Here is a 72,089-nt window from a genome sequence, read left to right on the forward strand (position 1 = left end):
AATCTTTAAGCCATCTCCCCAGATCATTAAAAAGGACTCTTCAATTTAAATGAAATTAATCTATCTCATTATTTTAAATTATATGCTGTCCTCCTATAATACAAATTTCCAGATGACATTAAGTATGATGCATGTTTAACTTGATCAAAGATTTAAGTTTTGAAATAGGAACATAGGCCTAAATTTTTACATTGCTCTGGCAAGGCTTTTCCCAGGAGTCTCCACCTTAAGCCAAAAATCCAGAGACCCAGCAGTGACTGATAAAGGCAGGCATAGCACCAGAGTCTGCAATGAATATGTTAAGTTAGTTCTGAACTGGCTTTGGAGAATACCATACCACACCTTCTACCTTGGCAAGCAAAGTCTTGCATTCACAGTGAGCAGTTTCAGGCAGCTTCCTTTTACTTGCATGATACTGCTTTAATTGAGTAATTAAGTTAAAGGCCATGACAAAGTCCTGATAGTTATTTCTTTCTAAAAACAGCTGTCTGGCCTTTAAGTGTTCCAAAGAATAGCCCTCCATACACAAGCACCACCAGGGCTGACACCTGCCCTAACCCCATCACATGTATGAGGTTTGAGTCTTAAATCAGTGAGAAGACAGAAAGTCAAGGCCAGCCACTCCCTGCTCTCTCCCAACTTACTCATTTCCAGTGAACGCCTCCTTCCTGTCTGGCTGCTGAGCTGGTGAATCCCAGCGTACCACCATAACTGTGGCTGGAAACAGTTAAACATTTTACTTGCTGTTCAAAACCAGTAGATCTTCTTTGTTGTAAACACGGCCTAAAGACATTTACATGAAGTTGTAGGTGTACTTGACCTTAAGTCGAGCTCAAAGGAAGAGGCACTATTCCAAAATGTCTAGAACTTTGCATGTCACATTCAGTTAGAAATAACATAACAACAGCTGTCCAAAAGCCATGTGGTCTTTTCCAGTTGGAAGCTCTTAAAACTAGCCACAGAGGGAAAGTCTGTGGTGCCTATTTCTGATGTTTACACCACCAGTAGAGCATGGAGAAGCACACCAGACTGGGAGGTCACTCTGGTAATAGCCCTTATAGCACAGAGCCTGCCAGCTGAGAAAATAGCCCAACTATTCACCTGAGACCAGGAGTCTTGAGATATGTCCTAAACCCGGTGTCCAGCACACTGGAAAAATCATAGTCCACTCCCAATGATACCTGAAATTATTTGCTAGTTTCTTTGCCTACAGTTGCTACTGTGAAGTTTTGATGGGTTTGCTCCTTTTCAGACAGTATGATCTTTCTTTCAAGGTGTTTCGTAGCTGACACTTGTTTGAAAGAGCTCTACCAGAGATCACAGAACAGAGACTGAAGCCAGGTGTGGACAGTCACAGCTTCTCCCAGCTGCCTTTGAGGCTAGTGCACCACTAAATTCATTTTACTCAACCCCTTTGGGAAATCAAACTCATAATCACTTTTTATTCCTAGAAGGTTTGACTCTATTATTATTTAGAACTTAATATCCCTAAACCTCTGGTGGTAAAACTAAGAAATAAGAGATTTCTCTAACTGTTGCTAATTAAAAATCTACAAACTAACTGAACTCTATATTTGAACTCATTACTACTATAGTTTTTTGATTCTTTGTCTACCATTTAAAAATAGAGAAAATTATTAACATGTTGGTACTTCTCCCTTCTTTCCCACTTCCACCTTATCACCATGACTCAGGACTGTGCTACGATCTAACATCATTATGGTCATTTGGTTACCAAGCTTCTGTCCTCCAGACCTCCAACCGTCTAACTCATTTCAAGTATCAAATCAACATCAATTTTTCAAAGTCCTGTACCATTGATCTAACAAAGAAGAAAAGACTACTCCTGATGGGTAGTTGTTGTTTAGCAGAATTGAGGAAGCTGCCTTGACTGATCATTTAAGACATTCATGCATCAAACTTCTAGCCCTGGCTTCTTGATTTTCTTTTAAAAATAAAGCAAAACAAATGAACAACAACCAAAAAACTACAACATACTTGCCTTTATGCACATTAATATAGCGTATACATTAAATAACACCTTAGTAGAATGATTTTACATAACTTTAAATACAAGGAAAAAAGAGAACAATTTTGTTTATTAAAAACTCCTCCCCACAAAATACAGATTTTCTAAATAGGTCAGTGCAACAAATGTATCTATTGACCATAGGTGGAGTAGGGGTGCCTCGCTGCTGGGTACCCCTGGTTTTTACATAGCCGGTGTGTCTTTCCTATATTTAATGCTGGGGTTCAGTTGTTAGATGTTGCTCTGGTCTAGTTCAGATCCAGCCATTGGGTTTCAGAATACCAGGGGCTCCTGAGCAGGCGAGCAATGTGACTTGGAGTGGAAATGCTTTGGCAGTTCTGTAGCTGGAATGTGTAGGGTGACTGCAGAGGCTGAGAACAGAGCTTGGCTGGGCAGGGGCAGATGAAGGCTTAGTCTACACAGCAGAAGTTGGGAATGGAGGAGAAAGAAATGAACTCATCCACTACAAGAAAAGATTTCTAGAAATGACAATATTTAATAAAGGTGTACTGGTAAAAATAAGACAAACAACTGCACTCAGAATTTCACGATCAACACGAGATATCTTTAAAGAACCTTTATGTGACAGGACTTTCAAATAAATCAAGAAACAATGTCATATTTCTTTTTCTATGCGCATTATTTCCTTGTCACTCAAGCTAACATTTAATCTGTCTATTAATTTACCGCTCCCATTCTTTTGATCATAGAGCTAGCAGGATTAATTGTGTTATTAATTGTATTATTTCTTCAAAAAATGTTTTTCATTTCTTGAGTCGCTATAATTGAAATAATCACTATTATGGATCACAGTTGACCATCAGTCTGACCAGGCCTCACTGTCTGTCTGTGGAAAACAGATGCATTCTCTAGGGTGCGCTGGAAAGCAGCTCGGAGACTGCACAATTCTTCTGTCTTTGTGTTTCCCTGGCTCAGAATGCTCTTCCTACATAGTAATTTTATAGACAGATTAAGACGTCTTCTAAAGTTCAGAAACCAAAAGGACCAGAGAGAACATGAAAAGGTTAAAGGCACTTCCTACCAACTTTAATGGCCTATGTTTGATGACAGTCATGTGATGAAAAAAGAAAATTCTCTCCTGCAAGGTGACCTCCAAGCTTCCTGCGTGCACTGTGGCACACATGCACCTGACCACGCAAACTCAATAAATAAATGCAATACAACTACCATTAGTGTAGTAATATTACAGACAAACAGGTGAATTGTTATCAGAAAGTGCAATTGATAAAACAACTTAAAAATTATTAGGGTCATGGATTTATTTATTTAAAAGCACAAATGCGTGTGCACGTGTGTGTGTGTGTGTGTGCATGTGTGTGTGCGCACGTGCGCACACGTGTGAACAATTTGTTATAAATCCTTTGAATCCCTTATCTGGAAATGAAAATGATGTATAAGCGTCTACTTGTGAATACCAGGGTTGGGAAAATGTTAGGCTGTGACTTATTCCCTGAGTGAATGTGGTTCTCATTATCACAGAAGAATGAGAAAATGAAAAACACTAACGGCCAGCGATTCTACAGCGAAAATTCTAAATATCTGATGAAATGTGTCTTACAAAGTGAGCCCCAGATCCTTTTCAGGGCACTTAATATTCTCTCAAGGGTGAAGTGTGTTTACTTTTAGCAAAGTAGATTAGCTTACATCTTGTGATGGGAAAAGTCGATGTAATATGTCGTGTCCTTTAAGTCTAGTTTCGGTGCAGTTGGTTCGGGTTGTATCTTTTGGCCATCACTGCAGATCTCAGTTTTCTCCTCTGTCTGAGTGTTAAATCACTTTCTGTCTGCTGTCAAGCTGTCTCTTCTGTTCCCAGGCCCCCTCCTCTTCTTATGAGCCACTTGCTTATTTCCCAAGTCATGTTGAATCCATCTTTACTTCTCCAAGTTCATCACACTTTGCTTCATCACACTTTGGTTCACAGACTGGATCGTCGAAAGCATCCAGTTTAAGCAGAAGATAAATTATTAGACTATAAGCAACTGGGATCAAACTCTCTACAAATCCATATGTTCAATAGTCAAGTTAAAAATTAAAAAAAAATTAAAAAAGTAGAACAGGTATCTATTCAGCAGATAGCATTGAACAGTAACTGTTTCCAGTCCCTGAGGGACCTAGAAGACAGGTTGACATGACCCATCCCATTGTTTGTGTCACCTCCTATGCCTCCACCATGGCTTTAAAACTCTGGAAAATGCGGTGTTCCCCAGCTGGCGGGCTGCTTCTCCTCATCTGTCTTTTACTGATACCCAGCTCACTCAGGGCCCCAGGCCCACTCACTCCTTCTCACAGCTGGTGGTTCAGCAGATGTTTAGAGGGTTGTGGGGGCTAGAGGATTGCTTGGCTGGCTTACTGGGGTGCTAACATTATTGAGGATTATGTCATGTGGATTAGAGTGCTCATTCTTGTCTCAAAGAAACTTTACCCTGGTTTGGAAAATGATCCGTGTCCATAGGGAATGACATTGGCAATGACATTTATCCCGGTTTCCAAGACAAGGAGGACAAATTCAAATTCTAGAAGACAAGCAGCCATGTGACTCAGTCCCCGGGTGTGGGCTCGCCAACCCAAAGCCATGTTATTGGGTTCGTCACAGCCAAGTGTCAGAATGAATTCCAGTAAGAAAACTATTGTCTCCTGGGGAACAGTAGGATAGTTTATCAAGACACCCTTGGATTCTAGTCCTGTTCTCCAATCAGCTCACGTACTGGAATCAGGAAGTCCTAAAACGCTTATACAAATTAACCAATTCATTTCTCACAGCAACCTTATGAGATAGCTATCAATAGAAACCCTTGTCACACAGATGCACAGAGAGAATGTGAGGCTGGCTCTGAATTCAACAGCTAGTGAAGAGTTGACTCCAAATTGGAACACTAGTTTAAACTCAAGACTTCATAACTTCATTCCCTCCACAAACTTTCTTCATTCTAATTTAAATGTTTATATGCCATCAGTGTAAAATATTTTAAAACAAAAGATAGTGTTTGTTCCAGTGAAACAATAGCTGTGTCTAGTTGGTATGCTCATAGATTGCAAACAGTAGAGCTCATGGTTTGTTTCTGTTTTCCCACAGATCAAGTTATGGGTTATCAATTGGAGTAAGAATCTGAGCAACACATGACAAGTGTGAGTGAGGTCACTTTAGGAACTACTGCAGCTGAGGTAAGAGTTGGCAATCAAGGCCTGGAGAGGATTATGGAGACTGAAGCACCAATCAAGGATCATGCATAGACTGGACGTAGGCCCTCTACACAGATGTAGCAAAATGGCAACTCAGGCTTTAAGAGGGTTCCCTAGTAAGGGGAACAAGGGATGTCTCTGATATGGACTTTGTTGTCTGCTTTCTGATCACTCCCCCTGGCAGAGTTGCCTCACCTCAGGGCAAGTAGACTAGCTCAATACTGACTCTACTTAATGAGCTGGAGTGGGAGTGGGAACTCTCCTTATCTGAGGAATATGGGAAGGGAGATAGGGGAAGAGAAAGGGAGGGTGAGACCAGGAGTAGAGGAGGAAGGGGGCTACAATTGGGATGTAAAGTGAACAAATAAATCATTATACAGGAAGAGCCAGGCTTTGTTTGGAAGTTAAAGCCAGCATCTGACTAGTCTTTGTCTTAATAATTTGCCATCAGTGTGTCCTTATGAGGCTGTTTTAATTTTCAGGCCTTTAATATTCTCTTTGAAAAAAATGGTAGTAAGAGTGATAATGAATGAATTTGTAAAATTTATCTGAGAATTAAACGAAGCAGCATTTGTAAAGGACATGTGGCAGTCACACCACACCTGCACGTCACACTAGGCCTGCACCTCCCACCACGCCTGCACGTCACACCATGCCTGCACCTCCCACCATGCCTGCACCTCACACCACGCCTGAACATTCTCACCACAGCGCTTTAAACAGAAAGCGTGAGAAAGGTGAAACATGGGAATTAGTCTCAATTTCTAACTCAGATTAGACTGAGAGCAGTGCAATCATTCCCTGGGAATAAGAACAGAGAAAAAGAGGGAACGGGGTAATCATCGTATAGCAGGACATTCCTAATTGATGGGACAAGATTTGAAAGGAAGATATAGGGCCTAAGAAAGAAAACACCAAAGCATGAGTCGGTCTAGAACTGACAGGAAGAAAGAGAGCTGTTGCAAGTGCCTTGGCTCCATGTATCAGCAGAGGTCAGTCACTGAGTGCTCTGAAGCAGGGTGCTAAGGAATGGCAACAATACCAAAGAGATCAACAAGAAAGCATTCACCGGGCTGCCTTCAGCCAGGAAGGAGAAAATACTAGGAGATTTGAAGCAGCAGGAATATGAGGAAACAAGAAAATTGGAGTCCTGCAGAAGACATGAAGCAGGCAGAGTGAGTGTGAGAATGTCAGGGAGTAGAGGATGCTGTAGTCAATGGAGAATTAAAAATTTTAGCCCTCTGTCAAAGAGTGGGGACTTGTTACTAACCCAAAGAACCCTGTCATTAGATCTGAGCGTGTTGATGAACATTCAATTATGGGTAGGTTGGTCACATGAAATGCAATTATGCCGTGGATGAAATAGCATGAGCTATACAAGATAACAATGGGCTGGGTGCCAGTATTTTCAATAACTGGAGGTCCAAAACATGGGTAACTTCATCACAGAAATAAAAAGGATTAAGCACTACAGAATTGGGTGCCGTGGACCTGCAGGGAAAGACATCAAAACAATGCTTTTCAAGTGGCATAGAAAAAAAGAATACCATCTCTGCTTCCATGCTTTCAGCCAGCAGTTCCCAAAGTGTAGGTCATGACCCCTTTAAAGCTGCATAGCAACTACTTACATTATGATTTAAAAGCTAGCAAATTTGCAGTTATGAAGTGGAAACAAAATACTTTTATGTTTCGGGGTCACTACAGCATGAGGAACTGTATTAAAGGTCACAGAGTTAGGAAGGTTGAGAACCACTGTTCTAAGCAGACCAAGAAACTCCCACTTCAGAGGCTCTTCAAAAGGGAACACTTTCAAGGTAAAACCAGAATTGAGGTGTTGGAGGGGACATTCTATGAAAGGCTGGTTTTGGACAGGAATTTTCCATAATGATCTTTCAGTGAGGCACAGGCACAAGGGGAAATGTAAGGAGTGTGGGGAGAGAAGAGAATGAAAGTAAAGTAAAGGGGAATAAATCAGGACACTGGGAAGGAGAACAGAGAAATGAGATATCGCAAGTCAGAGTGTGAGAGGACTTTTAAGACATTTAAGACATCTTTTAAGACATCTTTTCTGGCCCCAGTCTATCAAGTAGAGGGAGAGAAGCAAGAGAAGCAATTCAGTTCCATCCGAATATCTAGCCTGAGTGCAGCCAGTAGATGAACAAAGAGAAGAGGAGTCACAGGTGAATCTTATGGGTGGTCCGGTTGTATAACCCATCAAACACAAAAGAGGAGCGAGGCCTGTTTATCATGTACATTCTAGTACAAAATGGCTGTTATTACAGATCAATCAGGCTCTTTTTGCAGGTCGTGGCTGACATGTGGCGTCTGCATTTTAATGTAGTATCAAGAAATCTTAAAATTAATGACAAATCAATTTAGTCCACTGGAGTTTGAGTCTGAACTGAACAAAATAGCTATGATAATGAAAACTAATGTTAAAAACTGGGTGGAGAGGAAACAGGAAACACATTTACTTTGCTTTTACAAATACTTTGTGTGACTACTGTTTACTTGTCCCTAGTTTGCCATTTGACGTGGTGTAATGCAAGAATAAGAAATGAATCTGTTTTAATTAGACTTTTGATTTTTAAACATTTTAAAATAAAAACAATGAAACACTCATGGTTGCTGATGATGTCTTCATGTTAATTTCCTAGGACTTTCTTTCAATCTATCCAACAATAACAACAACAACAAACATGGGGCTTAACTGGTACTTTCTCCCTAGAATGTTTTTCTCACAGCTCAAAACCACTTGCTGAGCATACACAAAAAGTTGGTTGAGTTGGGTGTATAGTGCAGCCTCATGACTTAGCTTCCTCACACACTTGTGTACTTCTATTTATGTATACAAATTTGCTCTTAGCCCCTATGTGATTCCAGAGCAGCCAACAACCTTCTCAGGAAGACGTTCTCAAAGGTGTAGCCTATGCCAGACCCTGAGAGCTGAGAAGGGCAAGGGATGTGACTGAGAGGGCTGGGGTTTAAGTGCAGCAGCTTTGCATAAGATTAAACTGTTACACATCAGGGCAATGAAGGGACACACAAGAACAGAATGGGGGAGAAGTCACAGCTGGCTGCCACCTTCGGGAAAGGCGCCTAGTAACACTTTGTCTTTGCTTTTACCAGGAAAGCCCCATGAAAAGCATTTGATGGCTTGGGTTTGTAGACATGACCTCAATTTGAAACTATTCTAGAACCACTGTGCTAACCATAAACCTGCAGAAGTGAGTGTCTCTCACATGTATCTAGCAGCAAGAGAATCTATCTCCAGATTATTGGAGGATTGGGAAATGAGGATTTTTTTTCCACACTGCTAGACTGTATATTATGGGCCACAAAGGATGAATGAAAGCATGTGGTGGTATTTTTTTCCTTCAGTGTCTCAAGATTATCAATCCCTTTCTTTAGTCTTTGAAAGGAAAGACTAGCAACATTACCAGCTATACAAAGTTCACAGGGGAGGGGCTAGAGAGATGGCTCTGTGATCAAGAGCACTTGATGCTCTTACAGAAGATGTTCTTTCCAGGTTCGATTCTCACCACCGGCATGGCTGCTTAAGACTGCCTGTGACTTCAGTTCCAGAGGATTTGACCTCCTCGGGTATCATGCACACACGTGATATACATACATGCAGGCAAGCAAAACACTCATGAGTATAAAATTAAAATAAATGTTTCAAAATAACTTTATAAAGTCCATAATTTAAATGTAATAAAGTTCGGTGGGAACAACAGTACGAATCAAGGAAACAACAGCATTTCTCTCTGGTAAGCAACAGGATAAATGTTGTCAACAACACAAGTTTCTACCTGAGTTTGTCCTGGGGAGCCATCAGTTCTCTAATTTGAAAGTCGGGTGACTTGGGAAACTTCATGACAGGGTAGAGCTGGATCATCTTATTACATTCGAGGAAGGAATACGACCTGAGAAATCATTGCGCTGGATTTCAAATCACAGCTTAAAGTCTGGACATTATGAAGATCATGTATCTCTCTCTGCAAGGTTGTGATTCATAAATGAAAGAAAGCTTGCCGGCTGTCATCACCTTCTCCATTGAGCCTGAGTCAAATCATTCCAGTTCTAAAGCCTAAACTCTCTGGTTTGATGCCTTGGCTCCAGCATCTCTGAGCTTTGAGGCTCTATCCTCCTGCCTTCTGTCTCCACGCCAGATCTTCCTCCTGACTCAGCAAACACATCTACAATGACCTGCTTATTTCAGAGGGATCCTCCTCTTTCTCTCAGGCCTCCATTTCTCCCTACTGGTATTTTCAAAGATCAGCTCCTACTAATCTCACCAGGCCCATGTTTCTAAGAGTACCAATATCCTAGCAACAGGGAAAACACTTCAAAAAAGTCTATACATTTTAAATGAATGGTTTAGGCTTAAATACATTTAAAATGTTTCTGAGATTGAAATCACTCCACTAGCCACACATTCTTAAAATTCAGAGCTTTTTATACTCATTAGCTTGCAGTCACCTCAATCCAGATGAGAATTCTGGAATTATTCCAATCCAGACCAAGAAATTCCAAACTGCAAATTTGGGGATTTTTGTCAACCTCAAGGCAAATGATCAAAGTTCCTGATCACTATTCTGCTTTAGAAACACCTCCCGGTCATTGAAACATCACAAGACCATGGCCCACAGACTCAAATAGCCAGGACACACAGGGGCTCACAGAGATTGAACGGACAGTCAGGGAGCCTGTATGGGTCTGACCCAGGGCCTCTGTATATATGTTATGGCTATGAAGTTTGGTGTCCTTGTGAGACACCTAAGAGTGGGACTGGGAGCTGTCTTTGATTCTTTGGGAACTTTTATGCTTACTGGAGTGCCTCTTCCAGGTTTGATATAAGGGTATGTGCCTAGTCTTGTTGTAATTTGATTTGCCATGTTTGTTTGATATCCCTGCAAGGCCTGCCCTTTTCTGAAGGGAAACTGAGGAGGAGTGGTTCTGAGGGAGAAGGGAGGTAGGGGGAAGGGACTGGGAGGATAAGAGGAAGGGAAAACTGCTGTGAGGATGTGATATGGAAGAAGAATAACAAAATAAATAAAATTTAAAAATGAAAATGCATATAAACTACAAGCATGTTTTACTTAGAGTGAAAATATGAGTGAAGAAAAGAAGCCTCCAGTAGACTGCTGGGGCAGAAGCCAGTGGCATGTGCATGACTCTGCCTGTGTCAACTGCACAGTGTTAAGGAGAACCTTCAAGACCGCCCGCAGGATCTCCCACTCAGCTCAAATGCAGCTTGGAGGACTGTTTCAAGAACCAATTGTCCACCCTCTGCCCGCACCATCTTCTCAGAGTTTCCCTTGACTGGGCCTCAAGTAAACTCAGTTTTTCTCTGCAGAAACTATTTCCTGACTTTTCTTAGGGCATGATTTTATTTGCTCACATCACTGTGTTCTAGAGAATAAGCAGGTGAGTGTTCTCTTTGCCTTCTTCGTTGTTTTCACTTCACCGCCATCTTTAAGAATTTTTCAGCCCTTAACTCCACTTCCCGTTCATCTCTGCTCATTAGTGTTGTCCACCAAACTTGACCCTTTAAGACCTTCCTTGATCAATGCTTTTGCAACATGGCTCCTATGCTTTCTCTGCAGGCTGAGTCCTGTGCTTGTCTAGGGGGCCTCATGACATCCTTCACAGCTTGTCACATGTCTTCCTGAGAGGCAATGCCTCCTCATAACTAGATTAGTTTCCTGATTTCACTGTGAGTTTTATTTGAATACAGCACAGAATCACCCTGGATTAGATGAAACAGTCCAGAAATTTAGTTGGAATTATTAATTTTGAAGTCAGATTTGGAATCTTGACAGTACTATAGATATGTAGCGCTCCGTTTGAACAGCATCTGCATTGATAGTCTCCAGGGCAGAGCCTTTCACAGGTCCTCTATGTCAGGCTTCTGTCTCGTTCTCTCCATAAGTAATCTTTGTTGACAAGTTTGTCAGAACAATTCACAGAGAAAAATGGAAGTCTTTGCAAGGAATGGTACTGAGGAAACTATCTAGCATTACAGTGAGGAAGGCAGGTGGATAGCTAGTGACAGTGCATCTACATTTAGAAAACAAAGAGTGGACAGGAAGTGGGGCTGGGATGCCAGGCCTCCAGGTCAGCCTCCAGATACTCACTTCCTCACTTCTAAAGAGTCCACAACCTTCCCAAACAGTGCTACCAGCTGATGAACAACTGTTCACACAAAGTTGTCTATGGAGGACATTTTGTATTTCAAATACTCATAAAAGCATATGACCTAATTTTAAAACTGAGCAAAAGGGTCTGAAAACAGATTTCTTAAAATAAAATATGTAAATGGCCAATCCATAAGCGAGAAGAGACTCAACGTGTTAATCACCAGGCAAATTCAACTAAAAGTATTAATGAAATGTCCTTTATTCTTTCAAAACGAAGAGACCTAAAATATGTGAGGCCCTGAGTTTACTTCCGACAGTGAAAAGAATAAAATAAATAATGAAGAATATATGTGATATACCGGATGTCTATCAAGTTTACCCACAAATGAAATCTTTGTTCTCTTCTCCTCTATCCTCTTTTTTCGTCCCAAATGCACCATGTTTTTTAATGCTTCTTTATCCACATTTACATTTATGATTTATTTGAAATTGTAGTACATAACAAGAGTAATTATGTAAGTTCCTAAAATCCAATTCATTCCTTAAATTAGTTTATCTTGCTTCAAAAATATTTTTATATTTCATTTTAAAGGTGCCAGAATGTATTTCACTGTAACATAACACAGTAGTCTTGACATAGACACATACATGAATATATTTAAAAACACTTGATTTCAGAAGGAACTCCTTTTGTGTTTGTTCATGTTACTAAATATGTAAATTGTATCACTACATGCTTCTAATAAGATCAAAATAAATTATAAGAGCTTGAATATAACAGACTATTATCATTCTTATAGGAACTTATAATCAAAAATAAATGAAAGCTGGCCATCATGGTGTACACCTTTTATCTCTGCACTTATGAGACAAAGGCAGGCAGATCTCTTTGAGTTTCACGACAGTTTAGTCCACAGAGTGAATTACAGGCCACCAAGGACCTGTAGACCTTGTCTAAAAATAAATAGTGAGACCCTGTCTAAAAATAAAGGAGTAAGTAGGTAAATAATGTAAAAATATCAAAGCCATGCATGAGGGGATAAGATAGCATGGTGAGATTTCAGTCTCCATGAAGATTGTATAGCTTAATCATTTGAGAAACAGAAACTTCTTACTGTGTGCTACTGACTGTGGCCTCTGCTTCTGTGTAGGTGTCTGTGTCTAGAGCACCATCTTGAACTCAGAACATTGAATCTACCAGTTACCAATTTATTCAAACTCTCGAGACATTTTAAGAATACAAATGCTGTTGTTTTGTTTTGATGACAGTGTCCTTTGCTTTATAGAAGCTTTTCAGCTTCATGAGGTCCCATTTATTGACTGTTGATCTTAGAGCCTGTGCTGTTGGTGTTCTATTCAGGAAGTTGTCTCCTGTGCCAATGAGTTCTAGGCTCTTCCCCACTTTTTCTTCTAACCGATTTAGTGTGTCTGGTTTTATGTTGAGGTCTTTGATCCTCTTGGACTGCAGTTTTGTGCAGGGTGATAAATACGGATCTATTTGCATTTTTCTGCATGTAGACATCCAGTTGGTCCAGCACCATTTGTTGACGATGCTGTCTTTTTTCCCATTGTATGGTTTTGGCTTCTTTGTAAAAAATCAAGTATCCCTAGGTGTTTGGGTTTATTTCTGGGTCTTCTATTTGATTCCATTGATCTACCATTCTGTTTCTATGCCAGTACCATGCAGTTTTTATTACTATTGCTCTGTAGTACAGTTTGAGATCAGGGATGAGATACCTCCAGATGATCTGTTGTTGTATAGAATTTCTTTTTGGAAATTCTGGGTTTTTTGTTTTTCCGTATGAACTTGAGAATTGTTCTTTCAAGGTCTGTAAGGAATTGTGTTGGTATTTTGATGGGAATTGCATTGAACCTGTAGATTGCTTTTGGCAGGATGGCCACTTTCACTGGGTTAATTCTACTGATCCATGAGCACGGGAGATCTTTCCATCTTCTGACATCTTCTTCTATTTCTTTTTTCAGAGACTTGAAGTTTTTTTCAAACAGGTCTTTCACTTTGCTTGGTTAGAGTCACACCAAGGTACTTTATGTTATTAGTGGCTATTGTGAAGAGTGTTGTTTCCCTAATTTCTTTCTCAGCCCTTTTGTCTTTGTATACAGGAGGGCTTCTGGGTTTTTTATTTTTTTGAGTTAATTTTGTATCCAGCCACTTTGCTGAAGGTGTTTATCAGCTGAAGGAGTACTCTGATTGAATTTTTTTGGGGGGGTTTCTCATGTACACTATCATATCATCTGCAAATAGTGAAACTTTGATTTCTTCCTTTCTGAATTGTACCCCCTTGATCTCCTTTATTGTCTTATTGCTCTAGTTAGGACTTCAGGTACTATGTTGAAAAGATATGGAGAAAATGGGCAGCCTTGCCTTGTCCCTGATTTCAGTAGAATTGATTTAAGTTTCTCTCTGTTTAGTTTGACGTTGGCTATAAGCTTGCTGCATATTGCCTTTACTATGTTTAGGTATGTGCCTTGTATCCCTGATCTCTCCAAGACTTTAAACATAAATGGGTGTTGGGTAAAATCAATCCTCACTCAGAAAGACAAACAGGATGGACATTGGAAGAAGGAGAAAGCAGGGAACAGAACAGGAACTTACCACAGAGGGCTTTTGAAAGACTCCACCCAGCAGTATATCAAAGTAGATGCCGAGACTAATAGCCAAACTTTGGGCAGAGTGAAAAGAATCTTATGAAAGAAGGGGGAGATGGTAAGACCCTGAGAGGACAGGTGCTCCACAAGGAGAAAAACAGAACCAAAATATCTGGACATAGGGGTCTTTTCTGAGACTGATAATCCAACCAAGGACCATTCATGGATATTACCTATAACTCCTGCTCAAATGTAGCCCATAGTAACTCAGTACTCAAGTGAGTTCCCTAGTAATGGAAATAGGGACTGTCTCTGACATAAACTCAATGGCTGGCTCTTTGACCACCTCCCCCTGAGGGGGGAGCAGCCTTGTCAGGCCACAGAGGAGGACAATGCAGCCAGTCCATATGAGACCTGATAAACTAGGGATAGATGAAAGGGGAGGAGGACCTCCCCTATCAGTAATTTGGAGTTGGGCTTGGGAGGAGATGAGGGAATTAGGGTGGGACTGGGAGGGAATGAAGAAGGGGGCTACAGCTGGGATACAAAGTGAACAAACTGTAATTAATATAAAAAATAAATTTAAAAATACTTAAAAAATAAAAAAGAATACAAATGCTATTTTTTTCTTTTTTTTTACATTTTTAAACTCATTTTTTTATAGTACAGCAAACCCAATCTCTGTGGCAAGGAAGTGAAGCAGCTAAGGGGCAGTCTGGTTTGAGGAGAGGGTGGCATCTCTGAGGCTGCCGTGAGAGCATGACATGGCCTCATGTCAAAAACCGCACTCACTGCTATTCAAGGGGCCATGAACGCAACCTGGTCTCTGCTAATTGTCTCAGTGATCTGCACGAGGTTAGGAGGAAGCCTTAGGTGCCAGCGCACACTTTCAGATTTACCTTCGTTTGCATCTCTCCATGGGAGTCTGCACATAGTCCAGAGCACCAGCACACTGTGAATGGGGGGTAGTCCACAGCTAAAGCATGATTTGAATCCAAGACTCAAAAAAACATCAGACACTAGACCCTAGAAACGCAAGACCTGTGGAGCTGTGTGTTCCACCTAAAAGCATGCAGACTGAAAGGTTTCAAAATACCGTCCAGCCTACAAACACATGGTTCCTGGTTTTCTGTAACTGGTGTTGAAACTCTTACTATCTGAAGAATATGATGATGGTCAACACATTGACTCTCTGTACTTTCAAGGCCTTCATGACAGTCTTCACGGACCTTGCCTCTCCCTACTCCTAGCTCATGGGCCAAACTCTTGAACTACTTTGCCTTTACCTCTCTTCCTCATAGAGTCTCAGTTCTTTAGGGAAGTAACCTGAAGTATTAAGTTTAGCTTAATCCAATCAAAAGAAAATCTCTCAAATTAGAAATTGTTTTTGATCCTTCCAGAATCTTTGTTTTCCTGACTCCCTAGGATGAATTCTCTTAAGAAAATCGTTCCATCAAAGCCCCTATGCATATGCTACTCTAACCTGGCTAAGTTGACTGCTGCATGTATGAGACCGTACCTCAAACCTGCTGCAATCGAGAACACAGCATAAAGTTCAAACTTAGGCAAAATTGCCGCAGGCAAAGCCCAAATGGTGGTTCATTGACTGTTTCATCATTACGCTGAAGTTCTGTGGCCATCACATATAGTAACAGCCAAGCCGATTGCTGCAATGTGGAGTTGTATAACAAGGGCAAATAAGTCCAGGCATGTCATCTTTACCTGGGAAGTTATTTGTGGATAAGTGAGCAAGCACAGAATTCCATGAGACATGCAGAGCACTGGGTGCCATTGCAATAAACATCTGTCAGTCACTGGCAAAGGTTTTTAAAAACAAGCTGCATTTTCCATCTCTCAGTATAATAAAGATCACATCACAGCCAGCTTATTATCAAAGCTCAAAAACAAATAAATGTACAGTACCCTTGCCAAGGCCTTTTCTCGGGTTTTATTGCTGCTGACAATAAAGCCAGTGTTATGAGAAGCATGATGTTGGGCAATCCACACATGACATGCTTTGTTCTCTGCCTGAACCTGCTCTGGCATGACTTTAGGACTAATACTATTTATTTTTGGTGTTAATATTAAACACTATTTGGCAGAAGTATGTGAATTCTGCAATCTTTAGTCAGACCCATTGAAATGCTTGGGAGATTCTTCCAGAATGATAAGAAGAAGGAGGAAAGAAAAAAAAAAGCTCAAATATTTCTGGGCAAAGATTAAAAGACCCTAATGGCACATGGTTGACCTTGGTGGTTTCCATTGTTGAAAAAGTGCCTGGAGATAATTAAGAAATGCAACCCTTGCTTAGAGATAGGTAGGTGAATGTATAGAGGCACCGAGGCGACGGCTCAGGAAATGCTTGTGGTGCATCTATATCCCTCCTCAAATGCTTTGTTAGCAACCACCTTGGTTGGTTGAAGCTCTGTACTTGTTCCATGAGACCCCTTGAAGACAAAATAACAAAAACAAACAAACAAACAAAACCCAAAGACCTTTTCTGAATGGGTCACATTAGATAGGAAAGACATGGCTGTGTAAATAGAGGACAGATGGAATGCAATCCAGCTTGGGCAGAGTCTAATCCAGTCTTAGAGAGTAGTATGTGGTCTTGGCCATCTCTTTGTTTTTGTGCTTGTGTCCCTCATATCCAGTGGCTCCTCAGCCAAAGTTGGCAGTCATCTGTAGGTTTAGCTGAAGAGTGTGATTGGTTTCCCTATGTGGGGGGTATCAAGCTCAGACTGGGTTTCAGGGACCCAGTAACAATCTTCCCAGGGATCCATTTCCCCATTCTTCTGCTAATGTTCAACATTTGCATATAGTTTCCAGGTGTCACAAGATGAGTCTTAGATTGTTGTGGTGTTATTCAAATATATACCATTTTGTAGATAAAATTGCCTTCCAAATACATTTTGGTTTTAAATACTTCTCCAAATAGTAAAATTAGCAAAACCTTCCTGCGGCATAGGCGATTCTTCACCCACGAGGCACGAGTATTATTCCATTTTGAGTTGAGTAACTACTGCTATATTGTGACAATTAAATTCTGGGAAGAGGGAGTATAACATGGCCCACAGAGTGTGACACTGACAAGGGCTGGCTTCCAAGCCTGTGGCTCCATTTCAGGCCTGGGCCATGTCATAGAGGCAGTCCTGACATGGGCAGAAATCTGATCCAGGATTACAGTTTAGCTGATTAACAGCTCTCCCTCCAAGAAGGTAGCTTAAAAGAAGCATTGTATATTCCTAATACTTCTAACGAAAAAGGAGGGTCAGCTATCCAACAGTGCAGGAATCTAGGAGTGGTTCCCAATAACTAACAGACAGATGGTTCAAAAGGGCCTTAGGGCCAGAGGCCAGGAGAGTCTGGCTGTCAGAATTGAGCCAGTAGGCCCTGTGTTTAGACACGTGAAGAAGGCTCTGAGATCATCTCTCTCCTGGATGCTGTAAACCTGGGATTGAGGGGTGCAAGTCCCTTAGGAAATGCTTCGACTCCCCCTAATGCTTTCCTCTTAGAAGCAAGTCAGGACAGGAGCTGGCAGAGAGCAACTGAAGGCAGAGCAGTGGAGGCACGCTGCTTTGGCAAGAGTGTCTCTGACGGTGAAAGAGGACATCTACAGATGGAGATGGCCAGAATGCTTAAGGTAGCATTCTCGCTCCACCTCCGAGGAAAAGTTTCTCCGCTCTTGACTCATGTTACAGCAAGGCAAGATTGCAGAAGTTTTCCTAAAGAATGGAAGGATGGGACAGTAAGACACCAGGCACAGCATCCTCAGGATAGGAGACTCAAGAACCCCCTGGGACAAAACCCCACACTTTTGGGTTTGTCAGTGAGAGGTTTCGAAAGAGGATCAGGTGGAGGAAGACCGCTCCCAAAGTGAGCAAAGGAGGAACAAGCCAGCTGAGCACGGCAAGACCTCTTGCTTTGGATTCTGTTCCACTGAGAGGCCAACACGCAGCTCGCTCTCCAGCAGCCACGCCCACAGCTGCTCCCACCACCACGCCTTCCATACCATCTGGACTCTATCCTCTCCAACTATGAACCAAAATCCTTTCTCCTTGCCTCATGTCAGGTGTTTGAGCCCCATGAAGGAACCGATAGGATCAGCTTTACAATTGTGCTATGAGTCATCACACCAATTCTGCCAATACAGACATCCTGACCTTCCATTTATAACCATTTCACCCGATTCACTGTCACTTATCATTATAGAATAGACACAGCACTGTTTAATATTTTGAGTTAGTAGCATAAGCAGGGGTCTCAGTATAAAGGTCATATGGAATGCATGTTTGGGAAGGTCACCTTCCCATTTCCCTTCCAGCTTCAGTTAATTCTTAGCCAACCTCTGCTAGACACCTAGGGAACAGAAGCATCTGCATGTTTTCCTCTTCCTCTGAAAGGGGCTCTACCCCCAATTGTTTCCAAACGAGACTGATACTGTTTCAAACAATCAAGCCGTGATAAGCACCATTTTCAGACAAAGATGACATTAAGCCATATGACCAGAATGTAAAATAATGTGTTCAAAATGTTATTTTCTGTAAACAAAAAGAAGTTTTAAGAAGATTTTAATACACCAACCAAGGAAGTGTGCTTAAAAAGTATATTCTTTGTCTCTGTATTTTTCTTGACATCTCTATCCCAAAGGACACAGGAGGATTGAGTAGAAACAAAGAAGCGCAGACCTCATCTATGTCTCTATGAGGCTTGAAGCACAAACAGAGAAGGTTTAGAATGGGGCTTCCTAGTTTAAGTGTTTTCTAGCTGTTTTATTTGCAACCTTAAAACCTGTTAGTCCCAAACAAACCTCCAAGCGTTCAAAAGTCTCTGTCACAAGAGCCACCGATGAGAACTAACACGGGCATCCAGGAATCATGTCCTTCCATGGGGAGGTGCCGAGGCTGCTTTGGATGCTGGCGCCCTGTGACTGAATCCCAATGATGAGCTGGTCGGCAGACAGTTAAAGAAAACGTAGCAGTCCTGTAGAGGTGTACCAGCGGTAAAAGATGGCGAGTCTCAAAATCAGTTTCTGAAATAAAACCTCATAAAATATCCTGTGTTTTCATTTGTTCCAAAAGTATTTTCCAGTTTTCAGCTGTGTTGAGAAAGCAGGGTGACATATCAGGGAACGGCCCTGTCTCTTAGAGAGTTCTATCTAAACAGGAGTTCGTGACTCACTATGCAGTGAAGATGCCCTGATGAACCTGGAAACAGGGTTTGTGCAAGATTTTCCGTTCGATGCCTTGCCCATGACTGTTAAGCCAGGGCTTTGGAAACCAAAATGACCCTAGTGAGTACCAATGGCCGGAGAGTGATAGTGGGAGCACCAAAGACAGGGAGGGCAGTTAAAACTATTTATTCTGCGAATATTTGCATGCGGTTCTCATAGAAAGAGATCTTATAGTGTACGGATAACCAAGACAGGGAGTTTGTGAACAGCACGGGCATCTCCCTTACACATTCACTGTGGCTTAAACCTCAGCATCCCCTGTGGTTTTGAAATGTTCAAGACAGTCCTTAAAGGTGTGGGACTGAATTCCAGCTCAGGCGTCCCGTCCCACTGTTTTTGATCTGTCTGTATTACCGGTTAGTGTCCCGGTAGGCAAGAGAGGTTTTTATTTGCTCTGATCTGGACAATGTGTGTGCTTTAAAATTTTCCTACCACTGCTTCAGGCTCATGAACCGGGAGGCAAAGCATCTGGAATGTACAGAAATCAGGCTTCTGGTTGGAAAGGAAGAAAAACTTCCAAAAAAATCAGAGGGTGAACGGGGTGATGCGGAGGCTTAGCAGGTCTTCTAATCACCCACTTAAGGAAGCGAGGGGCTGAGCAAGTGGAGGAGTGGGAGGGGGAGGGGCGGAGACATGCCTAGAAGGAAAAGGGAGTAAAGTCAAACTCACCCGACTGCACAAGGCCAGCGGCATGTGGAAAGGACACCTACAGCCACCGCTGAAGTCGCTCCAAGTCAGCTGTGGGCCTTCGCTATTAGTACGTAGTGTTTCTGTGATCACTTTACAGACACGATGTCATAGTTCCAGGGGTTTTACTGGTGACACAATTGCCAGGGAACTGAGTTCTAAGGTCCTGGTGTTAGGAATAGAAAATGTCCTACGAACAATGGGGAGAGAGCGGTGTCACAGTAAGATCAAGGCACTTGGCTCGAATATTTTTGGTGGAACAAATCAAGACTTTGAAGCTTGGAGCAGCTCTAAGTCTTAGAACCATGTTTGAGAACTTCCCCTGCCACTGTTACAAATTCACACAAACACGCGAGGAGGCGCCTGAACTGCATTCTTGGGGAAAGAGACTCAAGCCCCAGACATTCCAACAGCAGCAACCTTCTTCCTGGCCGCTCTAAAGTTAGACTGTCACTGAGGCCCTCCATGCAAAGGACAGCGACCTAAGGACGGAGCCCACAGCGCTCACAGCTCCTCTGCGCCGTCTCCAATCACAGCCGCGCCCCCCCCCCGGCCCTCACTCTCTGCTCAGGGTCACGGATGCACGCGCCTCTGCGGAGAGATGCCGATGTCTGCCCGTGAAAAGGTGGCGTACACTGTGATCTGAGGCTCGAAGCAGAGCGCCAGGGCATCTGTGATGGATGGACGCTGAGGCTCTGAAGACCCCTGGCCGCCCCGAGAAGAGGACCTGGGCTGTGTAAACCTGGGCCGTGCCGTACATGTTTGCTTAACTGTGGCTCTTCTTTTCCTTCACCCCAAACCCAGGTTCTGTTTTCAACTTATCATCTCCTCGCCTTATTTCGTCTTAGGCTTTGGCCGATCTAATTAAAAGCTTGATCAGGAGAGATGCTACAGTTCTCTGGTGAGCAAGCGATTCGGACTCGGCCCTCTGCAAACAGCCAAACGGGATGTCTTAAGTAATGCAGATTTGGAACAGTAGGTGAAGTTACAGAAAAAAAAAATCACACACTCTAAGAGAAATAGATATCCTGGCTCTTGCTTGAAAAGCGCCAGGCAGCTGCTTCCTGTTTTTATGGATCCCAGCACTGGAGAACCTGTGCATGGGTTTCATTCAATTGGATGTTCTGCGATGTCATCAAGCAGAAAGGAGTAGACGAGTGAGTTATAGGTGGAGAGAGGCACGTAAGAGAAATGGGATGCTGTGATTAACTGTGTCGCTACTCAAAAGAATTCTCAGAAGACAAACTCCAAAAGTGGAGGAGACTTCTTACACCCCGAGAAAGCCCTCCCTTCATATGTGTGTGACTGTAAGAGCAGGCTGGGCCTGGCTGGGTGTAACACGCATTCCACGATGCGATGGTGTTGAATCCCTCAGTCTGGTAATTGCACCACCAGCTAAACCTGCTGTTAAGACTCATAAAAATACACAGTGAAACGTCGCTGTTAACCAGCTAAGCAAAATCGGTAAGAAGAATACTGTTCATTCCTCAAAGTTCACACAATGCTCGGGAACGTGTAATAGATAAGTTACAGGTGCTTAAAACAAATGTGATTGCAGGAAGCCAGATGGGGTTCTGTGTCAATGGAGAATCCTAGTTAAGGAAACGTGCTTGTGATCCGGAAGTCATTTTTTTATGGACACATATATCTTCCACTTCAGAAAAAAATATTATAAATAGTGAAAATAATTGGATTGAGTGTGCAACTGCAGAAAAAAATATTGTATTAAGAGAAGCAAAGTAGAATGTTCATAACTCCTGTTAAAAATTGAAACTTTGAAACACAGGTCTTTGATTGGCATGTCGACTCTCCTTGCTCATGGGCCAAGGAGGGTTTGTAGAATGTGGTTTACATGTGGCTGTGATAGCTTCTTACAAATCCCTGTGTATACAGTTTCTAAATATTTTCATATATTTCACACACTTTTTATTGTGTCTGCAATTGTCTGTCATCCTCCCCAGGAAGGACACTTCAGGGTTAGGTGAGGAATGCATCTATTGGCAGAGCGGCTAAGACGTGGCCATAAAGTCTGTCACTGAGATATAGAATGTTCAATGCTATGCTCTGATTTCCACACCTGTGCTCTGGGATGCAAGTACACACACCATGCAAAAAACATTAAAGTCAAAATCAGTGAAAATGTGTATGATGAAAACAATGAGCAATTTTCAATAAAGATGGGAATCCTGTGTGCTTCCTCAGATGTTGCAAGCAATGGTTTGTTCCCCCAGGAAGCTGAGAGGAAGGACATGGGCAGTATACTTGTAAATGCCAGGGGAAAGAATTTTATATTTCTTTAACCATAAAAATCAAGAAATGCTAGAAGGGAGGAGGATGTTTGATTGAATTTTAATGTCATGCAGTGTGTATGTATCAAAGTGTCCCATGACACCCCTAGGTGTATAAAATGCTTATGATTTTGATATATCTATTTTAAATAAATTTAATGTACAAAGAAAATAATTGAAAGGGACTCATGAATCTGGAGTGAATTGCTTAATGAGCACATCGCACATATGTGTGCATTCCCCAAGTCTCCACTTATAGACAAGGGACTGTAATGGCTTTCCGTGTTTAGAAGGGGACACTGGGGAGGGTGGTAATGACTGTGGCAGGTGCCTTGCTGATTGTCAACACTTGCTGTCACTTTTACAACGCATCTCGTAACTTCTGCTCATTAAACACTCCAAATCTACATATGTTCATGGCTCTGACTTGGTTCTTATAATTGGTCTTAAAAAAATGGATCCATTGCTCCTGAGAGCCTCATCCCTCTTCTCTCACAGGAGCAGGAAGCAGAAAAGGAATTTACAAATATTAAAAATGTGTCTAAGTAAAAGGACATTCCCAAAGTTCACTTTATCAGTATTATTTCCCAATCTCTCTTCTGCAGCCAGTAACAAAGCAGTGAAAAGCCCCATGGGAAACAGGCCAGTCTTGATGTCGACCCCACCCTGACAGGTGCAGTGGCCTGCACAGTACTGTGGCTGTCCAATGGTGTGTGTCCTCTGGCTTAATGCTTTCAGGGTGTTCTTCAGGCGTGATCCGTCTCAGACTTATTGGACCTGAAGTACCACTCATTCATCTCAGAGGGAAATGGGACTGGAAAATAGATGACTTTCATAACAGTTTCCTTCAGAACCAGGGCATTTGGGAGATGTCGGTCCATTCAAAGAGCTCACCATGCTCAGAAATGTCGGCACAATTTCCCATCTAATGACAATGCCTTGAGGATCAGAAGGCTCTGACTAACAGCTTTCAGAGGCTTCAGTTTCACAAACGTTTACAAGTGACCTGTGGAGCTGTAAGCAGGGCAGATTGTTCAGTTAACTGTAGGGTGCTAAAGAAGGACCCCCGGAGAGGCAAAAACCAAATAAAGTCATCACGACTTCTGAAGCGCAGACAGCCTTGGCTTCCCACTGATACCCACAGGCCGTCTGCGCTCTTCCTGTGTTTCTCAGGTCTGTGGCTGGGCCCTGGCTTTGTCTGAAGCCTATGGAATGAGCTCTGAAAACCCTTGCTCAGACAAAGGATCATTTTTCAAATACCAGATATGATTGAAACATTCAGAACACCTGCAGCCATAAGCAGGGGCGAGCAGGAAGGCGCGTTCCGGACTTGGGAGAGAGACAGAGAAAGGCACAGAAATGGATGGGAATCTCACCTGCAAGACTCCTCTCACAGACTCCATGTTAGGGTCAGGAGGTAACTGCGCATGCCTTCGCTGGCCACTCCTACCGTACTTCTGAACAGGGGAGCTAACAGCTCCATGGCTCTATTTTTGCGGGGTGGGTAAAGTTAGCTCTTGGTGACTATGAAAATGCACACATTGGGGTTTCCCGGTAGAACTCTAGTGATGGCTAGGAAAGCAGTCTCTGCCCCAGGCTGCTTCACCACTGTGGCCTATCTGCTAGCGAGACTCTCAGCTGTGTAGTGAGTTCTTGAAATTATGGTTGCAGAATTCAAATTGTACTATTTCCTGACCTTAAGCCAATTGTTTGCAACATTTTTAATATTTTGACCTTCATTAAAAAACAAACTTGTAAGATTTTGTCTGAGTGTAACCAGGGAAGCATAAAATTAGGTTTGAAATTGTATAATCCATTCTTTTGTTACCTAGAGGTGGACCCGTTAGATTGAATAACTTAAAGTTCCTTAAAAGGGACTATGTGTTTCATTTGTTTTATCACCATAGTACAACCAACCGTTGCTATGGAAACAGAAGTACTGAAATAATGCCTCTAATAAGTGACAACTAAGAAGGAAAGGATTTTTTCACACATTTCAAATGCTTTATTTTACTTTGAAAGGAAAATGCTTTAACTCATGGAAAAAAAGTGTTCTTTTCTCTTATAATATTAGGAATTTTAAAAATGAAATCTTACATGGATGAATCCGTTATTAATTTTGAATCTTATTTATACATTGCAAGGTCATGCATGCCACAAACTTCTAAAACCAAATGTCCAACAACTTAAAATTCCTTTACTTTTCTTCTGTGTAGATAACACTGTAATACTCAGTGACAATTCCTGTTTACCACATTTCAAACCTCGATTTAAATGATCTAAAATATATTTAAAAAAACATACTTAATTTAAGGTGGGGTCTGGTGGCATATACCTTCAACCCACCCCTGAAGAGGAAGAGGCAGGAAGATCTCTGTGAATTCAGGCCTGCCTTGTCTACATAGTGAGACTTTATCTCAACCAAAACCAACCAACCAAACAAACAAACAAAACCTATCAAAATCAGTGTTAATGGGGAAATGAGAACTCTTTTCAGTGTCAACAAATTAAACTATCTTATGTGGAATAACATTTTGCAATTATGAAAAATTAGGCTGATTTATGTACCAGTTTCTCTGATGTCTATATTGTTACAGGGGACACAAGCCTATTTGTTTTAAATACATAGAAAGCCAGTGAAGAAACAGCAAAGTCTTTCCTAGTGCTCTTCCTGGGTGACAGAACCAGGCGGGGCCTGTCTCCTTCTTGTGATTATAAACACAACCAGAGAAGCAAAGTTATGAAAGGAAAAGCAACAGAAATGCAAGTCCCACAAGCTCCGTCTCAGAAAACAGAAATGAAGTGGTTTTCTGTATGACTAGTGGGAAGCAGATGAAAACATTGCTCTGATTTTACCCTTCTTCCTGAAATGCTGACAACCAATTAATTTCACACTACTTTCAGATGCATGTTAAGATTATGAAAATACAGCTAGGACTTCATCAAAGTCAGTTTAAAAGTCTCATTCTGTTTTATTGGCAATCAGAACGGGGTCATACACGGCAGCTATGGAAAGATCAATAGGACAGGCTCCATAGAGCAGTATGGGGTGTGTCTCTGCAGTCACCCAATAGAGCAGGCGTGAGGACCAAGGGAAGGCGTCTTTTCCATGTTTGGAAACGTGTTTTCAGATTAAACAAGGGAGACAGCTATAGCATTATTTTTCTTTTCGAAAACTTTCCCATTTTAAAGATGGGCTTGCTCTAGATTTACCATGAAAGACTGTCTCATTCCAGTTGGTCTGTTGGGCTTCGTGAAGGAGCCCAGTCCCCAACAATGCTCTCCCATAGGTACCGGCCCATTATAAAGATGCTAAGCCCCACTTCTGTACTGGATTTCTTCTAAGCAATCCCCAGGTAAGGTCCAGGCAAGTCAAATGTCCAACAGAAGTTCTTCCTGAGCCTGATGCTCTCTGTATTGTGTAGACAAATTGCTCTGGTAAAAAGCCATGTCGTCTGATTTGGATCGTAAGCCCGAGCCTCTCGCTCACTCAGCAGATGCATGCTGTGTCTTTGTGGGTGATAAGAAGGTGGGAATAAGCGGTACAATATACTGACAAGAAGGGTCATGAATATGCAAGTGATCACCAGCACCACTTGCTACCTGGAATCTCTGTACCCTCTCTGTCCCCTCTACCTCTCTCCATTACAGACTCCAAGTCTCCTCCAGGGCCTGCTACATCATACTCGCACAAATTCGGCAAGCCTTTAAAGCCCACACAATAGTTGCCCAAACTTACTTTGAATTAAGCCTTTGACATGTGGTATTTTTTTAAGACAGATATTCTTAAGTTTATATTGCATACATAGAATTAGTTTAAAGATCTGGAGTGGGATTTGCTAACATCCAAGTTTATGTGTTGATACTTATTTTTAGTAGCTGTTAAACCTGCCCCAAGATTTGAATCTAATTTAGCCCCTGTCTGCATAAAGACATGCCAGGTGCTAGGGGACGAGACGTGGGAGCCAGAGCCAATTTTATACTTTTTTGTGTGTGCATAGTTTTCTTTACCTTCTGTATGGTATGTTGGATCTCAGCAAGGTAAAGACAGCCACGTACTCATCACTGTATGCGTGTTGGACACCTGGTAGGTGGTACTCTAGGTGCCAGGGCACAGTGGGGAGCCAGGGAGTATGGAGCATGCTTTTTTTACGAGAGTGAACCAATAAGGCGGAGTAGGAAGTTGGCCAGTGTTTCTTTCGGCTACGCTGAGATTTAAAGGAAGGTGGTATGAGCGGGTGACTGGTCACCACAGGTGGGAAATGTCTCTTCGGTGAGGTGGTAGACATGTTTCCTTTCTGTTACTGAGATTAAAAAAAAAATGACCAAGACAACTTATAGGAAGGTTTGGGGGCTTATGTGAGGGGTAAGAGTCCATCAAGATGGGAAAGCATGACAGCTGCCGGAAGCTGAGAGTTCACGCCCTCAAATGAAAACAGTGGTGAGGGGGAGTGAACCGGAACTGGAATGTATATACAAAGCTTTTATCTCGAAGCCTGCCCCCAATGACAGAGAGGCTAGACCACCTAAACTTCGCCTAACAGGGCCACCAACTAGGGATCAATTGTTCGAATGCTTAAGACCGTGGGGTCATTTCTCACTCAAACCAGCATGGACTCATTAAACAGATTAGCAGGAAGGAGCAACCACATGCGGAGCTTTGTGCTGGGTGTATAAGGAGAGTATCCGAGTTAGGCTTTAGTTGACCAAAAGCAGCTTGAAGAGGAAAGGGTTTAATTGGCTTACTCTTTCACAGCACTGTTGATCAAGGAAGTAAGTCAAGGCAGAAACTCAAACTGGGCAGAAATCTGGAGGCAGGAGCTGATGCAGCAACTATGGAGGGGTGCTGCTTACTGGTTTGCTCCCTATGGCTTGCGCAGCCTGCTTTCTTACAGAACCCAGGACCACCAGCCCCAGACGGCCCCTCCCACAGTGGGCTGGGTCCTCCTCCATCAATTAAGAAAAGATTTGACAGCCAGATCTTATGGCGGCCTTTTCTCAACTGAGGTTTCCTCTTTCCAGATAACTCTAGCTTCTATCAAGATGACAGAAAATAAGGCAGCACGAGGGGGAGTCGGCCCAAAGTCTGTAAGATGAGAACTCAAACTGAGACCAGAGATGAAAGTTCAAGCAACTAGGTGAAGACACACTGAGAGCTGAGGGGCATCCTGTCTCCCTCATTAGCTGACTACTATACTTTGTGAAATGCAGTCATGCTACGGTGCCATTTCCCTATCTAGAGATCGCTAGTATTTTATCATAAAACTTTCAGGTTCTGTGATATAAACCATTGTAAAGGATGTCATACAGTTTCTTATTTTTTCTAGAGAGCTCATTGGCTTGTTGAATGTGGTTTTTTGATTATGGCAGCAAAATATTTTCTAGCACTTGCCATGCTAATGGTAGGACACCCTAACATAACAGGAAAACTGTTCAGAGGTGAGCATGGGACTTTAAAACCTGTGGCCAGCACACTGAGAAGCAGAGACTAGCAGATGGAGCTGTCAGACTTGGGGCAACAGAAAAGAGAGACTACAGTGATTCTTCTGTGTACATGTTTGAAGAAATAAATAAGGGTATTTGTGTTCAAAGGTGAAAAAGATAAGGAATTCATAATTTTTTAAAATTGTCCATCAGCAGAATAGCCCAGATAGCTCTTCGTTTTAATTATTTATAGCATTCCTGTGCCAATATATTCATTTTTGAAAACTTGATTTTGCACAAGGTTTTTTACATGAATAGATATAAATATATATTAGCTATTTCCAAATTTCAATCCTTTTTCTTTGGCTGAAGAGAGAGAATATTCTTTATCAGTTACATTTTATTAACTCTGTATCCCAGCCGTGTCCCGATCCCTCATTCCCTCCCAGTCCCTCCCTCCCTCCCTCATCTCCACCGTGCCCCTTTCCAAGTCCACTGGAGAGAATATTCTTAAAGCGTAGGTTATCTCTCTTTCTCTTTCTTCCATTTTTTTTTCTTTTGTTTTGTGTTTTAGCTCCCCATGATTCTCTGTGCTCAGGAAAAGAATTTCTCTTTAGGACAAAGGAACCAAACATCTAGGAATAGTCTGGTCTGGTGAGCCCTCAGAGCGATGGACAGCAGGCTGCTGAGGTTTTGTCATCACACACTTGTGTGTGTGTGTGTGTGTGTGTGTGTGTGTGTGTGTGTGTGTAGTGTAAGAGGGAGAAGAAAGAGAGACTAAGAGACAAAGTATTTTCTTATAGCCTTGGCTGGCCTGAAACTCACTAGTTAGTACATAGTGATGCTGCTTATCTGATCTCAAATTAGCAGAGATTTTCCTATCTCATTCCCCAGGGCTGGGGTTACAGGTATGAGCCTTCACTCCCAGCTTGCCATCCTGTGTCTCCGTGTGAGCCTCTGGTTTGAACAGACAAAGCTCTTCTACCCCGTTGCTACTCTGAAAGCAACAGAAGCAGGCCATTTATTTAAAGTGTACTCAGTTATTTAGTGTGTTTGTGTGTATGTGCGTATCAGGGCCTACCTGTAAAGGTCAGAGGCCATTTTGGGAGAGTCAGTTCTCCCCTTCTACCACATGGAAATCCAATCTGGAGACTGGACTCAGGTCTCCTCTGGCTTGGCTAATGCATCTTGTCTATCTCACCAGCCCCAAAGCACGCCATTTCCAGGCCACTGCGGGGTTGGGTGAAAGCAGGCTAGGGTTTGGAAGGACTTCACTGGTTGAGGTCATAGTAGAAGTCTCTGGCAGTGGATGTAGGAAAGGAGCTGAACCAGACCACTAGCTGTAGAATTCACACATCACGAGAGTATTGAGTCTTCCTCCTCTCAAGACTTTAGCTGTTTCATTTGCAAAACAAGGTAAGCTGACCGTTGACTGTACATTATATTGCTCAGCTCTGCATCCCTCCTCTGTGATATAGCACAAGTAGGCAGGTACCTCTGACCCTGGCCACCTGACGCAATTTTTCCCAATGCTTATTTCAAACATGAGGGAAGAACATTCAAAATGTACATTAGGCATTTGGATATTATATTGCAAATAACCTTGGTGTAAAAATGGAAAATGCCCTAAGAAACTTCTAAAACGGTTTTTAATTTTATTCCACACATTCAGAATATTTTCTTTTCTCTAAAAGCATCCAATTTTGCCTACTTTCTGATACATGGGTTTTGTACAAACAATAGCTAAAATTATGGCAGTAAATAATGCTTTGGTTGATACAATAGGTTGATTGATACTGACTTACCACTTAATGCATTTATAATGAGTTGTATGTCATATCAAAGTCTTTGCAAGCTTCTCTGATGTTAGAAAGGTGAAGATTCATCTATTTTAAACACAAAAATAATTTTAAGAACTTATAGTTGAATATTTTATGTATACTCATCTTTCATACATTTGAAAAAAAGCATATTGTATCTGTAAGCATCACAAAAATATGTGAAAACCACCCTTCTTATTACAAATATAGACACAAGGAGGAAAATAAGCATATTTACATCTCTTCAATTGAAGACACCAGCATTGGAAGAGTGATGGAATTCAATGTACACTTTTCTCACATTCTCACACGTATGCCCACTTACAGAATTTGTTTTACAAACATGTTAATGTTGGCATGTGACTTGCTTTTTGAACTTAAGAATTTATTATGGAAAATATTGCATGTACCTGCTGTCTTTTTCCAGGGCTGTATGGTCAAATATTGTAATTTAGTACTTATTCTATCAGTCAGTTCAGTAATTTCCTCATTAGTTATTTGTCTCCATGAACAACATTGCTTGGACATGTGCATGATTATGCTTGTGGTATGTGCTAAAATGATTCAGTACTTCTTTGTAATCATTGTCAAAGAAACTGTGTCACATACAGTGACACCAATATTAGGTTTCTTCATACAAGCTAGGTATCACAATCATTTTGTTTTGGCAATGTGGCAAAAAACTAGCATCCAATTAGTTAAATTTGTTAATCTATGTCTGTTTAATTATAAATAATACCTTAATAACCCTCCTTTTATGAATTTGTAGGTTCATTTCTGACTGAGTCTTTGTACAGTCTCAAGGACTTGACCTGAGAGAGATGATAGGAGAATGAAGAAAAGACATACACACACAAACACACACACACACACACACACACACAGGCACGCACGCATGCACACAAACACATGTACATAAAAAGTTGGGATCAGATGGTCTGGGCTCTGGAAACTCAGCGTGTTTATTGTATAGAGCTGAACAGGGCTGTGGGACTACTGCACACAGATAAACAAAGGGGCAGTGTGGACAGTGGACAGGTAAATAAAAAGGCAGGTTTAACTGAACTTGGTTGAAGTAGTCTCTGTAAGGGAACAGTCTTCAGGCCATAAATATATGGCAGGGGAGCTATGGTGGAAATTTTCTATGTGCTATCAGCATCTGCACATGGACCCCCACAAAAGCTTTGTATCCCTCTGAACCTCACTCTGGGGATAAGGCTTAGCTTTGCCCAGAGGGCTAATGCTGTGTCAAACAAATATTCACTCAAGACTTGCCTCACTCAGGGCTTCTTCTGCCGGAGTTCACATCTTATCTCCTTGCTTCTATTGAACTGTTTTTCTCACTGGTTTGTAATGGTTGTTTTTACACTACAGTTATAAACCACATGAACAGTCAATGCGGTTCAGAGTGTCTCTTAAGTTTTAGTATTATTTATGCTCATTTCTCCTGACTTCCTGCTTTTATATTTTATACTGACAGATCTTCTTTCCTTTAAAGTCTTCTGAATTTTAATTTTTTCCTCCAAAATGCTTTCTATAGCCAATGTCATGAGCATATTATCCCACAGTTGCTCGTGTGGTAAAATCAAAAGGATCAAGTTCCATTCCCAAAATTCAAACCAAAGACCACGAGAAGCCATAAGCATTAGTGCTTTACTCTGTTTTAGAAGACGTGTCCTTTCGCATAGCTGTGGGGGCCCAGGTTGACGCCACAAAGAAATGGCCCCTGGAGATACTTTCCAGCCAGGGCTTCTACTCTGCGGCTTCTGGGAGATGTTCCTACAGGGTGGCACTCAATAGCCTGCACCTGAAGGGAAGGCAATCTGATGGGTAAGAGTCCCTGGCGGTGAGGACTGGTAAATCCTGACAGGGGTTTCCCAGGTCAAGAATGGACCTTCTCCCACATGGGACTCATAGATTGTTGTCCCTATGTCACCATCCTTGGTGCTCCTTATTCTTCCTAACCATGCTCAAGTGATAACTTCAGAGGTGCAATCATGCAGTGATGATGTAACAAATGACCTCACGGAAGAGGACAGAAATGTCTTCATTCTAAAGAGTTTGGAGAGAGAAATCACACTCGTCACATTGATGGGAGTGTTAGGGCCACAGTTCTTGGTTTAACCGGATGGGGGTCACCTGGTAGACTGACTGTTTTGGTGAGTTTTCTCTCTCTGCTGATTCACAGGTGCCATCAAATAATGTGAACCATGTACTTTTTGTTGTTGTTGCTCTTGTATGTGTTTCTTGACTCCTGGCAATTGTTCAACACTATTCCCATTGTTCAGCACCATACTTGTTGTTACCAAGCTTGCCAAGCTGCAGTCTAGAGTCAGTTTCAAGGGAAAAGTGCCACCTTCCCTGCGGCAAATGTCAAAGCCAGAATCCTTACTGCTAGTTATTCTGGGGCACCTCTTTGATGCTGCTCTTCAACCCCTGTTGTCTAAAAAATCTCCAAATGATGTCTATCAGTGTAGCTTTCAGCTCTCTTGTTGCAAGTGGCTTGGATTAGAAGGTTTTAAGGTCTTCAAGTGTTATTTGGAACATACTTATTCTACAACTGATGGGATTCAAGAGCCATCTGCGACCTGCTTAGCATTCTAACTTTTGAATGTTACAGTATACCATGTACAGATGGTACAAAGTTGCCCTTTCTTAAGTTTTCATCCATATACATATGCATATCTGTGTAGGTATGTGCATGCAAGTATATATAGCTACGTAGCTGTTGTTGCAAACACACAAACCTCCTCTGTAGTCATATCCACTTCAATCTGAGTAGGCTGAAAAGATTATCTAGCTGTTCTAATTCCTATGTTACCATGACAGCATTGTTTTTAAACTATTATCTTGAAAGTGACAGAGTCTGTCAAAAAAACAGACATTTGGCAGGTGTGGTAGCGCACACCTTTAATCCCAGCACTCACTAAGTGGCAGAGGCAGATGGATCTCTGAATTCAAGGCCAACCTGGTCTACATAGTATGTTCCAGGACAGGGATATACAGAAAAGACAGACATTTTATTTTACTTGATCACAAAAAGAAATTAAGTTTCAATGCCTAAATTAAAACAACTTTAACAATGTTTTTAACCTACACCAAGCATTGTACTAATCACAAACCCATCTTATTTTATTTAACAATAATTACTTTAGTTCCTATGTATTTTACAAAGAGGAATCTAGGATTCCGACAGCTGAAGCTACGTAACCAAGTAAGTGAGACACCATCTGACTCCACAACCATGGCAACACAGCTACCATCTTCTTGATGGAGATAAGAGAGTATTGATAGCACAGTGGTCAATGGTCATCATTGTGCTTTGTGAGCATGAAATCTGAAAGTCCAAGGAAGAGCAACACAGGCAAGAGTTTATAGCAGAGAGTTGCAATGCAGTTCCCAACGTCAGGCAGGTAAGTCAGGAGAGCTTGCAGAAAAGACGATTGGGAAGACACAGGAAGCATGAATCCAAGGACCCAAGATGAATCGCTGTGAGCAGTCTTGCTCGTATCAGAACCTCCACTTAGAATCTAGCACACATTTTTGGAGGACAGTGACAGATCCTGTGAGATCTATGGCTGTTTCTGTTGCTGTTCATGGTCCAGGGCCAGTCCTTGTTTGGATACAAGGAAAATATTGTGGTCTAGCAGGTAAACAGTCAGGACTGGGGCTCTGCAGGTGGGCATGAGCAGTTGATACAAAGAGGAGCAAGGAAGAGCCTAGTTCCCGGCTTAGTGACGACACAGCGGTTTGTTTAGCAGGGTAGTTTACAGTCTTTTTGCCCAAGTATTACACTATCCTACTCCTTTCTACAAACAAGAAAATCTGGACTCCAAGAGATTAAGCTACCTCTTCTTCAAGGCACACAGCTATCAATGGAGGTGTTAAGATGCAAAATCCAAGATTTTGAAATCATCTTTTTAATTATTTCATCCTATGGGAAGTTTCCATATACATATACTGTATTTACATTATTCTTCTCTCTCCCTCTCCTCCAAAATTTCCCATTTCCTCATATGCCCTGCCTCCAAAATTCCCAAATTAATATATTTCTTCAATTGTTACACACACACACACAATATATATATATATATACACACACACACACACACACACACACACACACACACACACATATATATATATATATATATATATATATATATATATATATATCCTGTTGAATCCATTTAGTTTTGCTCATACGTATATGTTTTTAGGGCTGACTACTTGGATGACTACTTGGTGTTGGATAACCAGTTAGAAAACTAATGCCTAGGCAAGACTGATTTCTAATTGCTATATCTCTTCATCTAAGCATGGGGCTTTGTGAGATTCCCCCCACCAGAGATGATGTGCCATAGGGTGTTGTCATTTTTAGGTCTTGTCCTCACACTTGAAATATACATTGATTGTACTCTTCATCAAAGAAGCCTCTGGAAGCAGATGGAGAGTGGCTTTCTAAGCCACAACTGGTCAGAGCACAGAGAGCAACTTACCTTGGTGTTCCCAACTTCAGATGATACCTATACCTAAGGCTAAGGCAACATCACAGAAGAGGAAGACTGAAGGGGTCAGAGGACCAACATGTCTGCTGCTATTGAATCTTCTCTATATGACAGTGAAAGAGAACCCATGAACTCTCAACAATACAGTTGCCTGTTGGAAAAGATTTAAAGGCCAGACTTCATCATATACATCTAGAATAATGTCTGACCCAAGATGAGGAGAACCCAAGAAAATATGTTTTCTCCTTCCTCCCATGTTAAGAGAACAAGTGGGTCAGACAAATTCAAAGCACCTTCTCCACAGAGATATATAGTCTAGATTAGAGTCTGTGGTCCTATGTGAGTTTACTGGGCCAGTTAACACTGCCCTTCTGAAGTGAATTTGCCTGCCCTGTCACAACTCTGAATAGTGGTAAGTTCCCAGTAAGAGAGACTTCAGGGGGAGAGAAAGAGTTGAGTCAATTTGTTAAGCCATTTGGGGTAGGTAGGAATAGAAAGAGGTCAGCATTCTACAGCTTGAAGTCTCTCTGTGGAAACATTAAGAGAAGGGAATGAAGATTCTCCCTCCACTGAGCTCCCAGCTTTCCATGGTCAAATGCCATATGCTGGTACATGATGAACAGATGGCAGCTTCTTTCACCTACTACCCATCATCAGCCTCAAGTCTCAAATTTCTTGATTTTATTCTTGTTGATTCCCTCACTGGAAATCCCACCTTTTCTCACCTATGCTTTTTGTCTTGAAGTTTCATTGCCTCACAGCTCTCTTCACAAAATCAGGAATAAAAAAAATAATCAGGAAGTCATTGATAATAAGTCCCATTCATTATTAAATAGGCAAAATCCAATGACTGATAACCTGAAGGTGAGAAATCATGAGAAAATTAACCCCTCTTTTGTTTAATACTTACCAAAAATATTTTGCTTTTGAAATATGAGTAACTTTCACAGTCATTTTGGGAATTTATCATTATAAGATCATCTGTACAATGAAAAAGTACTTAGTCAATAGAAGACCTGAGAAACGTGTAAGGTAGAGACTCCAGAATGTCTATAATGGAGTTGCTCCAACTAGACAGCATGTAGGAAGGTGTCCATAAAACATATGACTTAAAACATTTGCTGTTTGATGACTTCTGATGTCCATGCTCCATAGGCACTTCACTGTTCCTCGATTGCCACATATCCATCTTTGGATCACCACATCAAAAGCCACACTGCTCCACATGCTGTCTTTCTCTTATTTCACACTGTTATTCGGATACCCATGATTGGTCCTTAGCTGTTGGTATTTGTTGTTGTCATTCCATGGTTACCTGAAAGCATCCAGAACACTTCAGCACCCCAGGCTCAAACTGATGCCCTCTGGAACACAGAAGCTCTCTGAGGCAGTTGCTAACAACTCCTCGGGGAGTTATCCAGCTCTCACTGGTGCTCAGGAGAGCTGGCTGGGAATAGAAACCATATGAAGCCTCTATTGCTCACAGCATATGAAATTCTTCCTAGAGTTCATAGAAACAAACAAACAAACAAACAAATAACCTTCAACTTTCCAAAATATTCAAATTCACAGCATCTATTTTTTTCTAATTTTTCTAGAATATTTCTTCAACTAACATCATATGGCAAAAAGCAAAACAAATACTACTTGCAATTTCCTTGTGCCTCCTACTCATGTGAGCTAATAAAGCTGTGTGGGAACATGAAGAACAGTTTTCAGGAGCTTAGGGATAAACAGCCTCCACTTCTAATGCTTCAAAAAAAAAGTCAGCATATTTACTCAGAACAGTGCATTCTAACAAAGCATTGCCACACAAATTTGTTTTAGGTAGCTACATTAAGAGCATAATCCTGACCTCACACACAGAGGTATGCTTTATTATAAATAGCCAAGCTGATTGGCGTATTGAATTGATATAATGAAGGTGAAAGTAATTGTTCTTTATCTATAAATAAAAACACTTACAAACACATTCCTGCCAGAACCCACTGGTAGAATCAAACAGTTCCTGAGTGGGGAGTGAGGATTGAATGAAAAAAAAAAAAAAAAAACCCACACACTACATATGATATCTGTTCAAGAGAGCTGCCAGTAGAAACTGTCACACCAGTTTATTCCACAGTCCTTTTTTTAGTCAGAGCAAAGCACCTCAGTACGATGAATGGGTTCATGAAGAAGTCAAACATTTTTACCTTGACCACCTGTCTGTGTCATCCTTACACAAACAAAATGAAGTGAACTTGGCAAAACATCTGTCTATCAGTCACTCCAGGTGAAGGGCAGGATGAAAATATGTTTTTCACAGAGAGCTCAATAATAAATCAGCCTGACAAACAAGTGGCTCTCCACAGGTTTCCCTTTTTTACATTTTAAAAATTGACCGTAACTTAAGAGCTATGGAACAAAAGATTGTGCCTGTCTTAGGTTGTCTCTCTTGAAAGATATATTCTTACCTGTCATTGGTACATGAATTCCATCATTCATGCCTTATCTTAGGTTGACTATTCTTGAGAGAGATCTTACTGTCTTTCACTACCAACTCCACTAGGGTAGACACTGGGGTTTAATCTTTTGCAGATCTGCTTTAACATTCTAAAAGGCCTTGATGAAGGTTTTAATTACCACTGGTAGAAGACATGCTCCTAATAAGTATAACAAGCCAAGTCCTATAATACCCCACAATAGTGACTTAAATGATGACCCCTTATCAGAATACCAAGCCTGAGAAACAGTCACAGGAACCATAATAAAAGAAGGCTGTCAAACAAACAGAACCTTTTGTCCATTTGAAAGCTTAGAAATACAGTTTGTTACTTTACATTGATGGCAAGAAACATTAAAGTTTGAATCTTTTATAAAAACATTAACATTTCCTAACAACAAAGCGTAAGGAGAATATACATAGGCAATTATAGGCCCTCCCAAGAGTTTCTATGGCAAGCTTCCAAATATAGGTCTGCTGAAAACCAGAATCAGAACAAAGTCCTATAGTCAATCCTCTTTTTCCCATTCTTCCTGACTTTGTTGATAATTGTCTTGATTACCAGACCAATCAAATCCAGTCACATTGTATCTAAAAGTTTCTCTCCACAACATCTTCTCCCAAGAGCAGAATAAAACAAAGGTGGGTCAGGAGCATAAGCGCCATACAGCTCTCCATTCACCATCAGGACAGAATTCACCATGGTCAGCAGCAGGAACTTCCTCCTTCTCAGGAAACATCTCCTGCAAATCTCACCAGCCTTTCTGGGATCCACCTGGCTCCTTCACCATCCTGCAAAAAAACACAAACATGTCCTCTCCCCCATAATATAGGGTCAGGGCCCTGCTATATTCCAGTAATTGGATCTTTCCATTTCACTTTGGAATAATTATCTTTGGTATTATGGTGCCACAATCAATCAGGCGCAGAATGGCCTTGTATACCCACAGTCAAAAAATTTAAAATAAAGAATTTATTTTTATGATTATGATTATGATTAAGAAATGAGGATATGACTCCCTCTTTTTATTTTTTATTTTTTGCAGATTTTTTAAACATACCCAATGACCAATAATCTATAGCCAAGATATATAGAACATGGTAAGCTTATACATTCAAAACCGACAGACAAAACACCTTGCTATTTGTTGAATCTGATTTTTATGACCACAGAAAATTTGTAGCAGAATTAACCATTGGTTTTCTTACTGGAAAAACCAAGAAGCTGCCTTTTTTCTTTTCTTTCTTTTTTTTCTAGCTCAAGTGATTTTAGCTATAGCTTGACACGGCTTAGCAAATTTTAACCTTCATAACAAATGATCTTCTCCTGCTAAACATTATCTTGCTAATTGCTTCCAGTCCCTTGGGCAGAGGGCCTCAGGAGACAAGAACTCTAACAGAGCTTGAGTAAAAGGTGCTGTTGGACAATACTGAGAACACGCAATTTTCAATTCTTTTAATTGTTTAAAAGAACATAGAGTCTCACCATATTACCCTGTCCATCAGGTTGCTTTATAATTGGAAAGCCATAAAACTCAGTTATATCTTCTCCTTTCTGCCTAGCTTGTTCTTCCTCCAACTTTGCAAGCTCATCGGGATCTAAGTCATCCTCAAAGTCTTCTCCTAACAAGAAATTATCATAAGGAAAGACTTATATCTCTCCTGGAGGAGCTGATGGTTTAATCTCATTGTCCCAAAGTCTCCCATCTTTCTTTCCTTTTTCTCTCTAACCCTGAAATTTTCACTTTCTCAGTCCCATTCCATATATACAGACTATCTCTATTTAAATACATACCAAAAAACCCCACAAAAAAAAAACATGAGGGTACTGCCTTGCCCCATTTTCACTCTCTAATTTTACTGAGCACGCCCTTTGCTCTTTACTTTATGACCCAAGCTCACCAGCCCCGGCGGTATCACTGCTTTTCCATATCTCAAGGTCCCTCTCTGTTTGGGCGCCAAACTGCTGGAGCCCAGCACCAGAGTCAAACAGTTCCCGAGTGGTGAGTGAGGATTGAAAGAAAAATTTTAAAAAACCAACACACCACACATGGGGTCTATTTGAGAGGGCTGGGCTGCCAGTAGAAACTGTCACACCGGTTTATTCCACAGTCCCTTTTTACAGTCAGAGCAAAGCGCCTAGACACAATGAAGGGGTTCATGAAGAAGTCAAATGTGTTTACTTCGAACACCTGTCTGAACAAACAAAAAAGTGAACTTGGCAAAACATCCTGCCTATTGTTTCAAACAAAAGGAGGTGAACTTGGCAAAATGTCCTGTCTATCCCTGTCTCCAGGTGAAGGCCAGGGTGAAAACATGTCTTTCACAAAGAGCTCAATAACAAAGCAGCCCGACAAACAAGTGGCTCTCCACACATTTCCCATACAATTTTTCTTACACTCAAGCAGAGATAATCTGAAACCATTGGTTTTGAGTGAGAACAATGTTCTACAGTTTAAGCCTCCTGCCAGGTCAGAAACGTGGTTTAGGCTTCTAGGGAGTTAACCACCTATTCTAACTGAGATATACTAACAGTTGGAAAGGTCCAAACATTAAACCAGTCCACTTTTGTGTATCTATCTTGAAAATAGTTCAGAGTTCAGTCCCAAAACCAATGTAAGGCAGGTCTATCATGCCTTCAGATGTTTACACAGCTTAAGTCATGTCTGCTATGAGTCTTCTTTAGTCCTGTCTCAGTAGCACAGCTATAGTCAATATTCCTACACATGGCAGTTATAATTTCTAGATTGCACATACTTGTTTATAAATAGCTTTATGATAGGGCTGATGTGTGTGAAAACTTTCCTGGGGAGCCATAACACATTCATTCACCCCAGGAAAGGAACCCATGGCCAACCAAAGTAATGATTGCATCAAAGTCTGTGTTTGTGAACTAGTGAGCTTTTACTGGAGTTAGTTACAGTAGTCTGGGCGAGGGATTACTTACAGGAGGGGATAAAAGTCAAAGAAAGTTGCACCACTAAAAGCCTATCCCAACACAGGTGACCAGACTCAAAAGCTTTGTCTCTGGGGTTCTTTGTGTAGCTTCCAAGAAGCTCAGGTCAAAGAATCTCTTCTTTGCAGTGAGGCTGGTGAGAGTCTCCCCTCTTAGCAGCTGTTTCCTTGTTCAGGGTCACTCAGGAATCTTGGTGGTTTTTGCTTTCTGACACTCGTGAACTTTATTTTCCAAGTCTTATGAGCTCCCTCTGCTCTTTCCTGGGAGGACATTATCCCAGCTTGTTCTTTGTTGCTGCAATAAAACACGACCAAAGCCAACTTGTGGGGCAGGTAAAGGCTTGGATTATACTGCTCTGTCACAGTGCATCACTGAGGGAAGCCACTGAGGGCAGGAAGTCAAGCAAGAATGTGAAGACAGGAATTAAAGCACAGAACATGAAGAATGCTGCTTACTGGCTTGAGTCCCCTGGTTGATTCGGATACTTTTCCTATACAGTCCAGGCTCACCTGTCTAAAGATGACAGTACCCACAGTGGCCTGGGCCCTCCCATATCAATTAACAATTTGAAAAAGCACAACAGACATGAGTACAGACCAACCTAATGTGGGCAATTCTTCAGCTGAGTTTCCGTCTTCCAAGATGACTTGAGTTTGTATCAACATGACAACAACTAACCAGCACAACTCATCCCTTGTCCACTTGACACACAAACACATCACTATTAAATTGTAACCTCTCTTACTTTTCCCCAAGATCTCACATTAATATCACTGTAGAAAACACTGTTCAACTTCCAAAATTCCACAGTCTTTAAACATGTCAACACTGTAAGTTCAAGCTCTCTTAAAAAAAAATCCAAAGTCTCTTTAACTGTGGGTTCTTATAAAAATCAAAAAACAAGTTAAATGCTTTCTTACTTCAAGAGGAAGAACCAGGGAACAGCCACAAACAGATCAAAGCAAAACCCAAATCCAACTATAAAAAGCTCAGTGTCTGATGTCTGGAACTCACAATTTTCTGGGCTTCAAATGGCTTGGGCAGTCCTATTTCTTCAACTCTGCCATCTGCCACAAGCATAGCATGTGTTACAGACTCAGGCCAGCTCCTGAGTGTGACCATTGCAAAAGTCTTTTATTTCCAACATTCAGGGGTCTCCACTACACCTGAAGCCTCACCTTCACCAATTCTCACCTTCTGCAGGGAGAACCTGACCCTGCCACACAATGCCAATCCTTCTCTGCTCTCCAGGACTTCTTCAGGCCTTCAAAACCAGCACTATGAATGAGACTTTTCCACACATAGCCAAGTTCGGCTGTCAGTTTAGGATACAGGCTTGACTTCTATGGACTATAGGTCCTGTGTGCTTACCCTGAGAAAATAGTTCCCAGAAGATTTCACCTCAGTGATGGATGCTGATCTAATAGTTCACAGCTGATGTTTCTGTTCCAGCTAACCTGTACTGGTGGGTCCTACAGAGAGAAGGTTTCACTTTCACAGGTTCGTCATTCAAATATGTTACCTTAAGAGTCCCCAAAGGGCCTTTAAGGAACTCTCAAGCTTTCCTCTGAAACTTCACAAGCCAGGCCTCTGTCACCTATACTGTTCTCAGTGTTATCTTTTATGTCTCCACAACAGCTCATTAAGCTCTGAGCACTCAATGGCTTTTCCAGCTCAAAGCTCACAAATTCTCCACTTTTCTTCATGCAAAACGCTGCAAAGCATAAAAGCTACATGGTCAGGTCCATCACAGCAATATCCCACATTCCTGGCACCAACTTCTGTTCTAGTTTTCTTTGATGCTGTGAAAAGACACTGACTAAAACCAACCTCGGAGAGGAAAGGCTTTATTTGGCTTATACTGCCCTGTTACAGTCTATCATAGAGGGGAGCCCAAGCAGGAACTCAAACAGGAACCTGGAGGCAGGAACTGAAGCAGGGCCCATGGAAGGACACTGCTTACTGGCCTGCTTGTCATTCTTATATAAACCATACAATCTAGTAACCATTAACACAGCATTTATAGTATATTGGATATTGTTCAGCCACCTTTCTTATGTAACTCTTACCAGCTGTCTAGGGAATGCATCACTCACAATTGGCTAGGCCTCACTAATTCATCAATGAGCAAGTAAGAAAAAAATCTCACAGAAATAAACACAGGGCAATCTGATCTGGGCCATTCTTTCTATGAGGGTCTCCCTTCTGAGGTGGCTCTAGCTTGTATAAAGTTCTAACCAGCATAACTGTTTCGGTCTGGAGGAAAATGGTTATGTACCTTATATTCTCTGCTGCCCAGTTTTGAGCCCAGTGTCTCAGATATAATCTGAGTAGGACACAGTGTCATGAAAACTTAACATTGCTGCTGCAGAGAGCAGTTCATTCCCAGAGTTAGTGTTCTGTCACTCCCTTTCACACCAAAATTACACACACACACACCACAGAGAGAGGAAGGAGGGAGAGAGGGCCTAGAAACTCTTAGACAACCCAGCACTCCATTCCATGAATAAATACAAGTATTGAGAGCTAACCCCAGCACTTAAGTCTTGTTTACAAAGTCCACCCTGCAGCCTACTCTTTGGTATGCAGCATTATCAGGCTCCGCATCCTGATATTTGACCAACCTTTTTTCAAGAATATTTTAAAACTGCATCTATCCTCAATCTGGAGCTTTTCTTCTTATGTAAATAATATAATCTAGTAACCATTAACACAGCATTTACAGCATATTAGATATTATATACCGTCTAGAAATGGTTTGAACTATTTAAGAAGATATGCCTGAATTGCATGCTAACACTACTATATTTCATTCAAGGGACATATCCATCCACAGATATTGATATCTGTGGAGTCCTGAGAGTTCTCTCCCATAGATACTGAGGAACAACTATATTGCAATCTGTATTAGTCAGAATTTGCGAAAGCAATGTTTTACCACCTGTGGGCCATGCCTTCTTTGTGGGTCAAATGACCCTTTCACAGGGGTCACCTAAGACCATCAGAAAACACAAATATTTGTATTACAACTCACACCAGTAGCAAAGTTACAGTAGTTAAGTAGCACTGAAAATAATTCTATGGTTGGGGTCACTACAACAGGAGGAACTATGTTAGAGAGTCTCAGTGTTAGCAGAGGGTTGAGAACCACTGCTAAAGGAACAGTACTGATGGAATTTGTATGTATTAACAGAGGATTCATTAGACTGGCTTATAGGAAGTGGTCCAGGTGGGCCAGAAATGGCTGTCCCATGACGTAAAGGATAAGAATCTGGTAGTTGTTCAACCTACAAGGCTGGACATCAGAATTCTCAATCTGGTTCTGAAGTCCTGGAGAATTCCTGGAGAGCTGGTGCTCCTCAGTCTCTGTTGGAATCCTGAACAAATAGATCTAATGCCAGTGAAGGAATGCCTTAGAAATTGGATAGATGAATTTGCCTGCCAGGGTGGGTGCAAGCAGGCAAAAAGCAGCTTTCCTTTTCCATGTCCTTTTGTGTGGGCTGCTACCTGAAGGTGTGGTTCATGCTTAGAGAGGGTTTTACTGCTTCAAATAATTTGGTTTAGACAATCCCTCACAAGTAAGTCCAGAAGCTTAGGCTTTAGTTGATTCCAGATGTAGTCAAGTTGACAACTGTGATAAGCCAGGACACAATTTATCCCTGTGCACCTGATAGCTATTACCAGCTTACATAATAAGTTAATGGACTTTTTAAAGGATATAGTCACTGAAATCATAAATATGAATGTGCCTAAAATTTGAGCTATCATGAAGGATCTCACCTAGTCACACGACAGCTGGGAAAGTTTAAGTGTACTAGCTTGCAGTACTTTGAGTCTTGAATGCCCTCCCAAAATCCATGTGTTAAAGGATTACTTTAAGGGGAATTTTTTAATCCTCTAAGAGATGGAGCCTAGGGGGAAGTCATTAGGTCACTGGGGACATGTCCGCAAAGGGGACTGTGGGTCTTTCTTATCTTTCTGGTCTCAGATCATGACATACATTGCTTGCATCACGATTGCCATCACATATCCAAAACAACAGGGCCAGCCCACCACAGACCAGAACCTTTAAAACCGTGAGCCAACACCTCAGCTAACTAACCAGCTAGTTATTGTCACAAAGGACTGTTGACAAACACATAGCTACACGAGTAGGCCATGTTAGTGTTTGTTCCTCACATTAAAAAAACTTCCAAAACTACGGTAATCTCACAGGTTCATTTTCATCTTCCGCATTCTCACAGAAGATGCTGTTTACAGACTGTCTTTCGCTCTGCTGGGTGGCCTCCTCCTCCATTTCTCTATTTGAGGTCTCACAGAAAGTTTGCATTTGTGCCCTACCAATTGCCTTCTGGTCGCAAAGCCGAACTCACGTGATCTAGAGTGTTTTCGGGACAACACCACAAGTACGAATTTTGGTGTTTTTAACCCAAGAAACACCAGAATTTACTGCATTAAAACAATGATGGTCCTCTGTACCAAAGCTTGCCTGGCTGGTTGGTCTAAAACATGGCTTCTCTCCGCTGGTCTCTGAAGGCTCTTACGTAATTATGTTGATATGGATGGGGATTGAAATTTCAGAGTTTGGGACTTCACTGCTTCACCCCCGTGTGTGTGTGGGGGGGGGGGAGGCTCAGCACTCCTCTATACAGTGCACCTGGGCCTTGGCCTTCTCCACCACTTCACGTGTTCTTTCTCAAGAAGAAAATGAAGGACCCTGCTAAACCTGCTAGTGATTAGGCCCCAAAGTCACCCATGTAGTGTTACTTCTACCGCATGCCACTGCTAAAAGCAAGACCCAAAGAAAATCCAAATTCTTGGCAGGAAGGAACTGTGCGGGGGCGTAGGACCCCGTCAGTCTAAAATGATTTGTCTCCTCAGTGAGTAGTAGTTTTGTCAGAAACTTGTTTGTCACCAAAATGAGACAGAAAGCAAGGGAGAGAACAAATGTCTACTAAAAGTATTTAAGATAGTGATTTGGCGGTCAGGGGGATGGCTCGGCAGTTAAAAGCGCTTGCCGCGAGGCTTGACTTCCTGAATTTGATCCTTGGGACTAACCTGGTGGGGAGAAGCAATCCCCTTAAGTTGTTCTCCAACTTCCTTATATGTATGTTGTGCGCTCTCTCTCTCTCTCTCTCTCTCTCTCTCCACACACACAAACACATGGAGGAAGGGGTGGCAAAATAAAAAATTACGCACCAATTTTTAGCCTCTTAGAAAGAGATAGAAGGGTGACATGTATTCTTCAGGGTTTGTGGTTTGTGGCACAACGTTATGTGGCTATAACAGCAGACAGCAGCTAGCAAGGACTCAGAATCAACCTCAAAACTTAATGACTTTTACTGAGGTCTTGCTCAAAAATGACAATACATTGTAGCTGTTCGAATATCGTTTTATGAAACAAGGTTTGGAGTTTAGACCAAAGAGTCATTCTCCTAAGCACATTGTCTGTTGCTGTTTCATGACTGTTCCATGAACAGATGGCTGCCGCACACCGACTCCATCTGAGGAAGGACTGCAGAGACAGGGTGATGGTGTGACGGGACTCAAAGCCATCACAGCAGCATGCCTTCCCCTCCTCCGGTTCCTGGAATTTCAGTTCTCAGATAGCCCTTCTGCCATAACAGAAAGCCCTAGCATGTTTTGTGAATGTTGTTGTTAAATTCAATTGAAAACAGAAACAAAACCCAGCAACATTAAAGATAAATTGTGTAATAGCAGAGAGCAGAGTGACCAGAGTGGTATAAGCCTGATAGTGTTCTGCACAGTTAAACGAATGCTCCAGTTCAGGGAGATCTGATCAAAGCTGTCCTTGGAATTGACTGGGGCAGTGAGCACTATAGGAAAGGCTGTGGAAATGGTCTACCTGAGTGCCAGGGCTTTGAAAACGTACACAGAAATCATCTAAAAGTTAGCTTTTTACTATCACTGAGAGTTCCACGTTAGCGCAGATGTGGATGGAAACACACCCACTTTGATCCCAGGAGCAGGGTGAGAAACTGTGCGCCGTTCACAGTGCCTGATAACAGCTGTAAATGACTGGGAGGTCACTGTTGTGTGTATTATTATTCTAGGTGATTTTTAAAGGGTGTCCTTCAGATTCTTTTAAAATATAAGTTTACTTTAACCAGTATGCTGGCGCTGGCCATAAAGTTCTTTGCTGGAGCACATGCTTAGTGGGCACGAGGCTCTGGATTCCATCCCTTGTAAGAAGAGAGCAAGACAGTGCGCTCTGCTCAGCAGCACCATGCCATGTGAGAGCACCTCTCTTCAATGCATTCTTCTCTCCTTGGGATTCCATTTAATCCCATAAATTCCCTGTTTCTTGTGACCCAAGGGAACCAGGATTATTCTCCTTACAAACTCATTATGCACAGCATCTGTGTGTGACATGCTCCCACGTGCAGGTTTGTGTAAATGCATTCTGCAATATCTGTACTGTGACAAAATTATCTAGTATTGAATTCTTCAACACACATCTCCTGTGATTAAGATATGATGGATGTGTGTTATCAAAGCTCAAATAATTATAGAAATGGCTTAAGACCATCATTTGCAGGGAAGGAGCTTTCAACACTGGCATGTTTTAAAGTGCGACACTTCACTTCCATCACTCCATCACACACTCCAAACTATGTACCGAAATGTGTATCACCCAGTGCTGCTAGTGGCTGTTTCTCAGCGTTTACAGATTTTAGAAATAATTTCTCCTTGGGACAAATATTCTAAACTCATTGCCTTGTGTATGTATACTGAGGAAGTGCTCTACTGCGTGACACTTTACTCTTGGAAGTGACTTTTCTATATATATTATTTTCTTTGAGAACAAATATCAATGTCTTTTGCTCATATCCACTTTTATTGCAGCCTTCAACTCCTCCCAACTTTACTATGTCTGTCTTTCAACTTCATAACTTTTTAAATAAATCTATTGAGTCCAATTAGTGCCACCCACAAAAGCATGGTGTAGGGATATCCACTGAACCACGGGCAGCTTTGGGGGCATTATCCTCAAGAAAACTGACTCATCTCCCTCCAGCAGCCATCAACTAGCAATAGCTCTTTATCTGGGGTGGGGCTTTCTGGTCTCCCCCATCCATTCTGGAACTTTGACTTGATTCTGGCTGGATCTTGCACAGGTCTTGTGCAGGTAACCACAAGCACTGGGACTTTGTGAGTGTGATGAATCTGCCATAGCCAGTTTCGTCACAGTCCACACCAACCTTTGGCTCTTACAGTTTTTCAACACCCAGTTTTAGGATGTTCCCATAGTATTGGGTATGATGGAAATATCCCGTTTATGGCTGAGCACTCCATAGTCACTTATTTTCTTGTACGTTGACCGTATGTTACCAGCAGAAGGGAGTCTCTGTATTAACTACTACCCAGTGCCAGAAGAAGCTGAACCAAAGTCTCTCATTAGAGTGTCAACTTTTAAAGAATAATGTTTTAGTCAGGTACAGTGACACACACCTGTAATCCCAGCATTCAGGGAGGTAGAGGCAGATTTCTGTGAGTTTGAGGCCAGTCTGGCCTACAAAGCGAGTCCAGGACAGCCAAGGCTACACAGAAAAACCCTGTCTAGAAAAACCAAAACCAAAAAAGGTCTTAAATTTTGTTCTGTTTTTACCAAAATGATTTGTAAATATTTTATTAATTTTTCTTTTTTACTATTACGTTTTTAGATTTTTTTGTGTGTGTGTATAAATGTTTTGCTTGCATATGTGTTTGTGCACCATGTAATGGTGCCTGTGGAGGTCAGAAGAGGGCATTGGATCTCCTGGAATTCAAGTTAAGAACAGTTGTGAGCCACCATGTGGGAGCTGAGAATCAAACCCAGATCCTCTGAAAGAGCAATAAGTGGCCTTACCCACTGAGTCATCTCCTAGTCCTTATTAAAGTTTTCAAGGAAAGGCTTATATATTTAATGTGTATTTAATAGATATTTAATAGATATTAAGTAACCATTTTATCTTTAATAAAATTAAATAGTTTTGTTTTAATTAGAGGAAGATATGTAGCTTCAATAGAAATGTTTAAGTTCAATGTAATTACTATTTCAGTAAAAGAATGCACATTTGATATATATACACATATATGTTTATATACATATATAAACATAGATGGTGTGTGTTGTGATAGCTCTTCTTGGATATAAACATGACATGCTTGGGAAGATGGAACCTATGCTATCTCAATAAAACTCCCCCATCACCTCCCAGGCCCCATCCAATGCCATCTGCCATAACCATTTCTCTCTGGCCTGTCTCCCATCCATAATTCCATTAATACTTTCTTGGTTTTCATCTGAATGCTCCTTTCCATGCCACTCTCTGTGTCTTTCCCCCAAGCCCAAGTGGTTTCTCTTCCACACTAACCCACTGAGGTTTCCTTCTCTTTCCTCTCTTCTCATCCATCTCCTGCCCATGATTCTTCTATCACTAAAGCCCAGGAACCTTAGCCAAGCCTACCTCATCCTATCCTGCGCAGGTGCAGGCCTTTTAATCAACCAATCAGGAATAATTTCTTAGGCAAGGTCAAACAGCAATTCTTGGAGTATATGACAGTTTGGTGGTAAACATTAAAAATCTCAAGGGGCAAACAATTAACAAATAAAAACACCGGACCGTGCCCCAACATTCACATAAGGCTCCTTCCAAGTAAAATTTAGAGCAAGTCCAGGTAGCATGTAGGCAGTTCTTTCAACGTCCTTGTCTTCCAAAGGGTGTATACTTAAAATCACAATTTGCAGACAACCTGGTGATTAGGGTTCCAGATAGGATTTATGTTGCTCCAAGTAGATGCTATCACATGAGTTTAGAAAGGCAAAGGAAGGGGTCAGGCTGCAATCCAGACTGCTGGGTAGTAATCCTGAGGAGAAATGAGCATGTGCAAAAGTCAGACTCAGAAGTCTACTGTCTACCCACAGTGTCTTTAGCAAAGTGGTGATAGAGAGCACGAAGGGAAAACATGATAACCAGTTTCCTGACTTTCCACAGAATCCCAGATTCCATCTGTGCTCTGGTACTTATTTTCCTGTGGTAAATCATCTTTGCTCAAAATCTCCACCCTATTTTCTTCCTTTTACTGGACTTTGCCATATGGCATGAGTGGAAAAAATTATGAATGTGGTCCACACTGACCCAAAGAAAAAGAACTAGAAATGCACACTTCATGCACAAAAGCCTGGTCTCCGGAAACAGTTATATTTATATACTCAGCTGACAAGACCACAGTCAGTATCTATTGTGGCTTCACACAATTCAATTCCTTTTTTATGAAATGTTTTTAAATCTTTATTATTCATTTATTCAATTTATATCTTAGTCATAGGCTCCTTTCTTCTCCTCCCAGTCCCACCCTTCCTTCTGCATCCCCTCTCCCGTATTTCTCAGAATAGGGGAGCCCCCTTCCAAAACACTCCAGCTCCTCTACTCACATGATAACTGCACTTGTCTTCCTCTTCTGTGTCCTGGTAGGGAAGTTCCATCAGAGCGAATTGATCAAAAAGCAGGCAACATAGTCCATGTCAGAGATATCCCCCATTCCCCTAACTAGTGGGCCCACATGAAGCCTAAGATGCCCATTGGGATCTCTGCATTGTAGTATGTCTATCCTGTACTATATGACTAAAATCATCTTATAAGTGAGTAAACACCATGTGTGTCTTTCTGGGTCTGTGTTACCTCACTCAGGATGTTCTTTTCTTAGTTCCATCCATTTGCCTGCAAATTTCATGGTTTTCTTGTTTTTAATGGCTGAGTAATATTTCACTGTGTGAATGTACCACAGTTTCTTTATCCACTCCTCAGTTGAGGGACATCTAGGTTCTTTCCAGCTTCCAGCTGTTATGAATACAGCCGCTATGAACATGGTTGAGCAAATGTCCTTATTGTAGGGTGGAACATGTCTCGGCTGTTTGCCCAGGAGTATAGCTGGGTCTTGAGGTAGCGCTATTCCTCGTTTTCTGAGAAAGCGCCAGATTGTTTTCCACAGCAGTTGTACAGGTGTACACTGCACTCCCACCAGCAATGGAGGAGGGTTCTCCTTTCCTCACATCCTCATTAGTATGGGTTGGAGCTTGAGTTTCTTATCTTAGTCATTCTGATAGGTGTAAGGTGGAATCTCATAGTCATTTTGAGTTGCATTTCCCTGATGACTAAGGACTCTGAGCATTTCTTTAAGTGTTTTTCCACCATTTCAGATTCCTCTGTTGAGAATTCTCTGTTTAGCTCTGTGTTCCATTTTTTGATTGGATTATTTGGTTTATTGGTGTTTAATTTCTTGAATTATTCATATATTCTGTATATTAGCCCTTTGTCAGATATAGGATTGGTGAAGGTCTTTTCTCAATCTTTAGGCTGCCCTTTTATTCCATTGATAGTGTCCTTTGCTTTACAGAAACTTTTCAGTTTCAAGAGGTCCCATTTATAAATTGTAGATCTTAGAGCCTGAGCTCTAAGATTCTGTTCAGAAAGTTGTCTCCTGGGACAGTGAGTTCAAGGCTCTTACCCAATTTCTTCTCTAGCAGATTTAGTATATGTGGCTTTATGCTGAGGTCTTTAATCCACTTGGACTTTAGTTTTGTGCAGTGTGATTAATATGGATCTGTTTGCATTTTTCTACATGTAGACATCCAGTTAGACCAACACCACTTGTTGAAGATGCTGTCTTTTATTCCCTTGTATGGTTTTGACTTCTTTGTCAAAAATCAGGTATGCATAGGTGTGTTGCTTTATTTCTGGGTCTTTGATTTGATTCTATTGATCAATTTGTCTATTTCTATGTCAGTACCATGCAGCTTTTGTTACTATTGCTCTGTAGTATAGCTTGAGAAGTTCTATTATTAGATAAGATTGTTTTAGCTATTCTGGGTTTTTCGGTTTTCCATATCAAGTTTAGAATTGTTCTTTCAAGGTCTGTGAAAAATTAACTTGTTATTTTGATGGGGATCATATTGAATCCTTGTCTTCAGTAAAATGACCATCTTTACTTGGTTAATCCTTCTGATCCATGAGCATGGGAGATCTTTCCATCTCTGGTATCTTCAATTTCTTTCTTCAGAGACTTGAACTTCTTGCTATACAAGACTTTGACTTTGTTGGTTACAGTTACCTCTGGATACTTTATACTATTTGTGCTTATTGTGAAGGGTGTGGTTTCCCTAATTTCTTTCTCAGCCCATTTGTCATTTGTATACAGGAGGACTACTGATTTTTTTTTTAAATTAATCTCACATCCAGCCATTTTGCTAAAGGAGTTTATCAGCTGCAGAGAGGTTCTCTGGTGGAATTTTTGGGGTCACTCCTGTAAACTATCATATCACCTGCAAATAGCAATACTTTAACTTCTTCCTTTCTGATTTGTATCCAGCTCTAGCTGGAACTTCTGGTACTATATTAAAGAGATATGGAGAGACTGGGCAACCTTCTCTTGTCCCTGATTTGAGTGGGATTGCTTTGAGTTTCTCTTCATTTATTTTGATGTTAGCTATCGGCTTGCTGTATATAGCCTTTAGTATATTTAAGTATGGGTCTTGTATCTCTGATCTCTCCAAGACTTTAAATATGAATGGGTGTTGGATTTTGTTAAAGGCCTTTCCTGCATCTAACGAGAAGATCGTGTGATTATTTTTCAGTTGGCTTATATGGTGGATTACATTGATAGATTTTTGTATGTTGAACCATCCCTGCATCCCATCGATGAAGCTTATTTGATCATGTTGGATGATGTGTTTGATGTGTTCTTGAATTCATTTTATAAGTATCTTATTAAGTATTTTTGCATCAATGTTCATAAGGGAGATTGGTCTGAAATTGTCTTTCTTTGTTTATAGTCTTTGTTTGGTTTAGGTGTCAGGGTGATTTTGGCTTCATAGAATAAGTTTGGTAATGCTCCTTCTGTTTCTATGTTGTGGAATAGTTTTAAGGGTATTGGCGTTAGTTTTTCTTTGAAAGTCTGGTAGAATTCTGTGCTAAAACCATCTGGCCCTGGGATATTTTTGGATGGGAGACTTTTGATGGCTGCTTCTATTCCCTTATGGGGTAATAGGGCTGTTTAAACTGTCTGCTTGATCTTGATTTAACTTTGGTATGTGAAAGCTGTCAAGAACATCCATTTGCTTTAGATTTTCCAATTTTGTGGAATACAGGCTTTTGAAGTAAGACTTAATGAGTCTTTGGATTTCTTTAATGTCTATTGTTATGTACCCCTTTTCATTTCTGATTTTCTTAATTTGGGTACTGTCTCTCTGTCTTTTAGTTAATTTGGCTAGGGGTTTATCTATCTTGTTGATTTTTTTCAAGAACCAACTCTTGGTTTTATTGATTCTTTATATTTTTTGGTTGTTTCTAATTTATTTATTTCAGCCCTAAATTTGATTATTTCCTGCCATCTAGTCCTCTTGGGTATGTTTGGTTCTTTTTTCTAAAGCTTTCAGGTAATGTGTTAAGTTGCTAATATAGAATCTCTCCAATTTCTTTTTTTAATTAATTTATTATTTTATTAATTACATTTGACTCACTTTGTATCCCAGCTCTAGCCCTCTCCCTCATCCCCTCCCAACCCCACCCTCTCTCTCTCTTCTTCTCCCATGCCTCTCCTTAAGTCCATTGGTAGGGGAGGTCCTCCTTCCCTTCCATCTGACCCTAGCCTATCAGGTCTCATCAGGACTGGCTGTATTGTCTTCCTCTTTGACCTAGTAAGACTGCTCCCTCCTCAGGGGGAGGTGATCAAAGAACCAGTCACTGAGTTCATGTCAGAGACAGTCTCTGTTTCCATTAGTAGGGATTCCACTGGGAGACTGAGCTGCCATGGGCTACATCTGTGTAGGAGTCCATGCATGGCCCTTGGATTGCTTATCAGTCCCAGAAAAGACCCTTTTGCCCATATTTTTTGCTTCTGTTGCTCCCCTTGTGGAGCTCCTGTCCCCTCCAGGTCTTTCTATCTCCCCTTTCTTTCATAAGATTCCCTGCACTCTGCCCAAAGTTTATCTATGAGTCTCAGCATATGCTTTGATATCCTTCTGGGTAGAGTCTTTCAGAGGTCCTCTGTGGTAGGCTCCTGTCCTCTTTTCTGTTTTCTTTTCCAATTTCTTTATGAGTGCACTCAGTGCTATGAACTTTCCTTTTAGCACAGCTTTCATAGTGTCCCATAAGTTTCAGTAAGTTGCACCCTCATTTTCATTGAATTCTAGGAAGTACTTAATTTGTTTCTTTATTTCTTCCCTCAGCCAGTGATCTTTGAGCAGGGAGTTGTTCAATTTCCAAGAGTGTGTAGATTTTTTTTTTGTTTCTGTTGTTGTTGAGGTCTAACTTTAATCTATGGCAATCTGATAAAGAACAGTGGGTTAATTCAATTTTTATGTATCAGTTGAGGTTTGCTTTGTGACCAACTATATGGTCAATATCTGAGAAGGTTCCACGTAGTGCTGAGAAAAAAAGGTATGTTCTTTTGTGTTTGGGTAAAAAGTTCTGTAGACATCTATTAGGTCCATTTGATTCATGACCTCTGTTAGCCTCATTATTTCTCTATTTAGCTTTTGTCTTAATGATCTGTCTATTAGTGAGAGTGGTTGAAGTCTCCTACTATTATTATGTTGGAACCAATATGTGATTTAAGCTTTCATAATATCTTTTTTGAATGCAGATACCCTTATCTTTGGGGCATAGATGTTCAGGATTGTGATATCCTCTTGGCGGATTTTTTTTCTTTGATGAGAATGAAGTGTCCTTCCCCATCTCTTGATTAATTTTGGTTGAAAATCAATTTTATTAGATATTAGGATGGCTACTCAAGCTTGCTTCTTGGGTCTGTTTGCTTGGAAAACCTTTTCCCAGCCCTTTCTTCTGAGATAGTGTCTAACTTTGTTGCTAAAGTGTGTTTCTTGAATGCAGCAGAATGTTGGATCCTGTTTCCACAGCCGTTCTGTTAGCTTGTGTCTTTTTATTGGAGACTTGAGTCCATTGATGTTGATTAATATTAGTGACCAATGATTGTTAGTTCCTTTTATTGTGGAGTTGGTGATGATTGTATGTTTGTGTGCTTGTTTTCTTTCGGTTTTGCTGTTGTGAAGTTATCTATGTTCTGTGTTTTCTTGGGTGTAGGTGTTTTCGTTGGGTTGGAGTTTTCCTTCTAGTATCTTCTGTATGGCTGGGTTGATGAACAGATACTGTATAAATTTAGTTTTGTCATGAAATTTCAATCACCTACGGTGATTGAAAGTTTTGCTGGGTATAGTAGTCTGGGTTGGTGTCTGTGGTCTCTTAGTGTCTGTATAACATCTTCCCAGGCCCCCTGGCTTTCATAGTCTCTGTTGAAAATTCAGGTGTGATTCTGATAAGTCTTTTATATGTTACTTGCCCTTTTTCCTTTGCTGCTCTTAATATTTTTGTTGTTGTTGTTGTTCTGTAGATTTATTATTAAGTGGCAAGAGAGATTTATTTTCTGGTCTAATCTAGTTGGCATTCTGTAAGCCTCTTGTATGTTTAAGGGCATCTCTTTCTTTAGGTTGGGGAAATTTTCTTGAAAACATTTTCTGGACCTTGGAGCCTGGAATCTTCTTATTCATCTATTCCTATTATACTTAAGTTTTATCTTTTCATGGTGTCCTTGATTTCTTAGATGTTTTGTGAAGGGAACTTTTCTATTTTTATGTTTTCCTTGTGCAATGTATCAATTTCTTCAATTGTATATTCAATACCTGGGATTCTTTTCTCCATCTCTTGTATTCTCTTTGTGATGCTTATCTCTATGGTTCCTGATCTCTTCTGTGAGTTTTCTATTTGCAGCGTTTTCTCAGTTTGTATTTTTATTATTGATTCTAATTTAATTTTCAGTTCTTGAACAGTTTTATTCATTTCCTTTACCAGCTTGATTGTAGTTTCCTGTCTGTCTGTGGTGGCCTCCATGTTTTGATTGTAGTCCTGTATTTCTTTGAGAGGTTTGTTCATTTCCTCTTTATATGCCTCTAATAACTGCATAAGCATAGATTTAAGGTAATTTTCCAGTGTTTCAGCTGCATTAGAATATGCATTGTTTAGGAGGCATTTCTGGTGGAACCATGATGTCCTGGGTTTTGTTACTTGTGACTTTAAGCTGGCCTTTAGCCATCTGGTTGTCTGTAGCTTTGGCTGTTTGTTCCGTGAACCTTCACAGAAGACTGGATCTGCCCATCACTGGAGTCTGGAGTCTGGAGTAGTCTTCAGGATGATGAGAGAGGTCTGGGAGAGCAGCAGTGGGTTCTGGCATTTTGGATGTAGCCACACTAGAATGAGTGTTTCAGAAGGCTGAGTGCAGGCTGAGGTGCTTTGAAGCTAGGGTGGCACAGGTGCAGGTGCCTTGACAGGAAGGGTGTGGAGAATCCACTGAAGTGGCAGTGAGAGAGGATCCAGTGCCTCAGATGGCAGCTGAGCTGCAGCTTATAGGCCTACAGTGCTCCTGGGACTCACATTGCTCTGGGCTTCACCAATTTGTATCCAAGATCCCTATAATTTTATTATCCACCTGGTCTCCACAGGGGGACCACTAGAACCCTGGTTTGGAGGTTGGGATGCTGTTCCAGGAAATCAGATGCTGCCTTCAGGGGAGCGACAGTGATCTGTTGTATGGCTGCTGGATTGGAGGGTCCATGGACCTGGAGGCATCCACTCTCTCGAGTATGGGGAAAGGGAGCTCACAGTTTGTGAGTCCTGGACCTGGGAAATTGCCATGGGGGACCTAGATCAGATTATCCCCAACTCCTTGGATGTCCCTTCCAGTCTGGTAAACAGTCTGTGTTTTGGAAGCAGTCGACTATGTACTCACTGGTTTTGCAGTCCCTGATTTCTGCCCCTTACATTTGGCACACACTGATTGCTGGGATCTTGGAACCTCTCAGTCATGATTTTATTGGAGGAGGAGAAACCTAAATAGGGCATATATAGTTACATGTATTTTATTTGCATATGTGCATATGCACATTTTACATATGTGGTCTCTTCTGCTCTCATTTTGATAATAAAATGTTTGTTACTCCTGCATATCAGAAAATGCACTCAAAAATTTTCTGACTTTGTTGCTTTTATATTTGAATTTCCTGTTTTACTTTGCATTTCTAGGGTCTCACTAGTGGGAGAAACTTGCACCCTGCATTTCTGTCAGCATTGTTTGATGTAACTCAAGCTATGGCCTCCTTTGGTCCTGCCTCTGGACTCATGCTCCTATCGCTCTGCATGGCACCCCTTCCTGGCCTGCCTGAAACATTGCTTGCTCTTAGCTGAGCCCCTGAAGGTATCTCTCTCCTAGGAGTGCCCTTCTCAGGATACATTCTAGGCTTCTGAATCCACTGTTACCTATCTCTCCATGATACATTAGCAGCAGAAAGCCTTCCTCGTTATTCATTTTTAACTTTCTACTGGCTGTATCCAACAAAGAACCAGAACATAAGGGTAGGAGAAACTTGTTTTCCATATTGCTGAGTCTATATGACATATATATATATATATATATATATATATATATATATGTATGTATGTATGTATATGTCACAGGACTAAAACACATACATCCCCCAGTTCCCATTCCCCCAAGTCTTTATTTAGAAAATTAACTTTATGCTGCAAGGACCAGTTTGAGATTTTAATTCATGTTATCAAAGCTGAGACAGAAACAGATCACTTAATAATCATAAAAATGCAAGATGTACCAACACAACCATCAGCAGAAGCATGAAACACCTCCCAACACTGGAGGTCATAGTATTATACACCTGTTCAATGAATGCTGCCCAGAAGAACCAGCATGACCCAGACTTTTATAGACACCCAACCTTTACAAACATAATGGGTCTTGAAAAGGTAAGTGAGACATGTGTGAAAAAAACTCAGTCCATATGACCTTTTCAGTGTGAGACGAATGAACTCAGTTTGCATCTCCTCATATCTAAATAGCTATGTGGTGTCCATGACTCATATTTACTGAAATCTTTCAAATTGATCAGAGACACCCCCCTACTGCAGACATTAGATGAGACCCAGATGGTCATTATCAAGTGTACCTTGAGTGATATTTCTCTTGCTTTCTTCTCCCATCAACAGAGCGTAACGCCAGCCACAAAATGAGAAAATAAATAGAAGGTCTTCCAGAGGGCACTGCCTGCTCTGCTCCACACTGGCTTGAGAGACAGGCTAGGGAGTTTTTTTCTATTATCCTGGCCTAAATCTCTCTCTCTTTCTCTTGCTCTCCTACAGCATGGAGTAAGTTCTCACCCACCTCATTAGGGTTTTAGGCCTAGCATCTTTTGTTGAGAGAGTCAAGAGGTAGATGCAGAAATTCTAACCCATAATTTTGTGGTAAGGTGTTGGAATGGGGCATGTAGCCACACAATACCCACATGTTTCCCCAGATTCCTTAGTAGGTTTTTCTTTAAATTATTGAGTTTCTTTAAACATAATTACCAGGTTACCTGACATCTTCCCATTGCCTATCGCTCCTCAAAAATAAAATAATGTGTTCTTTCTACTGTTACACTTCACTTGTCATTGTGGAGGCATCTGGCAGAGCACTGAGGCATGTGTGGATGCCAATGGTGCTATCTACGGCACAATCAGGAAACACCATGCACTTAGGGGGTAATTGATGGCTGAGTTCCCAACTCACACCTGAGATTTTGAGAATGAAAAACTGGTTAATCTCTAGAAAATTCCAGGAAACCTTCACTCCAATGGGTCAGGGAAACACTTGGAAGCACACGGCCCGCCTCCCCCACCTTGGACATTCTACTGTGTTTGCAGGTCCCCTCCCTCCCCACACACATTCAGACAGAACCTGACAACATGCTATTTGAGGGAGGTTTCCAAGCTGAGAACCGGTTTGGCAAAATCACCTGGTTTTCTAAGCGTGATTAAAAAGCAGAGGTTAGCATAAAAAGCTTACTTTTAGAGGTCCTATTCAAATTACAAGAGTCACCAAAGAGTATAATACAATTTTGCCTACTTGTATTCAATAATATACAGCATCAAATAGCACTATTTTGAAGCTCAGAGTGTTTTATTTTTGTGGAAGTCCACCTGGAGCCCGACAGCTAAGTTCTATTTACTAATTTATTGCATTGAACAGTGTTCATGATCTCTCCTTCAGCTGTCACAGTGGGGAGCTGGTAGGTGCTTGGCACATGCAGGTTATTGCTTGTTAGCTGCCTCAGTTGATGGAAGGCTGGAATTTATGAAACCAGAGTCCTGGAAAGGACCCCTATCTGGATGTGTCACAGTCTTGCTGCTCCATGGCCACAGATGGCTCTAGCTGTAGCCAGGAATCTCACCCTTATGTCCATGGTCTTAGGACAAACCACATGCACAAACTTATCACATGCATCCAAGGGGAAAATAAATCCCGCATTCCATGCCCTCTGCTTCTGGGAACAGCCTAATAAAGATGTGGAGCGATGTCAGGATGGAGTGTGTTCCCCAGGTGAAGGAAGAGCTTTGCCGTTCTGCTCTCAGTCACCAGTCACTGTCAGACACCTCTAGACCATTGTGTATCCACAAAAGGAGCTACAATTGTAATACATGCTGGTAGCTGGGAGATGCATAGAAGTTAAAATTATCTTTCCGGAAACCTCTGTCCAAGCTTTGAAGAGTGCAGTAATTATTATCCCAAAGGCTTGGCGAAGCTTTCTCCTAAGAGGAAAAGACCTATGATAGAAAGGCAGAAGCATTTGTGGCAACTCCTGAATGCCAGTGGTTGAAGAGTTGACAGTCTCTGTGTCTCCAGTTCTATCACGTCAAGATGAACACTGCGCTGAGTGCTAGGGTCAGTAAAGCTACCAAGCGGCCTCTTTGAATTTAGTATCCGTCATGATTTCTGTGCTCCCTGTTCTCCCTGTTGGAGAGGAGAGAAAGAACACCCCGGGGCTTCATGTGTTGGAAGTTTGGTTTTCAATGTGGTGTTTTGATTGGGTGGCTGGATCTTTAAGAAATTGAGCTTAGTGACAGGTCTTTAGGTATCAGAATTGTGCTCAGAAGGGTTCAATGACTGTGTGTGTGTGTGTGTGTGTGTGTGTGTGTGTGTGTGTGTATACGGGAGTTTGCACATATGAGTGCAATGTGCTAGGAGGCCAGAAAAGGCTATTTGATAACCATCCACCCCAAATCTAGTGTTACAAACAGTTAAGCTCTGCCTGATGGGGGTGATGGTAACTGAACTTGGGTCCTCTGCAAGAACAGTACACGGTCTTAGCCACCATGTCACCTTTTCATCCCTAAATTCTGATAAATTATCAGACCATTTCGCTGGGGCCCTGACAAAGCTTTCAGCCATCCTCAACTGGGCCGCAGTGAAGAAATGCTTTCCTATTTAAATAGTACTGAAAAGCACCATTCTTTTAGCACTGTCCATGCTTGCTAGTGGGTTGAGGGAAGGGAGGAGAGGGGAAGAAAAGGGAGAGAAGGAGAAAGGAAGGAAGGGAGGAAAGAAAGAGGAGGAGAGAGAGATAGAGATCTTAGACTGAGAAGTCCAAGATGATGGTACTAATAAGGTCACATCCTCCCTGCCATGTCTGCCACACAAGTCTTCCTAGTGTTATGATGAAAATTCTGCCACCTTTCCATCACAAGTATCTGGAAGTTTCTAGCTTCCCTCAGTCTTCCCAGCAGTGACTATCCAAACTGATTTGTTTTTAAGTTGGTAGGGAAAAAGAAAATCCCAGCAGTATTTTGTTGTTGTCTTAACATGGCTTTCTTTCACTGCTGCGTTTGTACACTTACCATGTCTGTTTAGCCTTTGCAGTTTCTTCGTAGTGCTTATCATTTATAATGTTCTAGCTACGTGAGTCTTTTCCTCTCCAGCTTAGAGGAAGTAACTCATGCAGACTCTGCAATCAGGGTAGTGGGCTTAAGGATAGGAGTGTGGCACTGTGGTAAGTGGGTACCAAGCATCCACAAGGCTTAGGGTTCAACCCTAGGTACCAAAACTAAAACAGTACAACAATCCCCAAACTGGCTTTGAATTTAACCCTGCCTCTTGCTGCTTGCATGGCTTTGCTCACTCTTTCCAAGCTTCATTTGCTCTTTTGAAAGTTGTGGGTAACGGTAATTACTAAGTGAGAATTACATGGCATCAGCTGTATAGAGGCACAAACTTTGCTTTCTGCATATTACTTTCTGGCCTTTGTTTATAAAAGAGAAGCTAACTCTTTGCTCTAATGCATTCTCTTTCTAACATTTCTCTGTATCTTCTATCTGTACTCCCAGCGTCTCTTACATGATACATTTATACTGAAGTTTTACATAGTTTATTTTATATCAGTGCTTATGGGGTTTCACATAAAGCATAAAAATTCTTTTAAAAACATTTATATATTTGAACATTTTATTTGATTATAAAATATCTTGAATACTAAAATATCTGGTGTATAAAATACTTATAATGAGACGGTTACGATCATAAACTGTTGGAATTTCATGTGATAAAGCCTTCTATGGTTGTGGGATGACCCATTGACATCGTTTAAACTACAGTACAGTTATGTATTTTGGGGTATGCAATTTTGTTCCTTTTCTTTCTTATTTTAAAATCATCCAACAGTTGCATTTGTTACTTTTTTCCAGTGTAAATGCTGGCTTGCCAGTCTTCTATGGGCTTTAATGCACGAGCACACTCACGTGAATAGTGCCTCTTACTTTTAATTTCCTCTACCTTAAATAGGTCTTTTGAAAACAACTAATGGGCATGTTTCTATAAACCTAATCTGAAATGTTTCCTTATGTGACCTGGAAGTTAGATTTATATACATATATTAAGATTCTTCATAGATAATTGCCCATTCTATACTTTTATGGTCTCATAGCTTCCTGGTGTATCCAGTTCTTTTTTTCTCTTTTCTTGCCTTCTTTTAACTGAACTTTTATATTACTGCTATAATTGCTGTAGGGGTTTATATATTTTAATCAAGTAATTTTGTAGCTGACTCTACTTTCTTTCTTATGTATTATCATTGTGTGTGAGGCAGAGTGCAGGTGCACCAGGTGTGGACTGCCACATCTGGCCATTCTCCCCATTAATTGGTCGATATTAACAATCTTACTATTTTAGTTTTGTTTACAAGTATATGTTTATTTAAACTCCTGTGTCAAAAATTACATAATTCATGTTCATTTATATTTTTCTCATCTGTTTCAAACTTTCTAGTGTCTCAAATCTGTCACCTGGACCTGATGGTCTTTCTCTTGGGGTTTGTTGCTTTTTAAAATGCTTGCAGTGAGCACGCACTAGCTGTTGCCTCTAGGTGGAAGGTCAATAGTGATGTCTCGTCTTCCATTTCTTTTTTTTTTTTTTTTGAATCAGAAGAATTCTTTCTTTCTATTTATTTATTTATTTATTTTTTCTTCTCAATGCAGTTTATTCAGGAACTTTGAACAATCTTCTGACCCTGGGGAAAGCCAGCCCACAGCTTAAATAGCCTCTGGGTAACCAACCCCAGCGTGCCACGTGGGCAATGCAGATAGGTCCACATACACGGAAGCAAGCCAGATCCTCAGCCTTAGCCAAATATGGAGTTGTTTGTGACATAGAGCACTCACCATCTGGAAGGTGGAAGGCGGAAACCAGCTCCATCTTTAAGGCACGGCATTACGCAACTCTCTACAGTTCCCCCTTTTTGTTTTGTTTTTTTTTTTTTCAATGCAGTTTATTCAGGAACATTGAACAATCCTCGGACCCCGGGGAAAGCCAGCCCACAGCTTAAATAGCCTCTGGGTAGCCAACCCAGGCGTGCCACGGGGGCAATGCAGATAGGACCACATACATGGAAGCAAGCCAGATCCTCGGCCTTAGCCAAATGTGGAATTGTTCCTGACAGAGAGCACTCACCATCCGGAAGGTGGAAGGCAGAAACCAGCTCCATCTTTAAGGCATAGCATTCCGCAGCTCTCTACAGTTCCCCCTTTTTGTTTTAGACGCATCAGGCAAGAGTAGAGGTCTGATCGCTGATATTAGAAATAAATTGGGACTTTGTACAGATGTTCATTTAGGTGTCATCCACCCAAAGAGCATCGGACCCGTCCAATACCTTTTTCTCAGAGGCGGGACCTGGGGCATCAACCCGCATGCAATCAGACATGCTCTTCTCTGGGTCCAAAGCGGCTGACCCTGAGTGCAGTGCTTAGCCTCGCATCCTGAGCGTATCATTTTAGCTTTTTATGGTATCCAACCATGCTTGGGGAGAATGTCTTGCTTCAATGGCTGTAAAGGCCTGAATGATCATGGCTGCATCACACTGTTGTGAGACTCTAATCTTGCATATATACCACAGGCAAACCAAGGAGACCAACACCAGAAGGCCTGCTAACACTCCCATGCCCGCCCATTCCTTCAGATGATTCATGGCTGCAGCAATCCATGTTGATAATCCTGTGGCTAGTCCTGCGTCCACTCCGGTAGAATTTACTGTGACAATGGCCACTCTCAGCTGCTCCATCGTAGTATCGAATTCTCCAGTCCAATTACCTAAAATATAGCTCGACAATTGTTTAGACAGATTTGCAGCGCAGGAAAAATTCTCATGTTGTATGCTAGTGACACAAAGTCCAGCATACTTTCATTGACAGCCAGGTTGAGTGATTTGCCATAGGGTATCAATTTGCTCCTGCAAGAGGTCAATCCTCTGATTGAACACCATCAAGCTTCCTTTTAGTTGAGCATTAATTCCTTTATGTACAACTAAGGCATGAGCTACATTGGCTAAATGATTATTCAGGGTCTGAGCAGTCTGCCCAGTATGACTCATGGCTAATGCCCTGGTGGTAGCTCCAACAGCCGTCAATGAGATGGTAGTAACAATGGTGGCTGTAGTTCCAAGATCCCTTTTCTGTCTGAAGAGAGTCATAGCGTGAGGGGCATCAATGGGCACAGGCACCCAGTGAGGCATGCGAGTAACCAGGGCATACCTAACTTTACTAGCATTCCAGCATTGGGCAAAAAAGCAAGTATCATTACCACAATTACTTGGCTCTATCTGGCTAATAATGAATAAAAATGGGGGATATAGACAAACAGGTGTGGGCTTATAGGAAATATTATGAGAAGCCTTAACCCCTCGTTGGAACATCCTGCGTCAGTTCTAGAACTAGCAGTGGTGGTGTCCGAGGTCTGAGTAGGTTCAGGAGACCATTGCCCCCAGGGGCGAGACGTGCTCCATGCCAATTGACTAACTCCATGTTTTCCTCCAATTTTGAAAGTCATTTAAGGTTCTTAAATTCTTTTTTTCCCTTTTTTTCTTAAATTTTTCATCAATTACACTTTATTCATTCTGCATCCCCCCATAAGCCCCTCCCTCCTCCCCTCCCAATCCCACCCTCCCTCCTCCCTCTGCATGCATGCCACTCCCCAAGTCCACTAATAGGGGAGGTTCTCCTCTCCTTTCTGATCTTAGTCTGTCAGTTCACATCAAAAGTGGCTGTATTGTCCTCTACTGTGGCCTGGTAAGGCTGCACCCCCCCCCAGAGGGAGGTGATTAAAGAGCAGGCCAATCAGATTATGTCAGAGGCAGTCCCTCTTCACATTACTATGTAACCCAATTGGACTCTGAACTGCCCTGGGCTACCTCTGTGCAGGGGTTCTAGGTTATCTCCATGAATAGTCCTTGGTTGGAGTATGAGTCACTGGGAAGTTCCCTATGTTCAAATTTTCTTGTTCTGTTGCTCTCCTTGTGGAGACCCTGTCCTCTCCAGCTCTTACTCTTTCCCAGTTCTTACCTAAAATTCCGTTCACTCTGCCCAACAGTTGCCCATCAGGCTCAGCATCTGCTTTGATAGTCTGAAGGGCAGAGGCTTTCAGAGGCCCTCTGTGGTAGGTTCCTAGGTTGTTTCCTGTTTTCTTCTTCTTCTGATGTCCATCCTCTTTGCCTTTCTGGATGGGGATTGGACGTTTTAGTTAGGGTCCTCTCTCTTGCTTAGTTTCTTTAGATGCACAGGTTTTAGTGGGTTTGTCCTATGTTGTATGTCTATATGAGTGAGTATATACCATGTGTGTCTTTTTGCTTCTGAGACAACTCACTCAGGATGATCCTTTCCAGATCCCACCATTTACCTGCAAATTTCATGATTTCCTTATTTTTCATTGCTGAGTAATATTCCATTGTGTAGATGTACCACAATTTCTGCATCCATTCTTCAGTTGAGGGGCATCTGGGTTGTTTCCAGCTTCTGGCTATTACAAATAAAGCTGCTACAAACATGGTTGAGCAAATGTCCTTTTTGTGTACTTGAGCCTCTTTTGGATATATGCCCAGTAGTGGTATGGCTGGATCTTGAGGAAGCGCTATTCCTAGTTGTCTGAGAAAGCGCCAGATTGATTTCCAGAGTGGTTGTACAAGTTTACATTCCCACCAGCAGTGGAGAAGGGTTCCCCTTTCTCCACAACCTCTCCAGCATGTGTTGTCACTTGAGTTTTTGATCTTGGCCATTCTCATGGGTGTAAGGTGAAATTTCAGGGTTGTTTTGATTTGCATTTCCCTAATGGCTAATGAGGTTGAGCATTTCTTTAAGTGCTTCTCTGCCATTCGGTATTCCTCTACAGAGAATTCTCTGTTTAGCTCTGTTCCCCATTTTTTAAGTGGATTACTTGGTTTGCTGCTTTTCAGCTTCTTTAGTTCTTTATATATACTGGATATGAGTCCTCTGTCAGATAAAGGGTTGGTGAAGATTCTTTCCCAATCTGTAGGTGGTCGCTTTGTTTTGATGACGGTGTCCTTTGCTTTACAGAAGCTTTTCAGTTTCATGAGGTCCCATTCATTGGTTGTTGCTCTTAGAGTCTGTGCTGTTGGTGTTCTGTTCAGGAAGTTTCCCCCTGTACCAATGAGTTCTAGGGTATTTCCCACTTTTTTTTCAAGCCGATTTAATGTGTCTGGTTTTATGTTGAGGTCTTTGATCCACTTGGACTTCAGTTTTGTGCAGGGTGACAAGTATGGATCTATTTTCATTTTTCTACATGTAGACATCCAGTTAGACCAGCACCATTTGTTGAAGATGCTATCTTTTTTCCATTGTATGGTTTTGGCGTCTTTGTCAAAGATCAGGTGTCCATAAGTGTGTGGGTTTATTTCTGGGTCCTCTGTTCGGTTCCATTGATCCACCATTCTGTTTCTATGCCAGTACCATGCAGTTTTTAAAACTGTTGCTCTATAGTACAACTTAAGATCAGGGATGGAGATACCTCCAGAAGATCTTTTATTGTAGAGGATTGTTTTAGCAATTCTGGGTTTCTTGTTATTCCATATGAAGTTGAGAATTTTCCTTTCCAGGTCTGTAAAGAATTGTGTTGGTAATTTGATGGGCATTGCATTGAATCTGTAGATTGCTTTTGGTAAGATGGCCATTTTTACTATGTTAATCCTACCAAGCCATGAGCATGGGAGATCTTTCCATCTTCTCATATCTTCTTCTAATTCTTTCTTCAGAGATTTGAAATTTTTTTCATACAAGTCTTTGACTTCCTTGGTTAGGGTTACTCCGAGGTACCTTATGTCATTTGTGGCTATTGTGAAGGGTGTTGTTTCCTTAATTTCTTTCTCAGCCCTTTTGTCTTTTGTATACAGGAGGGCTACTGATTTTTTTGAGTTAATTTTGTATCCTGCCACTTTGCTGAAGGTGTTTATCAGCTGTAGGAGTTCCCTGGTAGAGTTTTTGGGGTCACTCACGTATACTATCATATCATCTGCAAATAGTGATAATTTGACTTCTTCCTTTCCAATTTGTATCCCCTTGATCTCCTTCAACTGTCTTATTGCTCTAGCAAGGACTTCCAACACTATGTTGAAGAGATATGGAGAGAGTGGGCAGCCTTGTCTTGTCCCTGATTTCAGTGGGATTGCTTTAGGTTTCTCTCCATTCAGTTTGATGTTGGCTATAGGCTTGCTGTATATCGCCTTTACTATGTTTAGATATGTGCCTTGTATCCCTGATCTCTCCAATACTTTGAACATGAATGGATGTTGGATTTTGTCAAAGGCTTTTTCAGCATCTAGGGAGATTATCATGTGGTTTTTTTCTTTCAGTTTGTTAATATGGTGGATCACATTGATGGATTTCCGTATATTGAACCACCCCTGCATACCTGGGATGAAGCCTACTTGGTCATAGTGGATAATATCTTTGATGTGTTCTTGGATTCGGTTTGCAAGTATTTTATTAAGTATTTTTGCATCAATGTTCATAAGGGAGATTGGCCGGAAATTCTCTTTCTTTGTTGAGTTTTTGTGAGGTTTAGGTACCAAGGTGACTGTGGCTTCATAGAATGAATTTGGTAATATTCCTTCTGTTTCTATTTTGTGGAATAGTTTGAAGAGAATTGGTGTTAGCTCTTCTTTGAAGGTCTGGTAGAATTCTGCGCTGAAGCCATCTGGTCCTGGGCTTTTTTTGGATGGGAGACTTTTGATGACCGCTTCTATTTCTTTGGGGGATATAGGTCTATTTAGTTGATTTACCTGGTCCTGGTTCAGCTTTGGTAAGTCAAATCGATCAAGAAAATTGTCCATTTCATTTAGATTTTCAAATTTTGTGGCATATAGACTTTTGAAGTAAGTCCTAATGATTGTTTGGATTTCCTCAGTGTCTGTAGTTATATCCCCCTTTTCATTTCTGATTTTGTTGATTTGGGTGGTGTCTCTCTGCCTTTTAGTTAGCCTGGCTAAGGGTTTGTCGATCTTGTTGATTTTCTCAAAGAACCAGCTCTTGGTTTCATTGATTCTTTGAATTGTTTTATTTGTTTCCAATTGATTGATTTCAGCCCTGAGTTTGATTATTTCCAGCCGTCTACTCCTTCTTGGTGTGTCTGCTTCTTCTTTTTCTAGGGTTTTTAAGTGAGCCATTAGGGTGCTTGAATGAGCTGTCTCGAATTTCTTTTTGAAGGCACTTAGTGCTATGAACTTTCCTCTTAGCACTGCTTTCATTGTGTCCCATAAGTTCGGGTATGTTGTGTCTTCATTTTCATTGATTTCTAGAAAGACTTTAATTTCTTTCTTTATTTCTTCCCTGACCCAGCTGTCATTTAGTAACAAGTTGTTCAGTTTCCATGTGTGTGTAGGCTTTTTGTTGTTTCTGTTATTGTTGAGGTCCAGCTTTATTCCATGGTGATCAGACAAGATACATGGGATTATTTCAATCTTCTTGTATTTGTTGAGGCTTGCTTTGTGACCCACTATGTGGTCTATTTTGGAGAAGGTTCCATGAGGTGCTGAGAAGAAGGTAAATTCTTTTGTGTTTTGGTGTAAAGTTCTGTAAATGTCTGTTAGGTCCATTTGATTCATGACCTCTGTCAGAGACATTTTTTCTTTTTTTAATTTCTGTTTGGTTGACCTGTCCTTTGTTGAGAGTGGGGTGTTGAAGTCTCCCACTATTAATGTGTGTGGATCTATATGTGCTTTAAATTGTATCAATGTTTCTTTCACAAATGTGGGTGCCCTTGTATTTGGGGCATATATGTTCAGGATTGTGATGTCTTCCTGGTGGAATTTTCCCTTGATGAGTATGAAGTGTCCTTCCCCATCTCTTTTGATTAATTTTGGTTGAAAGTCTATTTTATCAGATATTAGAATGGCTACTCCTGCTTGCTTCTTGGGTCCGTTTGCTTGGAAAGTTGTCTTCCAACCCTTTACCCTCAGGTAATGTCTATCTTTGTGTCTTAGGTGTGTTTCTTGAATGCAACAGATTGCTGGGTTTTGTTTACGTATCCATTCTGTTAATCTGTGTCTTTTTATTGGAGAGTAGAGTCCATTGATGTTGAGAGAGATTAATGACCAGTGGCTGTTAGATCTCTTGATTTTGATGTTGGCTGTGGTCATCAGGTTGTGTGCTTGGTTGCTTTTTGTTTTACTGAAGTGAGGTTATTTATTTCCTGTGTTTTCTTGAATGTAGCTAGCTTTCTTGGGTTGTATTTTCCCTTCCAGTGTCTTCTGTAATGCTGCATTTGTTTGTAGGTATTGTTGAAATTTGTTTTTGTCATTGAATATCTTGTTTTCTCCATCTATGCGGACTGAGAGTTTTGCTGGGTATAGTAGCCTGGGCTGACATCTGTGTTCTCTTAGGGTCTGCATGATATCTGTCCAGGCCCTTCTGGCTTTCATAGTCTCTGTTGAAAAGTCAGGTGTGATTCTAATGGGTTTGCCATTATATGTTACTTGGCCTTTTTCCCTTGCAGCTTTTAGTATTTTTTCTTTGTTCTGTATACTTACTGTTTTGATTATTATGTGGCGGGAGGATTTTCTTTTCTGGTCAAATTTGCTGGGTGTTCTGTAGGCCTCATGTATTCTAATTGGCCTCTCCTTTAGCTTGGGGAAATTTTCTTCAATGATTTTGTTGAAAATATTTTCTGGGCCTTGGAGAAGGGAGTCTTCTTTTTCCTCTATACCTATTATTCTTAGGTTTTGTCTTTTCATATTGTCTTGCATTTCTTGGACGGTCTGTGTCAGGAATTTTTCAGATTTAACATTTTCTTTGACAGATACATCGATTTCTTCCATTGTATCTTCTACACCTGAGATTCTTTCTTCCATCTCTTGTAGTCTGTTGGTTATGCTTACCTCTGTAGTTCCTGTTTTCTTCCCTAGATTCTTCCTTTCCATTATTTCTTCCATTTGTGTTTTCTTTAATTTTTCCAATTCTATCTTCAGGTCTTGAGTTGTTTTGTTTACTTCCTTCACCTGTCTGATTGTACTTTCCTGTTTTTCTTTTAGTTCCTTCAACTCTGTTTCTTTCATTTCATTCAGTGTTTTAAGCATTTCCTTTCTAAAGGCCATAAACTGTTTGGCTGCAGCTTCCTCTATTTCTTTACGGATGGCAATATTCTGTTTGAGTTTATCTTCCTCTATGTCTTTACGAATCTTATTTGTTTCCTCTGTTATCATCTTCATGAGCATACTTGTTAGGTCATCTTCTTGGATTTCAGTTATGGTGGGGTGTCCAGGGCTACTTGCCCCTGGGTAACTGGGTTCTGGAGATGCCATATTGCTCTGTCTTTTGTTGCTTGAGCTTTTACGCTGGCCTCTACCCATTGTGTTATCTTAGGAGTTTGGGGTTATTTTCTGGTGGTTCCTGGGGATCCTGTGGTGGAGAGAATCCCCTTTGCAGAAAGCTGGATTTTCCTGAAGGATATCTTCTCAGCTTTTTGGGTATAGTCCCTGGATGGCTGGTGTTTTTTCAGGAGTTACTCACCTCAGGGATATAGACCTGAGTGGTAACTGTGGTCTTTGTTAGTCGAGAGGGTTCTCCTCTCACCCAGGGAAGTCCTGAGGGCAGCTGCCCTGTTTCTGGGTTTCTTGTTGCAAATTTAATGATCAGCTGCTGTGACCCAGTTGGACATCAGGCGTGCCTCAACTGTTTGTGCTTGTGTCTGGAGCACAGCTGAGTGCTGGCGCCTCGGCCCCACTAGACTACTAGACTTTTTCTAGGGAAGGATTGGATGATTTAGATCAGTACAGTTTCCTTCCTTCCCCGTGGATTCTCTGGAGACACGGACTCCTAGTGTCTTTTTTTGCCCTGGCGCACACTGCTCAGTGTCCGCCAGCTGGCTGGCCACAGAAATTTGCCTGTGCCTGGAGCACAGCTGTGTGATGGCGGCTCAGTCTCTGCCAGCTGTCTGGTGCGCAGAAACTGCCTGTGTCTGCCTTTGCGGCTTTTGGGAGCCCGAGTGGCTCCCTAAGCTGGGTAATTTTCCGGGGACCTTTTCAGGTTGGGGGTGAGCTGAGTGCTCTGAGATCAGACCCGCCGTTTCTATATCTGGCGGCGAATCAGGCGCGCAGGCAGGCAGGGCTCTGTGCCGGAACCTGGGTCCCCGGCTCTGGCTCCGGGCTGGCTCCTGGGGTGCCCTTGGAACCCGCCCGAGTCTTTTCCAGGGGATGTCTGGGTGACCTAAGGCCGATCCCAATCGTTTCCTGTACCCTGGGGTTATCTCTCGACTGAAAATTCCAGTCTCTGATAGTGTGGTGCCCAAGGTTCAGTCTGGGACCGTGACCAGAGACACTGGCTTGTGGCTCTGGGCTGGGGCTGGGGCTGGCGGCCGGCAGCCAAGCATCTGGCGGAACCGGGATCTCTTCCGCGGTTTAGCCGGGTGAGTTAAAAGCTGATTGAATCCCCCACCGTGGGGTATCCTCTCACCTGGGAAACACAATGACTGTGTTTTATGGCCGAGAGTTCTGATTGCTGTTCACTGTGCTGATCCTGCTGTGCTGCTGCTCAGAATGAGAGTCCTCCCGGCGCCGCCATCTTGCCCCTCCCCCTCGTCTTCCATTTCTTACCCTAGCAACTGGACTCATTTTCCTCTTTAGAAAACAGTGAGCCTTACAAATAATCAGCCTTTGTTTATTGGCTTTCTTAGTAATTTCATAATTTCTATTTTATTGTCATCCATTCTGTCATGTTTTAAATGTTCCCCATGGCCTTATTATTTAAACTCTTGGTTTGCAGTTGATAGCACTGTTTGGGGGACATCAGGAGAGACAACCACTGGATAAAGTGAGTCACTGGGGTGGACTTGGAGAGTTTATGGCTTTGCTGCACTTCCTCCGTTTTGTGACTTTGGGGAAAGGTGTGATCCCCCAGGCTCCTGTTCCAGTTACCTGCCTCTTGTGGTCAAACCTCCTCCTGCTGGGACAGACTCTTAAACCTCTCAAACCAGCAGGCAAAAGAAACTCTCAAATAAGTTGCTTGTTTGCAAGGTGTTTTGTCTCAGCACCAAAAGGGTGACTCTAGTTTTTGTGACATTCTTCTACCTCTTTAGTTTAGTTTTCTTTCATTTTCCATCACCTTATAGTAGAAGTTTAACATACTGATTTAAGATCTTTTATTTTTCTTAATATAGATGCTTATAAAACTTTTAATTTTTTTATAATGTAGATCTTTACACATTTCTCTATAGGCTTTGTTCTAGAAACATCCAAGTTAGTTTGTATGGCGTCCTTTATTTTCTGCTATTCTGAAAATGTTTTCTGATTTCCATTTTGATTACTTTTTTGACCTATTAGGAATGTGGTTTTAGTTGCTGTGTGTGTGTGAGTTTTTGAAACAGACCTTGTTTTTCTATGTCTAACTTCGTTCCTTGGTGGTCAGACAGTATGTTTTGTGTCAGGCTTGTCTTGGTCTGGGATGTTTCCAACCCTGGATAACATTTTACATGCTCTGAAGAACAGAGTCACTGCTGGGGAGGTGCTCTGCAGATGTTTGGTTTGGTTGACATAAAATGTTTTCTAAATCATCTGATGTTTGGGCATCTTCTCTTTAATTGTCTTTGTTATTGAATATGGGTTATGGAAGGTTATAGTATGTTAAATTTTATAATACATCTTTCGTAGTTTTTATAAAAATTTGCTAGTGTGTTCTTAGTTGCACATGTATTTATAAGTATTATAGCTTCTTGACATATTTGACTATTTTGTAAAGCAGCTGCTTTTATTGTAACTTTTTTTTGTTTTAAAGTTTGTTTTATCTGTTGTAAATATAGCTGCTCATGGGTAATAATATGATTTTGGTTTGTATAATATATCTTTTTCTACACTTTGATAACAATAAAAGTAAACTTATGTAAAAATTGAGGTGTTTTCTGTATACAAACCTACATCTTAAAGAAAGAATTAGGGCAATATAAATAAGACAAAGAAGGAATAGAAGACATAAGTTGTAGCTTCCAGTTGGATCACGGCATCCTCTGCTTAGGGCCCTCTACAGAAGCTGTCAGTTAGGCAGTACAGCTTGACTGAAAGTGTGTGACCCTGGCCATCCAATGTGGAAGCTTAACCATCAAGACTAAAAGATCACAACCCACAGTGGCTGCCGTCATTATTTACCAAGAAGCTATTAACTTAATGTTAAATCCCCTCTCTAGTTGAAGGTAGCCTCATGGTTTCAAGGAGCGTATGTCACAGAGCACCACTCTGGGAGTGCCACTGTTACTGTTAGGATGCTCACATCTGCGTGTAAGTGATGTTTGGTAGCCTGAAATCAGCCATGCTCCTCACTTCCCCACAGCCCAGTCATCAGCATCCAGTCCAGGAGTCCCCTCACTCTTCACCACATTTTAGGGATTAAGTGGCGAAGAATAAAATGGATCAAATCTCACTTGCTGTAAGATGTGGTACAATTTGGGCAGCCCATTTCTTCCTATTTTGCTGCTATTGTTTCAAGTGTGAGTGGCAGATGCCACAAAGATGGAGAACGTTATTACGGCATTTTCTTTAATTAAATTAACTTGCCATCATGTCACTTTCTGGATTGCCCAAGATAGTGTCCAGACATTGAACTGGAGGAAGAGAAGTTCTCCCTTTGTGTCCTAAGTTTGATAACTCAGCATGATCATATGCCAGAGCACAGAAGGCTCCTGACGCTTGGTCAGAGAGCCCTACTGGCAGTCCTATTCATGCTGCTTGTGCAACAGTCCCGTGTGGACATAGCTTCCATTTAACTTCAGTGCTTTGTAAGCTGTCTTTCAAAAGTCAATGAGCACTTTCTAAAGAAGAGCCATAGTGACAGTATACATATATGCAGAGATCTTCCTGCTTTATACATCACTTTTGAGATTCATATCTCTAACTTTTTCCCAAAATTGTCCCATTCTCATAATTATTTAAGATACAAAAAAAAAAAAAAAAAAAAAAAAAAAAAAAGGCTGTGAGTTTGACCGCACCCTGATCTACATAGCGATTTCCAGGACATCCAGGGCTACATAGTGAGACCGTGTCTTAAAAAAAG

The sequence above is a fragment of the Meriones unguiculatus genome, chromosome 9, assembly GCF_030254825.1.
Source record: "Meriones unguiculatus strain TT.TT164.6M chromosome 9, Bangor_MerUng_6.1, whole genome shotgun sequence".
NCBI lineage: Eukaryota > Metazoa > Chordata > Mammalia > Rodentia > Muridae > Meriones > Meriones unguiculatus.